This window comes from Procambarus clarkii, chromosome 5, assembly GCF_040958095.1.
Source record: "Procambarus clarkii isolate CNS0578487 chromosome 5, FALCON_Pclarkii_2.0, whole genome shotgun sequence".
Classification (NCBI taxonomy): Eukaryota; Metazoa; Arthropoda; class Malacostraca; order Decapoda; family Cambaridae; genus Procambarus; species Procambarus clarkii.
The window spans coordinates 30,108,351-30,165,013 of record NC_091154.1 but is presented as its reverse complement, the minus strand read 5'-3'; the positions used below and the strand labels follow the sequence as shown (position 1 = coordinate 30,165,013).

At 43.9% G+C, this 56,663-nt stretch overlaps 1 protein-coding gene across 2 annotated transcripts; it reads left to right on the top strand.

Moving 5' to 3' along the window:
* Positions 1–1,965: 1,965 nt before the first annotated feature.
* Positions 1,966–42,062, top strand: LOC123761968 (uncharacterized). 2 transcript variants are annotated; one of them, XM_045748134.2, is made up of 4 exons: positions 1,966–2,574; positions 11,579–11,894; positions 36,646–36,730; positions 37,978–42,062. In XM_045748134.2, exons 2-4 carry the CDS (start codon positions 11,837–11,839, stop codon positions 38,231–38,233), a joined length of 399 nt encoding a protein of 132 aa, XP_045604090.1. In that variant the 5' UTR covers positions 1,966–2,574; positions 11,579–11,836; the 3' UTR covers positions 38,234–42,062. The 2 variants fall into 2 exon arrangements, with proteins under 2 accessions (XP_045604090.1, XP_069156382.1); XM_069300281.1 differs by having other exon boundaries at positions 11,475–11,894.
* The last annotated feature ends 14,601 nt before the right edge of the window (positions 42,063–56,663 follow it).

Below are 56,663 nucleotides of genomic sequence, written 5' to 3'. Positions count from 1 at the left end.
TAATCACGTAGGAATTAATATTCTGGATGATGTTTAGTGGAGATGGAGGCAGGTATTTAACGAGATTAGAAATCGGTGTAATTTGATATTTCATGCCAGGAGGAAGGCCCATATGGGGTCGTCAGCCTCCACCTACCGATGACCCCTGTTCCGGGGGGTAGAAATAGCCTAAGCTACTCTATCCCTTTGAGATGTATTTCTTGCTTATCTCAATAAACATACTTGAACTTGAACTTGAACCCCTGTTCCCCCATCAACCATTATATAGTCACCCCAGGAAAGTATGATGGGGGCCATGTCCTAGGCTTCTTGCCTCCTTCTGGGCAAGATCTTTGATGTAGATTTCTGATGGAAATATTACATTTTTGAATTTTACCCCCCCCCTCACTGTTTTATTTTAGCCTTAAATAAAACCCCTAAATAAATAGCCCTCCCCCACGTCTGATAGCCACAACACAAACAGTAATGATAAGGATATGTGAGGAGCCACATAGGCTCCAGCAGCCAGGTGTGGTATGGGATGGTAGATGACAGCTCCAGACAGACAATCAGAGCGCAATTCCATAGTCTCCCGAGACTGCTGGATGCCTACTAATACTAATAAGTGAGGAGGTAATATCGGCGCTGTAACGCGACTTTCAACAAGCAAGACTTGATGGTCTGAACAACTCATACAATACTACAATATAAACTTCTATAACACTGCCAATATTGAAATGCTTGCAGGCGCGTTAACTCGCCCAAAGAGAATACTGTCTAAAATCCCGTTAAAACTGAGTTCGATTTGCCATCAAATTAGCGATTAATGGCCCCGGGAGCAGACGCGGACGTAATCGGACCCACAGCTTTAAGGTATGCTGGTGGCAGCATTTGCCACAGCATCAGAAATAAACAGAAAATACTTGTGAGCTTAAAAGGTTCTCAGATCGACAAGAGATATGTTAATATGCCAACACCCAATTATTGTTAAAGCCATTTAAGCAGAGTAAGACAAATATTTATGAAGCAAGGTTTAAAAATTTCAAGTATAAAAAGACGGTGGAATTTCATTGTTTTTTTTGAAGACTGGTGTAATGCCAGGAGATGAAGTGTGTTGCTAAGTTTCAATTATCATCAGGAACCATCAGGAACAACCACCTTCGTGCCTTGATGAAGTTGTGGAGATGGTAATGCCATATGTGTCCTGCCATGACCTCATCTTACTCTAGATGAGAGCTACGTCTAACACCTTCGCCTCACGTAGAGCGCCCGGAGTCATCCAATACCACATGAAACCTTCGGGGGATACTGTGACTTCTTTTGCTTAGTATACCGTATGCCCCACAAGGGTGTACGTCACCACTGGCTACAGTGTACGACACAAGAGCTACAGATGATGGTAAACTTTTCACCAGTTTCGTTTGGACAGTTTCGAAACTGTCCAAACGCAAAAACCAGACGTGGTCATTCTGGTAACTCTGTTCTTGAACTGCAGTGTGAACCATAACCTGAATCAAACGGTAACAACCCCATAACACTTTTATGTTATGGGGTTGTACAGTCAGCTCGGCGAACATTTTCACCAAACAAAGCAAATCGAAGCGAAAATATTCCCCAAACACCAGTTTTCCACTGAACATCTTTCCTACACAAATGGAGCACAAGTTACAACAACAACGCCTAATACATTTGACATTGTTAATCACTCAAAACAAATGATAATCTGGGAAATATGTCAAGCGAAGAAGTAATGATGAATCCCACCACTGTGCAGGGAGGAGTGAGGACGTCTCCCACCGTCTAGGAAGAAGTGAGGACGTCTCCAACCGTCTAGGAAGGAGTGAGGACGTCTCCAACCGTCTAGGAAGGAGTGATGACGTCTCCCACCGTCTAGGAAGAAGTGAGGACGTCTCCCACCGTCTAGGAAGGAGTGAGGACGTCTCCTACCGTCTAGCAAGGAGCGAATACGTCTCCCACCGTCTAGGAAGGAGTGAGGACGTCTCCCACCATCTAGGAAGGAGTGAGGACGTCTCCTACCGTCTAGCAAGGAGCGAATACGTCTCCCACCATCTAGCAAGGAGTGAGGACGTCTCCCACTGTCTAGCAAGGAGTGAGGACGTCTCCCACCGTCTAGGAAGGAGTGAGGACGTCTCCCACCGTCTAGGAAGGAGTGAGGACGTCTCCCACCATCCAGGAAGGAGCAAGGACGTCTCCCACCGTCTAGCAAGGAGTGAGGACGTCTCCCACCGTCTAGGAAGGAGTGAGGACGTCTCCCACCATCCAGGAAGGAGCAAGGACGTCTCCCACCGTCTAGCAAGGAGTGAGGACGTCTCCCACCGTCTAGGAAGGAGTGAGGACGTCTCCCACCATCCAGGAAAGAGCAAGGACGTCTCCCACCGTCCAGCAAAGAGTGAGGGCGCCCACCTGGAGTCAGTACAGCGGCGGCCACGGGCGGGAAAGGACAGCGTTCGTGGTGCTCTTCACTGCCGCAGGAGTCTGGGCTCTTCCACTCACTCACTCACTCACCACGTGCTGGATGCTAGGCTACAGTAGTTACTCTTTACAGTGCTACCGTGCTCAGCTGTTTGTATCAATGTGATTAAGCTCTACACTCGTATTTATTTGCATAAAGTAAATTATTAAAGCCTAGCGCCTAAACATAGTAACGCCATTGTTCAAGTTTAATCCGAAATCTACACGAAGAATATCTGTAGGGTATTAGCAAATTGTTGGAATTTCGTCACAGTGAAACAAAATATTACCATTGTGTTGCTATTGATCGGTATTATTATAGACGTGCGTATGATTGAAGATATAATAGTGCGATCTAGCTTAGTTATCATAGTCAAATCTTTGAGGAAAGGCATTATTATACACTTTACTGAGCGTTTTGATTACGTATCGGTATAATCAGAGAACAATATCGGTCAGTAACTTTGGCCCCGAGAGACATTTCAGTGAAAAGTGTCCATATGAATTGGTTATATTGTCTATAGCGCAGAGCTTTACCATCTGAGGGTTAATCCTCCCTATCATCACTCACTGGCCTTCAGTTGGTAAGCTCCATTTTAATGTATATATTTTATTACATCTGCTTACGGGGTCTACCGATTTTTTGTTTCCATTTAAGTGAGAAATAATAAAAACCAGGTGTGCATTTGGTCGCCCAGATCTCCCGCCCGACACCCTGGCGCCTTGTGGGGGGACTGTGTCTTGGACCCCCCCACTCCCCTGTCTCCGTCTCTCTCTCTCTCTCTCTCTCTCTCTCTCTCTCTCTCTCCGTATATCTCTGTTACATCACGTATCTCATATTTTGCAATACGAGCTCAAAATCAAATGCCTTTTTTCTTTTACGAAATTTTTGAATTGATTTTCAGGCGATGAAAACATTTTCATATTTTTGTAAATTGATTTCTATCGATATCGATAAATTTAAATTTTCGTATATATTAATAATACAAAATTTTTAAAATAAAATACTTGCCTACAATAGTTTTGAGCCTTATACACAGCGAATAACGAAAATATTTAAAAAACTATATTTTTACTCACAAAGGAAAGTGATCTCGAAAATATTAGCGAATATGAAATTTCATATAGAAAACGGAATGGAGGGTGAACACTAATATTTCCAGGACATATGTTTTCCGGCAACTTTCACACTACTGTAAAGTAGTGTGAAAGTTAATTCAGAAGCCACAGGGATTTAATTAAAATTCTCCTGCGAATTACTAAAGGTGCTCCATGGACCATTAAAGAGACGTCATCCGTGAGCTAATAAGGAAATGCGTTCCCGGTACTATTAAGGTGCTTCCTTAATCCTCAAGAAAGTAGCATCCTGGGCCGTTGGATGGGTAAGACAAGTAGCGACATAAGGAAGAGGGGGGGGGGGGGTTTGCTAACACCCATTGACCCCTATTTACCTGCTGCTTGCGTACCAGGGGGACAGGGCGAAGAGGACAAGACTAGAGGGACAGGGCAAGGGGGGGGGGGACAGGGCGAAGAGGACAAGACTAGAGGGACAGGGCAAGGGGGGGGGGACAGGGCGAGGGGGGACATGTTGTTCCTTGCATCTTGTCCCTATATATTGCAGCTCATTTCTACTCTGCGCTTTATATTTTGTCCATATAATACAGTAAATAATACTTTGTCTGAAAGTATTGCCTGTCAAACCCCTATCTTAATGTTTATCTGGCCTCCTTTATGTCTTGGGAGCAGTATATACGAGCCTTCCTTCAGCTGCTTTGCCCTTGCCTTCTAGTGTAGTCTACCCTATCTTGTGTCTGATTTCGAGGATCAATTTTCTACGATGAAGAAGTATTTGACCTGACACTTCGCTGTTGGAAGTGCAAGGGTTTCCACACGTAAACTTGCAACCTCTCTTTCTTTCCACGGACGCCATTGCAACAATATACTCAACAAATAATTTTCCGCGGTCTCTGTCCCCGTCGAGACCATTAGAGAATGACCCTCGGGTAAGTTCGGGTAAATACTCTTTGTCAATCTCGGCGCTTCTCCCGTTTTCTGTATTACCTCCCCGACATGTGTCTGGAAGTTCTGTTCTAATTCTCTTACATTTTGTTATCCATGTTCCGTTCCTCCTCGTTGTGGATCCATCGTTATCTGTTTCCTAATCCATTTCACCTGTTGATTACTCTGACACTGAAAAAGTTCTTTCTAATGTCCCCTGTGGCTCATTTGGGTACTCAGTTTCCACCTGTGTCCCCTTGTTCGCGTACCACCCGTATTCAACAGTTTATTGTTATCCACCCTGTCAATTCCTCTGAGAATTTTGTAGGTAGTGATCATGTTCCCCCTTACTCTTCTGTCTTCCAGTGTCGATCCCACGACAAAGGAGAGAAGAGGTTGTCCTGTAATACAAGTCGTCTTCCAGTCTTCTGTGTGTGTGCGCGCGAGAGAGAAATAATTTAAACCCGTGAGAATGGCAGGTGTTCCACAGCTGTACAAACACGCACTACACCCGTGCGTCCAAATTAGCAATTATCTCGCTGGCCGCACCTGAGGTTCGGCTCACCTGAGGAGGCATCTTGAGTGCTGGTCTAACCTAGCGATATACCAATTGATTTGCCAGTCAGCTGATTAGTCTAATGATTTTCTTGCTGACTTAATCTATTCACTAATTTGCCCCATAGTTTTTCTTAGAAAACTGGATACAGTTACACTTAAAACGCAAGACTTGCATTCCCTTGTAAACACAAACAAGCTGATTTACAAAGGTATTTACAAAGCTGATTTACTTAGTGCTGGGTTTCGGCTCTTGATTCGCCAGGGACTGATTTGCCTCGTCATTCACTGTGATTTGTTTTGTGATTCAAAAAGGGGGGGAGGGGGGCATGATTTGAATGATAATTCACTAGCTATGATTTGCCGAGTGATTCGCAAGAGCTGCGGTACGCCACGTGATTGGCCAAGAGCTGTGGTTTGTCCTGTGACTCGCCAGGAGCTGGTGATTTGCATCGTAAATCACCAAATGGGCCCGTGATTTACCTTGTAATTCATCAACGGCTTCCACACGTAGCGTCATTATTTAACAGCTGTAATTTGTCTCTGTTCCAAAACGTGTCGTGATTAACCTCTCCTAAATGACTGTTTTGGCACGAATGGTTGTTTTACAGCATAAATCACCGCAAGCTAATGGTTGCCAAGTGATTCATCGCGAATTGGAATTTACATTGCAAATTAATGCGTCCACTCTTCCACTACCCAGGGGAATAATTAATGCGTCCAATCTTTCCCAGTTAATATTTACTGCGCTAAATTTTCCACAAGTACGCAATAAATTTCCAACAAAAATGAACTCAGAGTCGCGGGTATTTTCCGCCTCAATAAAAAAAACAATTAGCCGCTCAATGAACGCAGCCAAATTACGGAGGCTTCGTATCCCTCTATGTTGCATATTTTCCACCAGGAGGGACTCAAACCAATATGACACGGAAACCCAGACCCAGAAACAATTTCAAGTAACTAAATTCCGCAGCAGAATTTCCAGAACCCGTTGGAAAATAAGTTGTTGTCTAGAATTGATTTTTTTAACGCATATTGGAAACGGCTCCAATGTCTTAAGACGATTAATAATTAATAGTGAGAGTGCAGGAGACGCATTTGAGTCCCCTCGAGTAGGATGGGGCTATTGGGTCGCTTAGCACTAGCTAGGGTTAGGCTATTGGGTCGCTTGGCGCTAGCTAGGGTTAGGCTATTGGGTCGCTTGGCGCTAGCTAGGGTTAGGCTATTAGGTCGCTTGGCGCTAGCTAGGGTTAGGCTATTGGCTCGCTTGGCGCTAGCTAGGGTTAGGCTATTAGGTCGCTTGGCACTAGCTAGGGTTAGGCTATTGGGTAGCTTGGCACTAGCTAGGGTTAGGCTATTGGGTCGCTTGGCGCTAGCTAGGGTTAGGCTATTGTGTCGCTTGGCTCTCCTCTGGTTTTTAGGAACATAAGCACGGTAAACATAAAAGAAACGGAAGAGGCCCTATTGACCAATGCGAAGCAGGTCCTATTTATACCTAACCAAACTCATTCATATTCAACATAATTATATATACACACACACTTATCCAGTTTGCATAAATTGTTTTGTGTTAATATACTTAGCATCGAGTTAACATTCCTCGTGCTGTAGCCTTTCAATCATCTGTATAATTCTATCATGTCCCTTTTTTTTCTTAGCTTTTCTTGAGATAGTGAATTAAGCTCTCTTCATGAAGGAGGTTTCAGTTTCCTGGAAGTGCCCTTTCCATCCACCTCTGCATAATGTTCAGGGGAATTTATGTCCATTCAATAATACGGTGAACAAAACTGAACTGCGTAATGGGCCCAAGAGTCACAGTAGTATAAAACTCACACATGTGTATTTCTGAAATTTATGTTAAAGAAATTATACCGAGTCTTTCGAACTCTCTTTAGTGCTTTGTCAAGATCTGAGTGTGTGATTAGGAGACCAGACTTACGTCTTAATGTTTAATAAGACGTTGAGACTTTGAGATGTGAGGCTCATTGGACGTTGAGGTGCAAGTCTCGTCCTAACCACACACTCAGACCTTGACTAAGCACTCAGGAGAGTGCGAAAGACTCGGTGTAAATTATTTCCAAATAGTAAATTATTTATTATTGAATAATAATTTATTCAATAATAAATTATTTTTATTATAATAAATTATTTATTTCCAAATAGTATAATATTTATAAATACTATACTTAATATTTATATAACGAGTTCATATTTATAAATATTATCCCTTAATATAATGTTTATTATATTAAGAAATTTTGGTATTTTGTGAAATTCCAAAATTTCACAAATACACAAGTGTGGGTTTTTGTCCCATGTTATTATGTCTATGAGAAGACATGACCATTACGTAAGAACAGTAGTGTCTGGAGTTGGCTTGCAACCGACTGAAAACTTGAAGCCTATTCCCAGGTAGGATTAACAAGAAACAGCTCAAGAAGGGGAGGGAGGAAATGGTCTAAGAAGGAGGAGGGAAGACAGGCTAGGAGATGGGCAAGACTTCATGATTACAGATGCATCTCTTCAATACTGCAATTGTGAACACAAGCAGGATAAAAAAAAGTGATTTCATATTAGGCTGCAACCCGTTCTCAGACCAAATCCATTCCATCCAGCGGTCGACCCCAAAGACGTATTCATCAATTTTAACATGCTGTTCATTCAAAATAGGAATTTTGAATGAAAAGAATATATTATATATATATATATATATACTGTACGAGTCCATTAAGAGTTCCACAGTTTAACAATTATATGAAACTAGTTACCTGTTAACAGAAGCCTTTGTTATTTACATTAATTAATATACTGGGCGGCCCCCTCGTCAACCGGCCGGCATTACTGAGTCTCTAACATAACGGTCATTGTAGCTAAAGCGAATGAAAATTTCACTATAACGAGTTCATTTTTTATGGAAATAAGATCAAAGCAACGAACTGTTTTTTTAAACGAACTTTTGCAATTAACGGACGTCAGTTCTTTCATCTCAAACGAGGCACGTATAACGAGGCGAGAATTGTTAGACGATAACTTTATGTCAAAGTCACGTTAGTGAAGGTAAAATAGGCTTATTATTAAGGCTTAATTTACTCTCTCCCCCCCCCCCTCTCTCCCCCTCTCTCTCTCTCTCTCTCCCCCTCTCTCTCTCTCTCTCTCTCTCTCTCTCTCTCTCTCTCTCTCTCTCTCTCTCTCTCTCTCTCTCTCTCTCTCTCTCTCTCTCTCTCTCTTACACACACACACACACACATCTCCAGGATACAGTCCAGTAGCTGTCTAACTCCTAGGTACCTATTTACTGCTAGGTGAACAGATGCATCAGGTGAGAGAAACTCGGTCACTTGTTTCTGCCTCGTCGGAGAATCGAACTCTGGCCCTTTCGACTGCGTTTCCAGAGCGCTGTCCCCCTCGGCTGTGAGCTACTATGCATGCTGACATTTGCATCAATGTAAAACTTGAGCCTTTCCTTCAAAAGCCTTGACGAAGAATAAATATATATAAAAAAGGAAAGATTTACGTTTTGAACAGCTTTTGAGTACAACTTTTATGTTCTCTAAAATGCACGCTCTCGGCAGCCCCTCGCAAAAGTATATATTTTTCAAACTATATAAATATTTCTCTAGATCAGCGGCCTTTTTTTTTATTTTTTTTTTTTGACTGATGTGAAAAGTTTTCAGAGACTAATAACTTTTCATTAAATTTCTATTTTGCGCAACTTGCTGGGAAAATATATATATTTCTTCCGAAAGTCATACAAATGAGGCAGGAATTTAGCCAAGCGTCAATCGAAAGAAAGTTTGGCCTCTGCATAACAGATAACGCGGCCATTTACAAGGCAAATTGGGAAACAAAGTGTGCGGCATGATTCATCAGGAGGAGCCGCCTTTGATTCCCGGTTACACAAGAGCGAGTCGGGCCGGAATATTCATGGTGTAATTATGATTGTGTCAGGCGTCCGGTTGTTACTTTGCTTTTGCCTTGGTTGTGGAGGGGGGGGGGGGGGGAGACTTACACACAGACAAGAGCAAGACCACCACCACCACAACACCCACATCACCACCCACACCACCACGCACATCACCCACACCACCACCACCACCACCCACATCACCCACACCACCACCACTCACATCACCCACACCACCACCATCCACATCACCCACACCACCACCACCACCACCCACATCACCCACACCACCACCCACATCACCCACACCACCACCCACATCACCCACACCACCACCCACCCACCCACACCACCACCCACATCACCACCACAACACCACCACCCCCACACCACCACCACCACCACCACCACTACCACCACCTCCACCCACAACACCACCACCAACACCACCACCACTACTACCACCACCACCCACAACACCACCACCACCACCAACACCACCACCACTACCACCACCAACACCACCACCACTACTACCACCACCACCCACAACACCACCACCACCACCAACACCACCACCCACAACACCACCACCACCCACACCACCACCACCACCACTCACACCACCACCACCACCACCACCACCCACACCACCACACCACCATCACCACAACACCACCAGCACCACCACCACACCAGCACCACCACCAACACCACCACCACCAGCACCACCACCAACACTACCACCACCAGCACCACCACCAACACCACCACCACCAGCACCACCACCAGGGTAAGAGATGGAGTGCAGGAACACATCCAATAATTACCAACACAATTCACTCAGCCGCGAGGGAACCTTTCCCAAACTTGCAGCGGAGCGCTGCGAGGCGCTGTCGGCTCCGTGGATGTCACACCTCACCGGGAGAGAGAGACAGAGACTCCCAACAGTGATTCAGTACCTCACATGGAGAGTCAGTACCTCACATGGCAAGTCAGTACCTCACATGGAGAGTCAGTACCACACATGGAGAGTCAGTACCTCACATGAAGGTGAAACGACAGAAAATGCTTGACACAGAAATGAAACTGGGAAAAATTGTCGCGAGACAAGCTCAGATTTCCCAAATGGAACGAATGAAGCTGTGTATAGTGGGACGGGTGAAACAGGACGGGTGAAGCGGGACGGGTGAAGCGGGACGGGTGAAGCGGGACGGGTGAAGCGGGTCGGGCGAAACGGGACGGGTGAAGCGGGACGGGTGAAGCGAGTTGGGCGAAACGGGACGGGTGAAGCGGGACGGGTGAAGCGGGACGGGTGAAGCGGGACGGGTGAAGCGGACATGTCCTCCCCCATGACACAATATACTAGACGGAAATAATATCCAAAATATACCATATTCATACAATATGCTGCACGAGGTATCCATATAATATATCCATATAATATGTGGTATATAAACATCAACACCTATGTATAAGGTTGGCGTTCGTTTCTCAGGACTAACAACATCTGTTTAGTGGTATAACCAATTGGCCGTCGACCCAATGTCCCAAGACCCTTTCTTTACCCCTTATTGAAATGGTCGGGAAAGACCCCCAAAGACCCCTATAAGGGCTGCCTACTCGTACGACCACCCCAAGTCACAAGGTCTTGTGGTTCAGGACCTTAATCTACTTCAGGCGGCTCTTGGTAAATATGTACCGCACTCTTATGGTGTACGTAAGTTGGTCCTATCCAACGAGCTCGGTTTACGTTGGCACAAGATGTATAAACACACACACACACACACACACACACACACACACACACACACACACACACACACACACTCTCTCTCTCTCTCTCTTGTGTGTGTGTCTGAGGGGGGTCCCATGCCATTGGGGTCTGGTAGCTGAGCGGACAGCACGCAGGACTCGTAATTCTGTGGCCCTGGTTCGATTCCCGGACCAGGCAGAAACAAATGGGCAAAGTTTCTTTCACTCCTGATGCCCCTGTTACCTAGCAGTAAATAGGTACCTGGGAGTTAAACAGCTGCTTCCTGTGTGTGTGTGTGTGTGTGTGTGTGTGTGTGTGTGTGTGTGTGTGTGTGTGTGTGTGTGTGTGTGTGTGTGTGTGTGTGTGTGTGTATGTGTGTGTGTGTGTGTGTGAAAAAAAATAGTAGTTAGTTACAGTTGATTGACAGTTGAGAGGTGGGCCGAAAGAGCAGAGCTCAACCCCCGCAAGAACAAATAGGAGAATACTTATTTTACTGTTATTGCATGGCGCCTGTGACAAGGCAACCACCAAAAATCTGTAGTCAGCTTACATCAGACACGGTCTCTTGGGGCTGGATTCACGAGGTAAGGGATTCAAAACACAGTTGGTCGCTTAGCTGCCGCCGTCCGTCGTCCACGGGTTTAGTGTGGCGAGGTTGAACGATTTGTAGAAACACGCATTATACAGTATTTAGAGATACGGCAAACCAAACATAATATAAACTGACCTAAATGTTGATTTAGATAAAAAGTAATGCAAGTAAAAAGAATTTATAAGTTATAAATCAATCCATGTTATTATTTTTTTTAGGGTTGGGCTAAATGACATTCCTAAATAATATTGAACAATTATAATGGGAAGAGAAGTAAAAATAAAAAAAATAAAAAATTAATGGATTTGTTTTCCCCCTGAAGCTCACATGGCGGCAAAAGTGTTTGTTTACCATTAGAGTACTGAGAAGGATGGAAGCGTGACTCCGGGACACAATACCTTTGTACTTCAGGCAACATCGGTGATCTTCGCTTCTCTGTATCGCCTGAATACCGCGCCTGTAAACCAGCCACGGACACCACCACCGTGAGCCCGGTAGGGGAGTGAGGTGCTCATTCTGAGGCGCTCACAGCAGCACCGAGCCCAAGCTGAAGACCCAAGTGTAGAGTGATCTGTACACCATGAAGAGGAACTCTACCTTCAGATACCCATCTCCTGCTCAGGCCCTCTATCTACCAGGTGAGTAAAGATGAGTTTGACTATACTTTTTAGGCGAGGGTTTGACTTTAGACTTTTTTCTAGTATATCTCTGACTACTCATCAGAGAAATAATGATTTCGTCACTGAATAAATTTGTCTTTCACGGAGTGTGCTAGAGTTACAGGTTGTATCTGGCAGCCGAGACCTTGTGTTTTGTATTGACTATGTACCTGGCAGGCGAATTACCTTACTGATGTTTTGTCTACCGGACTGAGTCTTGCCGTTCGTCTAATTATGTGGCAACTAGTGATGTCAGAGTCTACCTGTGATACGAGGACTTGTGTTGCTACCGTCTTCATTAAGATATTAACCAGATCTCTCTTAATAAACCAAAACAGCATTAAATTTGCAAGGGGACGGGAGGGGGGCAGGCGGAAGCTTCTCTAATATGATTACCAGGGATGCTGCAGCCAGAGACTAATCCAGTTATTACATCACAGCACAACCAGAGGAATCTCTCTCTCTCTCTCTCTCTCTCTCTCTCTCTCTCTCTCTCTCTCTCTCTCTCTCTCTCTCTCTCTCTCTCTCTCTCTCTCTCTCTCTCTCTCTCATGTTCCATCATTATCTTTTAACATGAGTATAATAAAATACGTTTCAATGAGGACTCTTGTTGCCTCCTACCTTCTCACGTCTGTTCTGAGCTTACTGGCTACGGTCCAGAAGCAACAGTCCAACCTACTGTAGGTAACCTATTCCATTTCAGTGAATGTCTCTCCCCCTCTCAGCCCAACTCTCCCCAGTTACCCGATGAAAGCCCACCATTCATCAGGTCTACACATCAAAGTGGAATTTATCCGCTATAATAGATGAAAGCGGATGTCAACAACAAGGCCACATCGCCTGGTAAAGGGTAGGGAAATCTAGCAATCTCTTGCTGGGAGACCTCTATCAACCTCCGCCAGAACACACTCCTGCCTCTTTGATATTCCTGCAATAAGGCCAGTCATCACCGGGAGGACGACGAGAGCCTTGGAATACGTGGGACACGTAACCCGAGTTCCTGACGACGGAAACTGATAACGGACCTTGTTTTAGTGAAATGCGGCGGGATGTTACCGTGGACTTTCAGCACAAGAGTCTATTCCCAAGATTATTCTCGTGTATCTGTGCAGATCAGGCAGTAACAACGCTTCTATTTTCCGTCCTCTCAGATCTACTAATATCTTTCCCCCATCTCCTCTCGTCTGCTCCCTATCTACCACAGTTTCTGTGTCTCGTTCCTTCCCTCCTTTCGTTCTGCTCTGTTCATACTGCCTCTTCCGACGACCAGCAAGCGGGAGGGAGGCTGCTGAAGTAATCTAAAACCTGGTACGAATTCCAGTCGGAAATCAGCCAGAAAATGTTATTTCGCTTTCAGAAGCCCGTTGCCTAGAGCTTTCTCTCTCTCTCTCTCTCTCTCTCTCTCTCTCTCTCTCTCTCTCTCTCTCTCTCTCTCTCTCTCTCTCTCTCTCTCTCTCTCTCTCTCTCTCTCTCCCCCCATATATATATATATATATATATATATATATATATATATATATATATATATATATATATATATATATATATATATATATATATATATATATACAGATGAGTTGAAATTATACTATGCATATTGAAGATGAGAAATGATGCCAGGTATATTGAGAGTAGTTTGAGAGTATGCGAGTAATGCCGACTACTTGAAGGTTGAGTATGCTAGATATACTCATAGCTCGCACCACCACCCGCTACACCAGCAAAACTCTCCCCCATCAGTAACCTATATTAATGTAATTTATTTTGAATTTTCCGCCAGCTGGGTCACTATCAGTGTTGGAGAGGAGAGCTGGTGGTGTTGGGGGGAGTGTTGGGGGGAGTGTTGGGGGGAGTGTTGGGGGGAGTGTTGGGGGGAGTGTTGGGGGGAGTGTTGGGGGGAGTGTTGGGGGGAGTGTTGGTTGGAGTGATGGGGGGAGTGTTGGGGGAGTGTTGGGGGGAGTGTTGGGGGGAGTGTTGGGGGAGGAGAGCTGTCGTTCCTGGCGAAGACAACACGAAACTGAAGGTCATAGCACCGCAGGCGCCTATCAACTACTAGGTGAACAGAGGCACCAGGTGAAATATAACATGTTCCAACGTCCCGCCCTGCGCGAGAATTGAACTCGGGACCATTAATTTGTACCGCCCATTTTCCTCAAATGAAAGTACTTGTAATAACCATGAGATGCACAGTACTATGTGGTCCACAGTACTATGTGGTCCACAGTACCATGTACTGTGGTCCACAGTACTATGTGGTCCACAGCACTATGTGGTCCACAGTACCATGTGGTCCACAGTACCATGTGGTCCACAGTACCATGTGGTCCACAGTACTATGTGGTCCACAGTACCATGTGGTCCACAGTACTATGTGGTCCACAGTACTATGTGGTCCACAGTACTATGTGGTCCACAGTACTATGTGGTCCACAGTACCATGTGGTCCACAGTACCATGTGGTCCACAGTACTATGTGGTCCACAGTACTATGTGGTCCACAGTACTATGTGGTCCACAGTACTATGTGGTCCACAGTACTATGTGGTCCACAGTACTATGTGGTCCACAGTACTATGTGGTCCACAGTACTATGTGGTCCACAGTACTATGTGGTCCACAGTACTATGTGGTCCACAGTACTATGTGGTCCACAGTACTATGTGGTCCACAGCACTATGTGGTCCACAGTACTATGTGGTCCACAGCACTATGTGGTCCACAGTACTATGTGGTCCTCAGTACTATGTGGTCCACAGTACTATGTGGTCCACAGTACTATGTGGTCCACAGTACTATGTGGTCCACAGTACTATGTGGTCCACAGTACTATGTGGTCCACAGTACTATGTGGTCCACAGCACTATGTGGTCCTCAGTACTATGTGGTCCACAGTACTATGTGGTCCACAGCACTATGTGGTCCTCAGTACTATGTGGTCCACAGTACTATGTGGTCCTCAGTACTATGTGGTCCACAGTACTATGTGGTCCACAGTACTATGTGGTCCACAGTACTATGTGGTCCACAGTACTATGTGGTCCACAGTACTATGTGGTCCACAGTACTATGTGGTCCACAGTACTATGTGGTCCACAGTACTATGTGGTCCACAGTACTATGTGGTCCACAGTACTATGTGGTCCACAGTACCATGTGGTCCACAGTACTATGTGGTCCACAGTACCATGTGGTTCACAGTACTATGTGGTCCACAGTACTATGTGGTCCACAGTACCATGTGGTCCACAGTACTATGTGGTCCACAGTACCATGTGGTCCTCAGTACCATGTGGTCCACAGTACTATGTGGTCCACAGTACCAATATGTCGTGGCGAGACAGCAGAAACTTGACTTGTGTGTTGTTGAATTTAGACAAACCGTAAACTTTATTTTTTTCTTAGCAACATAAATATTAGATCTAATCTTTTCTGGCAATCTTAGGCCTAATACACACTATCTTAGGCCTAATATAGTACATATATGTGCTATACCATGTCTAGGAATATTTAGGATTATTTTTATTTGCTCTTTGTTTTTAAATCAGTAGGATTGGTTGACTCATGTTGTCAATCTCATGTTGACACCTCAACATGTCAGTACCGATTATGTTTTTACTTCTAATGTGTTGAAGGTTTTAACATTTATAATTTTTTATGGTTGACATTTTCTTCGTAATTCTTCACGTGGAAAGGTTGAGAAGTAGAGAGTCTTGTGACCCCCCACTATACGGGAACTCGACCCCCACCATCAGGGGAAGGGGGGGGGGAGAACTCGACCCCCACCATTAGGGGAAGGGGGGGGGGAGAACTCGACCCCCACCATTAGGGGAAGGGGGGGGGGGAGAACTCGACCCCCACCATCAGAGGATTTTCACTAAAAATGATTGGCTAAAGTGTACATCAACACAAGGCCAAATGGACATTAGTAAAAACAGCGTTACAACCAAATTCCAACACCAAAATGAACCCCCACCACCACCACCACCACCACCACCACCACCTACTTTTTCCACCTACAGACAATCCCGCCTACCACTTCTCTCTCTGCCACCACCACCACCACCTTGCCTCCTCCCCCCCCTCTGCCGCCGCCGCCACCCCCTCTCTCTGTCGCCATCTTAACCACCATAAGAACACGTAATATCGCCTGAATTCCACGCTTTAACTTTAATATATCAGGAGCCTCCAGCCCCCAGACTGGACACCCGACCCTGAGAAAATTCTAAACGATGACATGACAGCTCGCAAAGAGTGATGAGAGAGAGAGAGAGAGAGAGAGAGAGATAGAGACAGAGAGAGAGAGAGAGAGAGAGAGAGACAGAGACAGAGAGAGAGAGAGAGAGAGAGAGAGAGAGAGAGAGAGAGAGAGAGAGAGAGAGAGAGACAGAGAGAGAGAGAGAGAGAGAGAGAGACAGAGACAGAGACAGAGAGAGAGAGAGAGAGAGAGAGAGAGAGAGAGAGAGAGAGAGAGAGAGAGAGACAGATACAGAGATAAACACAATAACCCAACAGAGGCAGGTCAGTAGAGAGCCTACTCCACCATAACATGACCACACACCACACAAGAGGTCAACAGAAGCCATATACCAACACTGGCAGAGAACACCACCGGTGGGGTCGTGGTTCTAGCAACTCTTGCCCACCAACCTTCTCCCCGAGAGAACCAAACCAACGAACCGTTCTCGTATTTAACGCATCAAAAACTCTTAGTGGAAAGACGGCTTCCTTAGAAATAAGAGCTTGGAGGTCCTGTTAGACGACTGAGATTCAAAATAAGATTCTGAAAGGTTAAATGAGATAATAAGTTATAACGTAATAGATTTCGACTAAGTTCAAAGAGGTGCAGTGAGAGAGAGAGAGAACTTAGGTCAAGGTTATAAAAAATTAAGCAGGAAAAGGAGATTCAGCGAAAGCCAAGAGCGAAAAGAAAGAGCCGAGAGCGAAAAAGAGTGGGTTCACAGGGTTGATCAGCATAGCAGGGGGGGGGGGGCTGTGATGAACATTGTAATAACACAGAGTGAACGCCATACCAGAATCCTGCGGAATACCACAGCTGAGGGAGGGAGGAAGGGAGGGAGGGAAGGTGAGAGAGAGAGGGAGAGCGAGAGAGAGAGAGGGAGGGAAGGCGGGATGGATAGAGGAAGGGAGAGAAAAAACAATTTCACCCTTATCTGCCAACGATAAATGACCCACGATAAAAAAAAACTCTTTGTCCAGGAAACTTAATTCAACCCACTATGACATATTTACTACTATTTCAAGCCCTTCCACCCCACAATAGCCAGGTTGATCACACCAGTCACTGGCGAGACTGTCCACCTGGGGTCTCACGTCACCGTACTAATGTTCACACAGAAATTATAGGTTGCACGGAGCTTAAACTTTTTATTCAAGGTTAAATTCGCAGACATTAGAGACTGTCCACAAGAGAGAGACTTGTTCATGGAACTTAAAATGGTAGATTTTGGATAGACTGAGCCAGGGAGAGAGGCCGAGAGGAAGGAAGAGAGAGAGAGTTTAAGGGTTCTTTAACTGTTAAATAAACTAAAATATAGCTTTCTGGCGTTCACCGGTGTCACACCCAGCTCCCTGGCGTTCACCGGTGTCACACCCAGCTCCCTGGCGTTCACCGGTGTCACACCCAGCTCCCTGTCGTTCACCGGTGTCACACCCAGCTCCCTGGCGTTCACCGGTGTCACACCCAGCTGTCAAACATTACTCGGTGTAAGCTGTTAGAAGTGACAGCAATAATAGTCGACAGGGAGACCGTTCGCCAGCGACAGTGTCAGAAATCGATAGTCCCCCAGAGAGCGACGGTGTCATGGATTTCCCCTTAATGGACAGGTGGAGGGAGAAGCGAGGGAAAATACACCATTTCTCTAGAGTTTATCAGTCTCAAGGACTCCTGACCCCCGTGGTGGAGGCTGCGTGGCTCCTGTCCCTCTCTCTGGGCTGTCTTGGCAACATCTCCTGGTGGACGGGCAGGTTTTGGAAGATGATGTGTGTTAGCTGGAAATAAGGTGGCAGAAGATATCACTGTAGATACGACGATTATCAGTGCGGGTGTGACGATATCAACACACACACACACATATATATATATATATATATATATATATATATATATATATATATATATATATATATATATATATATATATAAAATGAACCATAGCCCTGGCTAGAAATGGAATAGCCGAGGACAGAGAAAGTCTGGCTGTGGATAACCAAGATAGCACCTGTCCAGATAGGGCGGCGAGATGGGTGGACAGTGAGTGGAGTGGACGATAGCACACACACACGCACACACACACACACACACACACACACACACACACACACACACACACGCACACACGCACACACACACACCGGTGGTCTCGACAAGCGTCATCACCCTTAATTAAATCCTAATTTACATTGCATACGTCCGTAATAGGTCATTAACAGCCTGGGTCCTCCCCCCCCACCACCACCGACCCTCACACCAGCTGGTGCCTCGCCTGCCAGTTGGCACCTTACCCCGCCAGCTGGTGACAGTTTACTCAAAAGAAAACAAAAGAGAAACGGTGAGATTATCCAGGGAAAGCGGGGTCAGGATAATGATCTTGTGCTTGTCAATCTCTCCTCTTATCTCCATTCCTCAACTTCATTACTGTACACTTGTTAGGATTGAACTCTAGTAGCCATTTATTAGCTCAAGCTTCTGGCTTAAGTTTTCTTGTAGTGTCGTGCAATCTTGGTTACTATTCATTTCATTAGTTTCGCATCATCTACAAGCCGTCAAAGAACATCTTTTATCCCTTCGAGAAGGTCATTCACATATTTAAGGCGTAATAGTCCTGCTCTGACGAGTCCCTGTCTATGGCTCCCCGTTCGACTCCTATTTGGAGTCTTGGTGTGTTAGTCACTGTCTTGTGCACCCTCTTGACGTCCCTTTGTGACCAGTCACTGTCTTGGGCTTCCCCTTTAGAGTCCTGTAGATCCTAGTTCCAGTTACGGGCTTTTCCTATGAATTACTGTTGTGGGCCAGTTCCTGTCTGTCAGGTACTCTCTCGTCCCTCGAGTTGGATAGACCTCAGCAGGACTCCAAATGGAAGTCCAACAAAGGGATCGTCCACAAAAGGACTCCAATGTGGATACCAAAACGGGGACGAGACAAACCGCACTTCAATGGGAAAGTAATTCAATTCTTCACGAATGCTGCAGCAAAAGCGCGGGCGTTTGAAGCAACAGAGATTATTAAGAGATAGTACAGCGGAGCAAGGTGGAAGTAACACAATAGAGCAAGAGAGAAACAGAGAGAGAGGGAGAGAGAGAGAGAGAGAGAGAGAGAGAGAGAGAGAGAGAGAGAGAGAGAGAGAGAGAGAGAGAGAGAGAGAGAGAGAGAGAGAGAGAGGGACAAAGAGACAAAGAGAGAGAGAGAGAGACAAAGAGACAAAGACAGAGACACAATATATAAAGAAAGAGTCAAGAAATCGCGAGAATAAGATGGCAAACCACGGTAGCATATTGCCAGCACCAGCGCTAGGCAGCTGAAGCCTTGTCTTAAGTGTCCGTCAAGATAATTTGTCCCGAAGAAAGTTCCAAGCTTCCAACGTTCCAAGGTTCAAAGCTTCCAAGGTTCAAAGCTTCCAAGGTTCCAAGCTTCCAAGGTTCCAAGGTTCCAAGGTTCCAAGGTTCAAAGCTTCCAAGGTTCAAAGCTTCCAAGGTTCCAAGGTTCCAAGGTTCCAAGCTTCCAAGGTTCCAAGGGGGCTTTCGGTCTTGTGTGCTCTCCTTCCCTGATCCCAGAGTCAGGAGAGCAAAGGATGAGGTTGGAGAGGTGTACCCCCTTATTAGGCTATTTTACAGAACTTCTTTTTGACGGCTCATAAAACCGAGGACAGGGTTTTGAAAAATATAGTTAATAGGAACGTTATCCCTACAGACAAAAATCAGAAAATACAATTAACAATTTACTATAAAAAAAAAAACGGCCAACCTACTCATGAAAAACTCTCCAGACACCAAACAGAACGCCTTGAAGGAAACCAACGTCGTCTATGCCTTCAAATGCCCACTTGTGGACTGTAAGCCCCAAAGAGCTCAATATATATAGGCAAGACAACAACGTCTCTTTCCAGGCGATTAGGATGCATAAACAACAGGGCTCCATCAAGGAACATATAATCTCTTCCCACAACCAGACCATCACCAGAGAAATCTTAAAAAAACAACACAGAAATCATCGATAGATACAACGATAGTAGGCGGCTCGACATCAGGGAGGCACTACACATCAAAAAGTCAACACCAGCAATCAACAGCTAATTAACGCATAACTACATTCTACCCACTTCAAGACCTCGTATGGGCTAATAGGGCTTCTGCAGTTACTTTCATTCTTATGTACCCACTTCACCCAAAACTTGTGTCATCTCACCCAACACGTATAAAAGCAAGATGTAGGTTAAATATATTATACACAGTGTATCAAATGTATTATAAGTGCAGTGTTAAGTGAAAACAAATCTTTGAGAATGTATGAAGCCCATACGAAAGGCTTCTAGGCGTCAGATCAAGAATATAAATGAATTTTGGAGAAATGATATTTCAATTACCATCGACAGTGAAAGGAAACATAAGAAATATTAAGAAAATTAGTTTTAGAATTATTAATCTTACCTTTTCGGTCATATTTAACAACTTATGTTTACAAGAAAGACTGCTACCAATATATATATATAATCATTCCGTCCGTAGTGTACACCCCGCTTAAGAGAGACCACTTGTCGAAACATAAGTCAACGTTTCCACAAAACAAAGTTAATTAAATAAACTGAATGTTTCCAGGTAAACAAAAAGCTTTAATCAGACGAGTGAAGAAGAAAGCTTAAACTATCCCAAGACCCACAATAACGTCTCCAGGAGCCACTAGGCACCCCTGAAATCCCATGTTGTAATATAATGTAATCCTATAATAAAAAATAACAGGTATAATCCTCACATAATAACCCCAGATAACACCATGCCATAGATCTAATGTAATAACCTTTCGTTATAACAGCTTTACTATACAAAATATATATATTAACGTAACTAAAAATATATATACATTATTTTACAGGTAATATTTATTTTTCCCAGTAATGCCGAAGCTCCGTGGATATTGTGCCGAATTTCGGGTGAAAATATTAAAAACGAACATGTGAAAGTGGGTCATCAGGCCGCGGTGATTATTTTGGTCGAGGTTTTAACTGTGGAACGTAATTGCACGCTCGATGTGACTATGATTTAATGCTCGATGTGTGTATGAATGATTGGCATGATGATTATATTGGTGTTGGCGTGATGAGGTTATGATGATGGCGGTTCTACGTTCGTCCGTAGAACGTAAAACCCCCGATCGACACCCACCAGGAGACCTCCCCATCTCCCCCCCCCCCACACCTAACATAAAAATAAAGGTAACTGCAGAAGGCCTATTGGCCCATACGATGCAGCTCCTATTTATAACCACCCAATCTCCCTCATATACATGTCTAACCCGCGCTTGAAACACTCGAGGGGACCCCACCTCCACCACCTTACGCGCACCACTGGACGAATCGACTATTATATAAATATTTATCCCCTCAAAAACACGGACGAATCGACGATTAAGCATTGCGTTGCTTAACTTAAGAAAAAGAATATATACAGGCAATTATATATATATATATTATATGAAAATATATATATATATATATATATATATATATATATATATATATATATATATTATATGAATATATATATATATATATATATATATATATATATATATATATATATATATATATATATATATATATATATATATATATATAATTTTACCTAGAAGGGGTACCACCTCTGGTGCAAGTGTAGGGACCATAGCCTCGGAGAAGAAAATAAAGAGTACTCAGAGTACATTATATATAAAATATAATTTAAATATATATATATATATTATATATATATATATATATATATACGAACAAGCCTGAATGGTCCCTAGGACTATATGCATACATATAGTTATATATATGTGAGAAGTACTCAGCCTACTATGTAAAGATCGATTTGCCTAATAAGCCAAGTTTTCACGAATTTATATATTTTTCAATTTTTTTTCATATGAAATGATAAAGCTATCATCCATTTCATTATGTATGAGTAAAGTTCTTTTAATTTGAGATAAAACTAAAGTAGATATATGAGCGAACCTAACCTAACCTACCTAACCTAACCTAACCTAACCTAACCTAACCTACCCTACCTAACCTAACCTTATCTAAACTAACATAACTAAGTCGATAATTTAGGTTCTTAATATAATATAATAATAATATTTCAAATAAGCCAATTGGAAACAACTTTTTTAAAATAAAGAAAATCACTCGGCATATTAGGCAAATTAGTCATGCATAACAGGCCGATAAGTGCGTTATGGCTACTAGGTACGACACATATATATATATATTATATATATATATATATATATATATATATATATATATATATATATATATATATATATATATATATATATATATATATATATATATATATATGGTGGAAGCGGGGCTCATGGACCCTTGGGCTATTAGTTCAGCCCCGGCAGCTGGCGAGGACAGAGTTCCTGGCTGGAGGCTGGAATTCTGACTGTCGTAGGGGTTGTGTTGGTGGAGCTTTTTATGAAGGCAATGTTGGTGGAGGCCTTGATGGTGATGGTGTTTGGGTAGTGGTCATGGTCACTGGAGAGCCAAGAGGTTGTGTTCGTAGTGGGTGAGAAGCGGCACACACACACCCCAGCAGGGTCACCAGGCGACACACGCCAACAGGAACCGGGTAAAAGAGGCCAAACCTCCACTGGACGTCCCCTCGTGTGGAAAATTAATGTGCTTCCGCTTGAGCAGTCGACCAAGGAAGATGAACAGCCAAGCGCTTTTACCGCTAACGAGCAGCCGAATAAAACTACACATAGCTGACTATTTTTCCAGGATATTTTAATATTTCAAGTTTGGATCTTGTTATCAAGTCTTTTGTTTGTGTTATTTGAGTCAATGATCGGCAAAAAAAAGCTGTGGTTAATTCGTAATAGTTGTTTCAATTTTTTTCCCCAGTTTAAAAGAAGTATGAAAGTATAATAATTTAAAAATGCCTCATTATTTCTTAAGACGCTGTTGAATGAGATTTTGTAACATTCTTAATTACTTGTATGAAATGTTGCTGTATTTTTCCGGGTCTTATACGTAATGGTCTTCGTGTCTCACGACAGATGTGTACAAACATGTGACTAACTCCTATTTTCCTGTCAGGTGTATTTCAACATGCGGCAACAACACTGACGTTCCTTCTCTTTGGCACTGATCATGATTTCAACCCTTGACCCTATTCAGAGTGTCGGGCTGTTGTAATGAACTTGTTTTAGGTCATCTCTGCAACTCACTGAAGCAGCAAGTGTTCATCCATCTGTGTGATTACATTCACGGGTTCAAACTGAAGCCTCACTTTCCTGATTAAAACAGACCAGGAAGCACGTGTATACTAGCACACACACACACACACACACACACACACACACACACACACACACACACACACACACACACACACACACACATACACACACACACACACACATACACACACACACACACACACACATACTAGGCAATAGGTCTATCGTTGATTTGTAGAAGTGTTGGAGAGAGATATATTCCCATCATAGTCAGCAGTATATATATATATATATATATATATATATATATATATATATATATATATATATATATATATATATATATATATATATATATATATATCGCCCATTACATTATTATTTTGAAACATATACTAAGGAAGTACTGAGGGAATGTTCGCAATCTTCCTCGAAAATGTTAAGATCGAGGAATGTGAATGTCTCTGGACGGAGGCAAGGAATTAGCGGCCAGTTGGCGAAAGAATGGCCAATCAGAGACGAGCTTCTGTGAGAAACTCCTGTAAAGACCATCTGGGGGATTTGAAGACGCTGCTTAACTAGAAAGACTTCAACTGTAAAAAAAAAAAAATGCCAAGAAAACTCCTAAAACTCTTGCATTCTAAACCTGAAGCAAATATATTTTACCGATGTTGATATTTAGAAATAATTTTTTTTCTACTACTACTAATGGCATTATTGTTATTTATATTGTTATATATAATTTTTATTTAAAAGTTTGACCATCAATACTGTCACTGCGAATAGATCAGACAGAAATGATCTATTGTAGTAGATTAAATAGATTAAGTAGATCTACTACAAGATCTACAAGTAGATAAGCACTATTGCAAGTAGATAAGCACTACTGCAAGTAGATAAGCACTGCTACAGGAAACTTGGAGGAAAAAGGTGTACTGCCCTTGTAATAATCATATTAACTTGTAATAATCATATTAACTTGTAATAATCATATTAACTTGTAATAATCATATTAACTAATGTAACGTGTAAAGAAATAATAATATTAATAATAGCCTGGGACGACCACCCCTTCTGTTACACGGGGTGTGGGGGGGAGGGGGGTAAACACTGTTCCAGCAACAGAAACGAAACACATTTTAAACGAAGAAACACAAACAGACCGTACGACGACTGGAAACACTGAACGGAGTATTGAACGCAGCAAACGGGAGAAGAACGAGTATCAACTACGACGGGAGACGAATGAGATAATTTCATCTGTGGCAGAGACGAATGGCACAGTGTTAAAAGGAACCCACTGGAGAGAAGTGAGACGTTTGGTGAGGCGCTGGGTGAGGCAGGCGGTGAGGCGCTGGGTGAGACGAGCTATGAGGCACTCAGTGAGGCAGGCTATGAGGTCTCCCCCTCACGTTTTAACAAGAGACGAATCCTCTCGCCAGTGAGAAAGAAGCCACAGAGCCTCTATAACAACCACCCAGGTATAAACACCCCCCCCCACCTCCCCCCACAACAACTCAACCTCTATACACTAGCGCAGACAAAATTACAAATACAACGTGGAAATACCAAGATCGGTGCTGGGAAAAAGAAACAGGAAATAGGAAAAACCTATTGACGAACGAAATAGGATTTGATCTTCCCAGGAGTGCTCCGGAGTCAGGCATGGCACGACCTGAGGCTTCGTGAATCCTGTGTGCTACAGCTGCAAGAAATGTGGAGGAAATAACAGTGATAGCGACAGTGACAAGCAACAGGTATGCTTAATTAGAAGAGCAGCGGTGAAGGTGATATTGGACAAAAAGACTTGGAAATGTATATAGTTTCAGTATTATCACCAGAAACACATAAACCATGAAAACATGGGCAGTACATGGGGGGAATCAAACAAACCAGAAGAACGATATTTAAACTTGATTAACGTGTCAAGAAAATGGGCACAACCTACGTCAGACCCGTTCTAGAATACGAAGCGCTGGTATGAAATCAGCACCTCACGAAGTTCAAATAAAATATGAGGAAGAACGAAGGTAAGTACGAAGCACGAGACCAGTTCCTGGCCAGACACGGTGCCCTGACTCGTGTGTGTGAGGGTTTCAGACAGGCGAAAGACCAAAAGTGTAGGAGATAAAGGGAAAACTTACTGGAAATCTTGATTCAACAACGAATAGGAAATACGTTATTATGACAGGAAAATAATGTTCAGACTCTCTCTCTCTCTCTCTCTCTTTTGCCTCTTATTCTCTTGTTGCTCCGGCTACCACCACCATCACACCCATTTTCCTCATGGAAAAAAACGAGGAAGGACAGGGACGATGGAGTGTGCAAAGAATGATGGCAGGAGGAAGGAAGAGATGGCAGGGGGAAAGAAAGGGAGGGCAGGGGGAAAGAAAGGGAGGGCAGGGGGAAAGGAATGGAGGGCAGGGGAAAAGGGACGGAGGGTAGAGGGAAAGGGAGGGAGGGCTGTGATACAGGGGATACAGGGGTCGGGATACTGGCTTGATACACCAGAGTCGTGGGTGTCTGGGGCTTGTGCTGTATCAGGTGACAGTCAATATTCTCTCCCTGCTTCAGACCCTTGCTCCTGTGTGTGCTGCTCCTTATGTGTCCTTGTGTGTCTGCTGCAGCTGCTCCTCATGTATGCATGTATATATGTATTTAAATATGCATGCATTTTTGTATATTTTATATATATTTTATATATATAATATATATATATATATATATATATATATATATATATATATATATATATATATATATAAAATATATATATTTATATATATGTGTGTGTGTGTGTGTACTCACCTAGTTGTGCTTGCGGGGGTTGAGCTCTGGCTCTTTGGTCCCGCCTCTCAACCGTCAATCAACAGGTGTACAGGTTCCTGAGCCTATTGGGCTTTATCATATCTACACTTGAAACTGTGTATGGAGTCAGCCTCCACCACATTGCTTCCTAATGCATTCCATTTGTCAACCACTCTGACACTAAAAAAAGTTCTTTCTAATATCTCTGTGGCTCATTTGGGCACTCAGTTTCCACCTGTGTCCCCTAGTGCGTGTGCCCCTTGTGTTAAATAGCCTGTCTTTATCAACCCTGTCGATTCCCTTGAGAATCTTGAATGTGGTGATCATGTCCCCCCTAACTCTTCTGTCTTCCAACGAAGTGAGGTTCAATTCCCGTAGTCTCTCCTCGTTGCTCATATCTCTCAGCTCGGGTACTAGTCTGGTGGCAAACCTTTGAACCTTTTCCAGTTTAGTCTTATGCTTGACTAGATATGGACTCCATGCTGGAGCCGCATACTCCAGGATTGGTCTGATATATGTGGTATATAATGTTCTGAAAGATTCCTTACACAAGTTTCTAAAGGCCGTTCTTATGTTAGCCAACCTGGCATATGCTGCTGATGTTATCCTCTTGATATGAGCTTCAGGGGACAGGTCTGGCGTGATATCAACCCCCAGGTCTTTCTCTCTTTCTGACTCTTGAAGTATTTCATCTCCCAAGTGATACCTTGTATCTGGTCTCCTGCTTCCTACCCCTATCTTCATTACATTACATTTGCTTGGGTTAAACTCTAACATCCATTTGTTCGGCCATTCCTGCAGCTTGTCCAGGTCTTCTTGAAGCCTCAAGCTGTCCTCCTCTGTCTTAATCTTTCTCATAATTTTGGCGTCGTCAGCAAACATTGAGAGGAATGAGTCTATACCCTCTGGGAGATCATTTACGTATATCAGAAACAGGATAGGTCCAAGCACAGAGCCCTGTGGGACTCCACTGGTGACTTCACGCCATTCTGAGGTCTCACCCCTCACTATAACTCTCTGCTTCCTATTGCTTAGGTACTCCCTTATCCACTGGAGCGCCCTACCAGTTACTCTACCTGTTTCTCCAGCTTATGCATCAACCTTTTATGGGGTACTGTGTCAAAAGCTTTCCGACAGTCCAAAAAAATGCAGTCCGCCCATCCTTCTCTTTCTTGCTTAATCTCTGTCACCTGATCATAGAATTCTATCAAGCCTGTAAGGCAAGATTTACCCTCCCTGAACCCATGTTGATGGGTTGTCACGAAGTCTCTTCTCTCCAGATGTGTTACTAGGTTTTTTCTCACAATCTTCTCCATCACCTACCATGGTATACAAGTTAAGGACACTGACCTGTAGTTCAGTGCCTCTTGTTCTTCAGTGCCTTGTGTGTGTGTGTGTGTGTGTGTGTGTGTGTGTGTGTGTGTGTGTGTGTGTGTGTGTGTGTGTGTGTGTGTGTGTGTGTGTGTGTGTGTTTGCAGGTACGTAGATGTATGCGTAGCACTGTACGCATACACTGTACTCGCGGGTTTGAGCCCACTCCTATCACCAGGTGGTGTATACACACATCCTAAGGTCATGCTAAATCTACATTTGACTCTGTGTATACCTGCCTTCCAGCACCTCCCTGTATTAGTTCAATCCGTTTTATTAACAAACTCTCAACAGCAGAAATACTTTCCCAACTCCGTCGAGCACATTATAGTTTCCTCCTGGTCGTCCATGGTATAATATCTTGTCCTTGTCTATTCTGACTATTTTCCCCACACTAGTTTTTCCTATATTCTTGACCAGTGATCACGTATTCTCTGAATATTCTCTCTTCCAGTGATGTGAGATTCAGCATCTTTCATCTTGACGTCAGTTTCTCAACTCTCCTATTGGTCTTAGAGTCATCTCTCGGGACTAACTTATAAATCGTAATTTGGATTGGCGAGAGATTGTCCTCATAGTGCTCTGTATTCCAGAAATTATATGTTGTATTCGCCTAGTTGTACTCAACAAATTGTGCTTGCAGGGGTTGAGCTCTGGCTCTTTGGTCCCGCCTCTCAACCGGCAATCAACTGATGTACAGATTCCTGAGCCTACTGGGCTCTATCATATCTACATATGAAACTGTGTATGGAGTCAGCTTCCACCACATCACTGCCTAATGCATTCCACCTGTTAACTACTCTGACACTGACAAAGTTATTTCTAACGTCCCTGTGACTCATTTGGGTACTCAGTCTTCTCCTGTGTCCCCGTGTTCGCGTATCACCCGTGTTAAAGAGATTATCCTTATCTACCCCTGTCAATTCCTCTGAGAATTTTGTAAGTTGTGATCATATCTCCCCTTACTCTTCTGTCTTCCAGTGTCGTGAGGTGCATCTCACACAGCCTTTCCTCGTAACTCATGCCTCTTAGTTCTGGGACTAGTCTAGTGGCGTACCTCTGAACTTTTTCAGAACGTTTTCAGAACCTTTTCTTTGTGTATAGTCCTGAATGATTCCTTGTTACAATTTCTGAAGGCAGTTATCATTTCGGCCATTTTTTGCATATGCCACTGATGTTAATTGGTTAATATGTGCCTCATTAGATATGTTTGGTATGTCTATCTAGAGTATTTTTTCTCTGTCAACTTCCAGCTGGTCTCACCCATCCAGTTAGTGTCGTGTGTGTGGAAACACAACCTCTGTCATTCCTAGCGTTGGAGTGAACACAAAGTTTCCAAGACGTATGACATTCGGAAAATATGATTCTCAAGGTATCATAAAAGTTGAAGAAAGTCCATTAAGAAAAGAAACGTATTGAGAGAAATGAGAGAGAGAGAGAGAGAGAGAGAGAGAGAGAGAGAGAGAGAGAGAGAGAGAGAGAGAGAGAGAGAGAGAGAGAGAGAGAGAGAGAGAGAGAGAGGAGATTTCTGAGAGAACTCAGAAATCGGAAGCCCAATAACAGTAATTTCGTCTGTTCAACAAACATGTTCTTACGACACCATAACTCCACAACTCTGCCTCCCACACTGACGCTCTAGCACTGCCTGTGGGGCCTAAAACACCCGGGAAGTGTAATATTTTGTCAAATACTCTAGACGAGCACAGAACTCCAGCCTCTAGCCCAGCTCCAATAAGATTCTCTATAAAAATTACTACGGAAGTCACTACAAGAATTACTACACAAATTTCAACAGGATTTACTATTGAGACGCAACAGAAATCACTACGAAGTGTCACCCACAGAAACCTCCACATAAATCACCGTTGTAATCTCCACAGAAAAGACTACGAAGAGTCTCCTACAGAAATCTCCTACAGAAATCCCCACATAAATCACTCCAGTAATTACTTCAGGACTCACAGCAGGAGTCACAAGAATCACTACAGGAAGCACTACGCTCACGTAGGTAAAAATCCACAGAATAGGCCCGTGATTTGAGTCTTTACTCCCTGCCTATTAAGGCTATGTGAATCAGTACAGATTCACACAGTTTTTTTTATTATTAACACATTAGGTACATCTGCATGTGTGCAGCTGCCCTAGACTATATGAAAGGGAGTACAGTGTGTCAAAAAGCTAGCTACGTGATGCTAAAAAATCACCCATCACACAGGATGGTTAGTCATTCAGAGGCATGTGATACGTATTCTGCACTGGCAGACTCTGGGTGCATTATGAGGATATCATCTACACAAGAGTGAATAAGGCAGCAGTGGTAATAAAAGCCCCCATCTCACAGGATGGTTAGTCATACAGGGCCAGATGTTTAGTAGCCTGCACTGGCAAATTTTGGGTGCACTATGAGGATATCTTCAAGAACACGAGAGTGAATAAAGTAATTGCAAAGCTCCAGGTACCTGATGCCAACGGGTCTGAAAGGTCTAATAACTGGACATTCGGTGATGTAGTGTGGGAGATCATGCCGCAGTTCCTGCTCACAGAGTTTGCACCTGGAGTGCTCAGGATTGGGAGATCCGTCACCTGCAGCCACCTGCCAAAGGTAACGGTAACCCAACCTGATCCTGGCAACCACTGTGTCGCACAGTCTGGTCCACGTTTTGTGCTGCCCATAGATATAGGTTTCAGATCTGAATAAATCATAGCTTTTTATACTGGTGCTTTCAGGTCGTTAGGAGTCAGTAAGTTCTTTCCTATCACACCTGAATGTTTGGAACAATATAGTTTTGAGAGCAGAGATGGGGATACCTAGATCTAATTCAACTTCATCTTTGTTACACGCTAATTTGGCTACAATGTCTGTCTCATTATGATGGGTTATATTCATATGTGATGGTATCCATACAAAGAATATTCGAGACCCTTTACACTGTGCAGTGATTAGGTTATTTATAATTGACACAAATCACCCCTGAAGTGCTTATAACTCTCAAGATTATAATGATTATCAAGATTATAAACTCTCATGAGTAAAACAAAGACGCACTAGGCGAATATTACACAGCAACTGTCAGTCAAACACCCCAACCAGACCATTCTCCTCTTTCCTCCGTAAACGTTTTTTTTTTAATATTAAAACTTTAAAATCATGACGAAGAAAATTTATTTTCAAATTCCAATCCAGGTTATCCCAGTGACATAACACTAGAACGGGGTACTGTGGCTATGCCCCAGGTACTGTCCCCTCTTTCCCCCTTCTCTTCCACCCCTCTTCACACCCCCCTCGTTTTCTTCTTTTCCTCTCCCTCTCTCCCAGAAAATGTATTTTTTACGAAGCATTTGATCTGCTGAACAACTAACTATGGGGAAACAAATATTTAAGACGTGACTTCATGAAAATCACATGGGAGGCGTTGCTATAAAGGCCGATATTTCTTAAATCATTTCACTTGAGTCGACACTGACTGGCCAGTAACACTCCCTTTCCCCTACATGATTTATTTTGGAAAGGTGAGTGACGCTAACGCTAGGCGTCTGGCCCCCGACCAACAAAGAGAGAGACAGACATTCTATGCTATAAAGATTTCTATTTTTTTCCAAGCGAATCGATCTGTGTCACATAAAATGTAATGACCATCTCTTTCTGTGCCACGGGGGACCCCCCCCCCAGTTGCATCAGTTCTAAGGGTCTGTGGGTGTCTAGACGTCTCCTGAGATAATCAAGGACTCGGAGAGAGAGAGAGGCACCTCTTACACAAGCTCGCCCGCTCACTCTTTCAAGTCCTCGTATCTCTGTTCCGCTCCTCAGCCCTACTTCAAAGACCCGGATTAACCAGCAGGCTATCCTCTCATCCGTCTCTCTCGCTTCAGACTGTCATCTCTGTTTCTGTGTGTGTGTGTGTGTGTGTGTGTGTGTGTGTGTGTGTGTGTGTGTGTGTGTGTGTGTGTGTGTGTGTGTGTGTGTGTGTGTGTGTGTCTCTCTCTCTCTCTCTCTCTCTCTCGCTGCAGACTGTCATCATATCCTTCAGGTGCTGCTGAGACAGAGCAGCTACACGTCAGTGTTGATGTCTCGAGCAGTGTACCGTCGACGTCCTCGTTAATCCTCCGGCCAAGCTACGGTACACTCGTATATAACGTCAGGTCCCGTCCTAGTGTCAGGTCATTGTCAGTGGCTAAGAAAGACGACTCCCCACAACTCCGCTGAAAATGATGAAGATTGTTCACTAAATCCAGTTCCACGCCAGATTCTCCTCCACATCACAAAATCTACTATATCCTCTTTTATTTGTAAAGCTTTTCTCGGTGTCGTCACAGCTACGCCTTCAAAGTCCCGCACAACCCACAACTTCCACGAAGCAGAAAATGTCCAACTGTTGATCTAAGACGATCAAAGTAAAAGATGAAAGCAGCTCAGATTGAGTAAAAAAAATAATATTACTCCGCTCCTGACACTGTTGCTGAATGCTGTCTGAGGCGTAGTGAAGATGGTAGGTTAAAGAGGAGAGGAATAAATGGAGAGAAGAGAGAGAGAGACTTGTAGGAGTGCAGGTAGAGGAATAATAGTTCTTACTTATCAGATCTTGCAAGACCGGGATTCAACTCTTGGGGTCCAGCCTCTCCAATTATCGACCAATGAGTCCTGACCCCTTTGCTCCTTGCCATTATTGATTTTAATACCGTGGATGGATGTAGCCAGACTCTCTCTCTCTCTCTCTCTTCATAATTCATTGTTCTTACTCACCATTACTTAGTAATGAAAGGGGCTTCCATTACTATACATACGCGTGGATCTTCAATACATTCACCTACCTCCTTTAGTTCTGTTGCTGCTTATCATAAACTTTCTGTCACTACTATAATGTTATTCTACAGTATGTTGCATGTCTGGATCATGTCCTTTAAGGTTCCTATTTCTCCCATTGACAACAGGTAACATTCAGACTATGCAATCTAGATTTAGAAATATATTACAATGCAATGGATAAATCATCTACAAAATGGTTCAGAGAATGATGACAAAGGTCACTTGTTGCGATCATGTGGCCCACGGGACCGCTTCACTATGAGGCTTGCACTCGTGTGAGGCTTGCACTCGTGTGAGGCTTGCACTCGTGTGAGGCTTGCACTCGTGTGAGGCTTGCACTCGTGTGAGGCTTGCACTCGTGTGAGGCTTGCACTCGTGTGAGGCTTGCACTCGTGTGAGGCTTGCACTCGTGTGAGGCTTGCACTCGTGTGAGGCTTGCACTCGTGTGAGGCTTGCACTCGTGTGAGGCTTGCACTCGTGTGAGGCCGGGTGTGTGAGGCCGCAGTCACCTCACATCCCCAGTAATCCCCACGGGGGAGGGATATTAAACCTCACAGTGATTAAAGTGCCACCTCTTGGGTGGCTTAATCTTTATCAATCAATCAAAGTGGACTCTTGGCCACCCTAGAATGACGCCCTTAAAATCCCACTGTGCTTCCCGTTGTGTGTATTCTTCGATTTTGTCCCACCAGACGCCCCCTGGAGGAAAGCAAGACTAGTCAAAAGCAAAATATTTACTGTAGCAACACTAAATATGCGCCTATATGACTTTCGTTATCTATATGTCCCCTGCTGGCAATAGTCTGGCACACACGGTACAGTCACACACACATATTTACTTTTCTATAGAATCTGTCCAACACTGAAATACCACACGGCCGTCCGCCGACTTGAAGATGCTCTCATGGCACTAAGGAAGTAGACAAGTATAGTTGTCACCTTGCTCTTCCACAGTAGACTTGGTCGGCCATCCTACCTTAATCTCTGATGCACGCCTTCTCTAAAGCTAAGGCGCACTGCTATGTCTCTGATCGCTGGCCTGTGATCAAGGTATCTCCTGTGCCAGGTAAGCATTCACTGCCTGTGCCCAAACGCTATATATATGGTATTCCTACCGTCACAGCGCGCTGCTATTGCATCTCCGAGCCGCTGCAGGTTTTTTTCCCGGTAATGCGTCAATTCCCGCTCCAGCTGCATCCTCACTCAATCATGATCCGGGTCCAGCAGCCCCGCCTCCGACGACCATTCTTGTGCTGTACTGCCCCTTAGCCACAACCTGGCCCTCGAGACGACGTTTCCACCCCGCCCTACTAATATTGCAGACGAAGAGTCACAATAACGTGCCTGAAATATGTTGACCAAACCACACACTAGAAAGTGAAGAGACGACGACGTTTCGGTCCGTCCTGGACCATTCTCAAGTTGATTTTCGGACTATCCTGGACCCAGGATAGTCCGAAACGTCGTCGTCCCTTCACTTTCTAGTGTGTGGTCTGGTCAACCTACTAATATTGGTTGGTGTTGGCGTAGGTCGGCCACACCACGGGAGTCACTGCCCCTGAGGCCACGAGGTCGTTGGCGGGAATAATTCTCCTCTTTATTGTGGCCGAATGACTAACGAGACCTGAGACTTGCACCACATGATTAGAAGAGACTGAAAATGCTTAATTTACATTTTCTTGAAAAGCGAAGAAAATAGTAGGGGGGGGGACATGATTAAAGTTTTCAAATACTACGAACAGGGTGCTAAATATACCGAAACAATGGTTTCGAATTGCATAAGTTTAAGAAAAATCAGAAAAAAAGACCTGGGTAAATATTGGTTTGGAAAACAGCCGTTAACTTGTGGAACAAAAATTACTGGATAACGTAAATGATGTGGTATATCGATGAATGGTTTCAAGCGTAGGCGAGACACATGACCTGAATTTGGATGGATGTAAATAGGAGCCGTCTCTTCTGCGACAATAGACCTTCTCTAGGCTCCTTAATGCTTACGTTCCGCGGCTGAGGAAGGGAAAAGTGTGCATGATGGATTGAGGTGTTATCTCGGGGAGATAAATTGCAGTGAGGCTTAGGGATTGGGAGGGCAGAGTCTAGGGGGGAGGGGGGTGAGGATGGGGAGGTGAGGGGTGAGGATGGGGAGGAGGGTGAAGGCAAGTGGGGAAAGACTAAGAGAGAGAGAGAGAAAAAGAGAATGAGAGAGAGGGAGAGAGAGAGAGAGAGGAAGAGAGGGAGAGGAAGAGAGAGGGAGTATGTGAGAAGGAGAGGGAGAGTGTGAGAGGGAGAGTGTGGGAGGGAGAGTGTGGGAGGGAGGGGATCCACAATATAATACTTTTTAGTCGGAGGAGTTTTTCATGTTGAAATGGACTTAAAGCGAGCGTTTATTGTCGCATAACCTCCAGTGTGTAGCTGGCACCCCCCCCCTGCGGAGGTGGGTGTAGGTGGCACTCCCGAGCAGGTGGGTGTAGGTGGCACTCCCGGGCAGGTGGGTGTAGGTGGCACTCCCGGGCAGGTGGGTGGTGTAGGTGGCACTCCCAGGGAGGTGGGTGGTGTAGGTGGCACTTCCAAGGAGGAGGGTGTAGGTGGCACTCCCAGTTAGGTGGGTGGTGTAGGTGGCACTTCAGAAGCACCAATCCACTCATATACTAAGTTAGCCAACTTATCAGTGTAGTAGATATAATATTGAGATACTTATGTAGTAGATATAATAGAGGAAAAATAGATTGGTTAGCAAAGCGGGGTCCAAGAGCTAATAGCCCAATTCTGCAGTCACAAATAATAAATACAAATAATAAAAAATACACACACACACTTCCTGTATCATAACTCCAGGTATTATAATTAAGATCTAAAAAAAGAAACATTGATAAAATTAATAAAACAAAAATTTAATATATTAATTAAAATTGAACACCGAACCCTTGCCAAAAGTAATTAAGAAAAAGTCCGCATCTATACGTAAACATCAGCATCATAATACAAAGACATGTCAGCCACGTGGTGAATCTCGCTTCTGTATGTATATACACCGTGGTCGTGTATTTCCTGACCTTGGTTAAGGATTAAAATATACTTCCTGGGTGCGCTATTGTTGTGGTCTATTGTTGATGTCTATTGATGTGGCTTTAATGCACCTTCAGCGATTGAAAGGCTTTTGGGCCCAACACTAATCTAAATAACAATGTTTGCAGTGACTTTTCACAGTGAAATATAATCCGATATAGCACTGTCGGGGCATTAAGCTGGAAGGTGCACACACACACACACTCAGACACGCACACACACACACACACACACACACACACACACACACACACACACACACACACACACACACACAAACGGTGCTGGTACAGTAGAATGGAACAATATCACGTGTAGCAGAAAATTGTGATGTCAACATTTAAAGTTTGTATCTTCCGGCAGCAGTGACCATAAGATGGAATCTCCTCAAACATGGTTAATTTACACATTATTCCGTTGCTTCGAATTGCAACGATTGAAATTTGCAATAACAAAATACATAATGTCAGAGTAGGCATTAAGACCCGCTTAAGTAAGGCTCCCTTCAAGAAGTTCTCAGTGTTGACTGAGATAAAATTTAAAAGATAAAAGTGAAAGATAAAAATTTAAAAGATAAAAGATAAAGATAAAAAATTTATAAAGATAAAAGTGCAAAGCATTTTGCACACACTGCAATTGCATCTTGGCTTAATGTGATACTGGAAGAGATTAGGAGAGTGGGAGATGCATGACTGAAACTGTTTCAACTGCTGAGTTGACAATGGGTTCCCGAGGTCGTGCTTCAGCTCCTGGGTCTGGTCAAGAGGGTTTTTCGTATGTTTTTTACCTTCAGTTCCCGACTTCTAACTAGAAACTTTTAACATCTTGTGAAAAGAGGGGTCAGCTGCTTCTATCAATCTTCTGCCCACTTAAACATGTTTGTTTAGAAAGTCTTGTGATGTTGCTAAGTCTTGGTCTGCAGACGCCGTCATATTTCACTGTCATCTACACATTTAGTAAATGTTTACCTCCATGTCTTGTTGAAAATCTGTTGTGTTTTGGGTCACACACATATATAATCATATATAAGGGTCATATATATATATAATCCTCTTATGGAGAGAGAGAGAGAGAGAGAGAGAGAGAGAGAGAGAGAGAGAGAGAGAGAGAGAGAGAGAGAGAGAGAGAGAGAGAGAGAGAGAGAGAGAGAGACAGAGAGAGACAGAGACACACACCCCCTGAAGACCTGTGACAATATTAGTGTTTACCCCCGACAGATGAGGTCAACTTCTGGACGATGGCAATAGTGGCCGTGGGAACTGGCTTCATCCTGACCGTGGCAGTCTCCATTTACCTCATCTGGTGAGTCTCGCTTCCCATCTTACCTTCGTCACCACCTACTTTATCCATCACATTACTACATCAAGAGAGAAACTCGCCTCTCCTCATCTGGGCCGTCGTATCGCCTTCAACACATTCTTTGGTTCCCATATTCGGTAACCCTCATAGACGTATTAGGACTTTACGATGTAGGACTTTTACGAAGTAGGACTTTATGAGGTACTTTACGAAGTCCTGTTAGGCAACCAACCGACCTTACCCTAGGATGCAACCTGCAACCGCAATCGACTTGAGAATGGTCTAGGACGGACCGATACGTCGTCGTCCCTTCACCTTCTAGTGTGTGGTCTGGTCAACATGCAACCTTATCGCTCGAGTACCTGTTTAATGGTACATTCAGGGGTCGGGCTCTATCCAGGTTGGATCGACTGGGTACCAATCCCGCACTGTTTTGTGCCACGTCTATCCAGCAATAATTGGGAAGAGCTAGTACAAGTCAATAACTAAATAGTTTATTTAGGTTTTAGAGAGAGCCACAAAACCCCTACAGGATTCATCATGGCGTCCAATACCCTTCACCAGATGCTACAAATCACGAATTACTGTAGCGCATACAAATACATAATATTGTATTCTGTAGCGCCATCTTAACGAGGCGACGAGCAATTAGGTGCCTGGGAGACGTCTATCTCCATTCATAATAGAAATAAAATAAGTAAGGATTTCAGCAAAAGGTACGCCCACACACACACACACACACACACACACACACACACACTCACGCATTTAATGTTGTTAAGTTTCTTACTCGTTCCGGCCATTTATCAAGCTGATTCGAATTATTTCATTCTTTCACTAAATTAATTATTATTCCTGGGTATTTTGACCCCAGCTGAGCTATGCCATTCCAATCCTTCTCTAAGCTAACTCAAGTCATTCCACACTATACCTCAAGTTATTCTAATTGCCTTTATTACCCAATGCAAGTCTGAATATTTTTACCAAGTCAAGTCATTATAACCATTTGCTAAGCAGAGTTAAGTCATGCTAACCTGTTACTAAGCGAGTTAGACTAATTTTTTACCTTTTTACCAAGCTAAGTCAACTCAGTTTAACATTCAGCATTTTGTCACATTTTAACTTTACACCATTTTGACAGATTTTAATCTTAAACCATTTTGCCAGATTTAAACCTTACACCATTTTGTCAATTCATTCTAACCACTTTCACCAAGCTAATGCCAGTGTCTCTTGATTTCCCCGTACAGTCAGACGAGACTGGAGAGGCCCCTGCCAGTCCGTCACCACCGGACGGTCCGACACATCAGTCATGGTCCGGACGTCTACCCCCAGTCTGGCAACCACTACCACCTCCACCACCACCACCACCCCTCTCAGCACCCCCACCTCGACGACGTGTCCACCCCCTACCCTGCCTCGCCGCATCCTCGCCTCAACGAGATGACGTCTTCCATTCACTACCTCGACCCCAACACTTCCCCACTCCACGACCTGGAGGATTAGACGTCCAACTCGGCGGCGCGTAGTGTGGTCGCCTGGGTCTCTCATAGCCCGCCTCCACAGTCTTTGAGCAGATGTCCCTCCGTCACAATCTTTGACAAGACGTTCCTTCGTCACAACCTAGACCAGACGTCTCTCCGTCACAACCTTGACCAGACGTCTCTCCGTCACAGCCTTGACCAGATGTCCCTCTGTCACAGACTTTGACCAGACGTCCCTCCACCACAACCTAGACCAGACGTCTCTCCGTCACAACCTTGACCAGACGTCTCTCCACCACAACCTTGACCAGACGTCCCTCCACCACAACCTTGACCAGACGTCCCTCCACCACAACCTTGACCAGACGTCCCTCCACCACAACCTTGACCAGACGTCCCTCCACCACAACCTTGACCAGACGTCCCTCCACCACAACCTAGACCAGACGTCTCTCCGTCACAACCTTGACCAGACGTCTCTCCACCACAACCTTGACCAGACGTCCCTCCACCACAACCTTGACCAGACGTCCCTCCACCACAACCTTGACCAGACGTCCCTCCACCACAACCTTGACCAGACGTCCCTCCACCACAACCTTGACCAGACGTCCCTCCCTCCGCAGACGACCGCGAACAACAACAACTGTGCCCGAGTGACAACAGCCGTGTGTCAGCTGTATGACAATGAAGTTAACAGTTCACGCTGTTTACCAAACATATAAATTATCGTTTAACAATATTATATTCCTATTTTATAAATGTATTAATGCCCATCTATAATAATACGTTCCTGTGCTCTGTTAGACCATTAACATAGACAAAATGATCCCGTTTAACTCCATTACCTTTCCTCAATACCAATTGTTTTCCTTGACGTGGGCTGGCTCCTATCCTGAGATTCACCACTTACGCAACCCCTAACGAAACCTGTACATCTTTCTTCAATCCCAGCGACTTTGTTTACATTAATTCAATAGTTTACGAGGGCCGAAGCGCTAAGACGTTGTTCACAACAATTACAACCTTGAGTTGCGACGTTTAGAATTTCGTAAGATGTTTAATAACTGTAAGCAAGGGCGATATGGTTAAGGAAAGATGTACAGGTTTCGTTTGTTTTTGGGTAAATGTTAGACGAGGGATCTCAACTAGAGTGTCTGGTCCTCTCCAGCGCCTGCGAGCCAGGTACAGGAGACAGGTACAGCAGCCAGGTACAGGAGCCAGGTACAGGTTCCAGGTACAGGTTCCAGGTACTGCACACTCCTTCACTTTCCAACCACTTGGGCTGGACGGTAGAGCGACGGTCTCGCTTCTTGCAGGTCGACGTTCAATCCCCCGAGCGTCTACAAGTGGTTGGGCACCATTCCTTTCCCTCCGTCCCATCCTAAATCCTTATCCTGATCCCTTCCCAGTGCTATATAGTCGTAGTGGCTTGGCGCTTTCCCCTGATAGTTCCATTACCTACCTTCGCTTTCTTAGTATCGTGACTTAAGACTTTGTGGTTGTTCACAAGCCCCGTGAGCCCTCAGTGCTGTCTGTCCTCGTTACAAGTTCGTTAACCTCCACAAGCTCAGTATTCAGTGTCGTTCACTGTCAGTGCGCGCGCGCGCACACACACGCACACACACACACACACACACACACACACACACACATAGAGTAGTAGATAAATGGAATGCATTAGGAAGTGATGTGGTGGAGGTTGACTCCATACACAGCTTCAAGTGTAGATATGATAGAGCCCAGTAGGGTCAGGAACCTGTTGTGGGAACCGACCTGTGAGATTTATATTTATTTAATTTATATGAATTTATATTTACGTTAATTTATATACTTCGATAGCAATTTGTATAATGATAAGTGGACTGTATTTCTGCAATAATCTCATAATCTCACAAATCGATCCTCTACACATTAGGGGGGTTTATATTTATATGTATGCAGCCAATCAAACTGCAGAATTAACTACATACATTGAAAAGGTTCCTTATCTTATTTGTACAGCAGGTATAACCAGGATGTAGACCACATTTTCCCTCTTTGAGGTAGCTTCCACGTGCTGGTAACTGATGCACAAACATGCTTCCTCGTCTTGACCTGTTAAAAGGGCGCTAGCTGTGAAGCCAGAAACCTAGTATATGACAGGTATTTCAGAGAAACATTGTACATGGAACAATAAAGACCTGGCTTAATTACCTTTAGTATGAGGCGATTTCGCGTTCTAACCGGCTAACCCTACCCAATGACATTAATGGCCACTAATGATAGATAATGGGTTTCGGAAAGAACACTTAACTTGAATTTGTAGACAGCGTGTTGACAATGGTACACTTTTAGTTTCCATAACACTACGTCCAAGTAAATTTAACAGGAGCCGAATTTGCTCCCGTGTGAGCCTCTGGTCTCAATATAAACAATGGCTGTTTAACACTCCATACTATTGACGTTACTGGCCGACATTGTCCAGATATGATAGGAGCCGAATTTGCTCCACACGTCTCGGAGGTGACACAACAATGGCTGCCCCCTTCCTCACTCTCACGCCTGGCTTACATTGTCCACATGTCAGAAAGTGATAGAAGGGTCACATTTACTCTACTTTAATATTGATAATTAAGTTAATTTATATAAGATGTTTTTATGATGGTAAAGTCCAAAGACTAATGTATTTAAGAATAATTCCCACCATAATAGGTGGTGAATTATAATAGTATGTGGTGATGATATCCCGTTTTCTTTAGACGGTAATTCCACTACAAGTTACGTTTTCTATAGGTTACTTGTTGGTAATACAGCAGCACTTATTATCTGTCTGTATATTATTAAATGGTGTCGGATTTTCCGACACCTGTACAGTAGTTGATTGACAGTTGAGAGGCGGGACCAAAGAGCCAGAGCTCAACCCCCTGCAAGCACAATTTGGTAAGTACACACACACACACACACACACACACACACACACACACATTTGCATATCAGTGTCTCCAGTGTTTTTAGGCGTGAGTGTGTGGGTGTTCAACGCTCACTCAATAACTCTAACAGGGCTGTAGACGAGAACATAGTGTGCCAAAGCTACCATGTTATTAATGTCATTAGGTGTTACAGCCTCAGGAAAGGCAAACGAGTTCCTCAAACAACTCACCTCAGAGAAGACAGAAGACTCAGAGAAGACTCTTGAAGACTCATTTCAGAGAAGACAATAGCTCAGGTGGCTACAGAGTAACTTAGCTCTGTAACTTGGTAACTTCCTTAAATTAATTGCAAAACAGTTCAATCGGCAATCAGTTCGGCACTCAGAGAGAGAGAGAGAGAGAGAGAGAGAGAGAGAGAGAGAGAGAGAGAGAGAGAGAGAGAGAGAGAGAGAGAGAGTGTGAGAGAGAACAACTTAACTGTCAAACTGTCAAAAATTAAACTAGCCTGTGGTTGAGTTCACCTAAGATGCCAACACCCGTCTAGACTGCTCTAGTAGAACAGGCGAAGAACTTTCATATTGCACAAATATATATAAGGCCCAAAAAAGTCATGTAGGCAAACAAATAATCGCACATCAGTCATGTTGCTTATAAAATTATATTATATATATATATATATATATATATATATATATATATATATATATATATATATATATATATATATATGACAAGCGCTGAGATGACGCTGAAGTACGGGACGCTGTTTAAACAAAAGCCGAACCCTTTGTTTAAACAGAAGCCGAACCGTATGCCATGGTAGTTTCATGAAACAATAGGCAGCTTTATTTTTGTATCCCCGTGTACAACCCGCCCCCATTGGTACCCCCTTCCCCCACCAGTTGCATCGAGCTTTTGTCAATAAACATTATACATTCATGTGTTTTTGTTTACCTGTGTTAACTGATATTAGTTCATTGATTTGTAATGTGTAAAAACTGTCTTAAATCCCACATTACAAGCAGAGAGAGAGAGAGAGAGAGAGAGAGAGAGAGAGAGAGAGAGAGAGAGAGAGAGAGAGAGAGAGAGAGAGAGAGAGAGAGAGAGAGAGAGAGAGGTAGAGAGAGTTTACGTAATTCATCATTTAGGTATACGTAACCTAGACGACGACCATGAATGGAAGAGTTGCCATGACAACAGCGACACTATGATGCTGGCAAGTTGTCGTCGATGCTCTCTCTGTCACCGACGCATCTCTTGTACATGCTGATGCTGGAATTAGAACGATGACTTCTGGCTCCTTCAATCGCCATATACGCAAGCACTCGAATGTCAAAATAAAAACGTACGGTCAATAAAAAACGGACCACACTTAGATTGAAGAGCGGAAATTAAGTGAAATTAAAATTGAAAGCAAAAAAATCAATGGGGAAGTCAAATACATGTAGTAGACATCCATCAGTTTCAGGAGACTATGGAGTCCCACTACATGGATTTGACTTCCCATTGATGATTGTATTATACATACAGACAACATGGTGGACAAATTCCCACGGAGTGAGACACATGTCTGTATACACCCGCTGTAATATTTCATACCCACGTGTACGAAAAGACCGCTCTGAGACAAACGTGAGAGTCACCCAATTGGATCTGGGATTAGTAAAGTGATTATCAAGAGAACTAAGCCATTAAGACTGTAACGCACTAGGAGGGGATACGAGGATAAGGAGTTAGGATAGGACGGAGGAAAAGAATGGTGCCCAACCATTTTGGACGGTCGGGGGGGGATTGAAATAGCCAACCTGCAAGTAGCGAAACCGTTGCTCTACCATCCAGTCCAAGTGGTAAGACCATGTGGGATTAAATGAACAAGTATTCACCCAGAAATAAAATAAGCTGTTCATAAGTAAATTAAAGTCATAAGTATTAGCAGTGAACATTATAATATTTGTCAGATCAATTCATTCCTGGTAAGCCCTGGAGGCCACACAGAGGCAGGAGATCCAGACGCCACCTCAGAATGACGTGAGCAAAGATGCACAGGTTTCGTGGGCCAAACATAAGCCGGAAAGCCGGACTAATATCGTAATCCGGCCAGGCTACAGTTCTTCAAAAACCATTAACAACTATAAACGCAAACCAGCAGAGCTTCAGTTTCTGGGCCCCAGCCTTCTAAAATACTCAAATGGAAATTGTCCTACACTGAAGGAAAATTCCTTCATAGAATTACCCGCCAACTGGGAAGCTCCTGGTAACAAGCCGTAAGACTTGCTGCAAGACTTCAGGTAATTCGCTTCAACAACTCTGATCAGAGGAGTCGAACTAAGTTGTATACAAAGGATTTCGTGGAGAAGTTTCTATCCCATAGTATCTGAGCGAGACGAAGGCTCCGTGCTGGCGGCCTCTGAGCAAGAGGAAGAGGCAAAGGAAAAGAACGAAAAGAGTAAATGAGAATAAGATGGGGAGAGAAGAATGAGAGAGATGGACAAGAAGAAGAAGGAAGAGAGACGGGGGAAAGAAAGGCAGTAATGGGGGAAAAACCAATTACAGAAGACAACCTACTCGGTTATGTCTAAGTTATCTGGTAAAATAATAGGATAAGAGTATTTGTGTATTGTCTATTCTGCACGAAGTTCTATTTGTATAGAAGAACAATATATCAAAGTTGATCCTTCTCCCCAAGCTTATACTACTGCCAAGATTAAGCTCTGTTAAATCTCTAGAAATTTGCTTTACCTGCTGATGTAGACCTGACCAAATGTTAACTGACTCAGCAAACAACACACACACACACACACACACACACACACACACACACACACACACACACACACACACACACACACACACACCATGTATCACTGTGTGATGAAACTGTGATCAAATTAAGGATTTCAGAGAACTATCACCAATATTCAAGAAACGTTATTTAATTCTAAATGTCCAACCAGAAATCTCTGCCAAGTATTCCAAGTTTACCCATTTGTGGGTAGTATATACACGTGATGGAATCCTTCCCCATTGCTGCCCACTGGATGGGTATGGGTAGCAGTTAATATATATATATATATATATATATATATATATATATATATATATATATATATATATATATTATATATATATATATATATATATATATATATATATATATATATATATATATATACACAACTTGCTCACCGCAAATGTAAACTGTCTAAGCAAACTGTTTAATTTAGAGTGCACTGTACCTTAACTCCTCATTCTGCGACACTCAAAATCTTTCCACCATCCACCCTGAGGATAGTTATGGGCCGACAGTGCACCAGTTAGGGCTAGACTTGATGGTGTTTTCGCTTCTTGAGGTCACGGGGATATTAGTTTGATAGAATGTTGATGCACAATGTTAAGCTCTGGAATTGACTCATCAGTGTTTCAAATTGCTTAGTTAAACGAGATTTAGGAATTGGTTCTCGAGCTCATTATGTACCCCTTCCTCCTGAGGTTCCCCTAACGTCAAGAAAACGGTCTAGTTAAACTGTTCTTATCCTTAACCAACCAGAGGACCCAAAACAGAAAACGGGACAGTACGTCACTTTCGCGAGCCTCTTCCATTTTATAGTACGACAATGTTTGACCTTAAGTAACGCATACGAGCGAAAACCTGTCCTTCTCCTTTGTAGGAAGAGGACAGGTTGCCTATAATCGAGCCTTCTCCACTACCAACACTATATCGTCGCCACCACCATCTTCAATCCCATGGTTTCTGAATAAAGCTGCAGGAATTTAATTTTACTCAATAATTAACTAGAGTGTTGCAACATGACACTACAGGCAGGAGAGCTACCGGAAATTTGATCAAAATAAGCCAATTGCAATTCTACTTTAGAAGAAAAGAGAACAGGAATGTAACACGATCATATAGACCAGTGACACAAACTGGCGCTCCTTGGAAATGAAGGAATTCATCACCGGAAAAAAAGAACTGTAGAATATTTGGAGAGAGAAAATTGTGTTACCAGGTGTGTCACTGTTTGTCAGAGAGAGGGGGAGAAATGAATTCTTAACTTGATTGAATTCAGTGTCAGGGGGGTTACAAAAACAAGATAAGAGAATGAAGGATTGGAAAATGATCTTCCTAGCCTACCAGAACGCTCTTCCTAGCCTACCAGAAAGCTCTTCCTAGACTACCAGAAAGCTCTTCCTAGACTACCAGAAAGCTCTTCCTAGCCTACCAGAAAGCTTTTGATACAGTCTCTCGCAAAAGACACACAAGCTGGAGAGACAAGCAGGGATAACAGTAAAATTCACTGGACAGGGTACTGGAGTACCTGACGGGTAGGAAACAAAGAGTCAGGGGTCAGGGATTATATGTAAGAGTGGGAATGAGTGTTCCAGAGGGCTCTGTACTAGGACCATTGTTCTTTCTAATTTATGTAAATGACCAACCACAGGAAGTGTTCTCGTACATGTTAATATTTGTCGCGTTAATGCGGAAAGTAAGAACTGAAGTGGACTGTAGGATACTGCAAGAAATCTTTAACTATCTTCAAGGGTAGGCAAACCAATGGTTGTTAGAATTCAATCCAAATAAGTGTAATGAAAATGGGCAAGCGATACGCGTGACCTGTAACTACACCATAAGGAGGAAGGCAATTACAAGAAAGCCCACGAGAAGACGACGTTGTTGGAGTAGACAATCACAACACCAGAAGCTCATGTAAACAGGATAACATCAGCAGCATATGCGAAGTTAAACAAAAACATTATTTTCAGAATCTAAAATATTAAGACCGCGGACTAAACACTCCTCGAAGCAGCATATTACCGAACCAACAAGAGTAAGAGGAGAGGACCCACCAGCAACACTGCCTGCTTGTTCACCCCACAATGTGGCACATCAGAGTATGTGCAGTATATCAGTATATACCCATTAGTATATATATCAGAGCACATCTGATTCGAGAGAATCAGATGTGCTCTGATTCTATATACTGATGAGTATATAGAGCTGGACGTATTCTATCTTGACGTATTCTGTCAAGCTCTCATCAGTATGAGAGCTTGACGCCTTCCAGAGCTTGCCACTACTGCATCATCCCACGAGACAGTGTCTTAGGACCGCTACTGGTCCGAATTGAAGTGAATGATCAACTTGAAGGAGTGAAGTAGTTCATGCCAATGTTTGTAGACGACGCAAAGCTAATGAGGAAAGTAAAACAAAACAAAACAGAGGAGTGCAGAAAGTCGCAAGAAAACCTTCAAACTCTAGGAGTTGGCTAGCACAAGGATGCTAGAATTCAATCCAAACAAATGTAAAGTAATGCAGAGGATAATGGGAGAAAGAAGACCAGGAGGTATCTTCACCATAAGGGATGGGGGGGGGGGGGGAGGCAGTTACAGGAATCGGAGAGAAAAAATGTATTGAAAGTGGATAAAATACCATCATTAACACAAGAGTCGCACACAAGCAGGATATCATACGGGCTCACCATAGCCCGTGCTACGTGGAATTTTTTATTCCGGATAGCAAATCTTAAAAAACAACAACAACAGCAGGATAACATCGGCGGATTATGTAATGCTGGACAAAATTGTAACGTGCTTCAGAACCTAAATAAGGACCGTTTCAAGGTAACCTACACAACCCTGGTTAGACAAACACTGGAGTATGCAGCACCGGCCTGGAATCCGCTTCTTGTGAATCATAAAACCCCCCCATTTTTTTTTACAAAGGTTTGCAACATTATTAGTGTCAAAGCTAAAAAGGTTAAGCTATGAAGATATATTAAGGGAACTGGACATCACAGCTCAGGAGGAGAGAAGAGGGAATATGATCTCAATATACAAGATATACCGGGGAGATATGATCACAACACACTAGATACTAAAGGGGGGGGGGGATAGACAAGATAAACAAGGATAGTCTCTTTAGACTGTGAGAAAAGTAGGACGAGAGGTTATAAGTACAGAAGTTGGAATAGCAAGCCAAGTCGAAATGTAAGGAAATACTCGCTGACCGCCGGTACAAGGTACAAGTGGAATGCACTGAAAGAAGAAGCTGTGAAAGCCACTTCTATCCTCAACGTTCAGGCCATTTTCAACAAAGAATTCGAACGTCAGAACATCAATATGCATGGTTCAACAAGACTAGCAGGCGGGGGCATACCATGCTAGACCTCAACCCCCGTAATCACTAATAAGTATTGATAGACAAATATCACTACCACAACCCCTAACAACTTCCCCCCCTCACCACAACCCCAACAACCCCCCCCCCTTAACAGTTCTCAGCCTCCACACATAGTTTACTTTTTAAAAATCAAATTTTCTCAAGTGTTTATCCTTCTCGGCGCTGTGAGAGGCCCTTCCGCCTTTCTTAAGCAAGAAAAACAAAATGGCTGGAGACCTGCTTTACAAATATTCAACAATGGGAGGGAGGGAGGGACGAAATTATTAGGGTAAAGCGCCAAGTCATTACTATTATATAGCCCTTGGAAGTGGTCAGGATAAGTATTTGGGATGTGACGGGGAGGAAGGAATGTGCCCAACCACTTGTGTACAGTCGGGGATTGAACGCCGACCTGTATGACCACCAGTAGCACCACCACAAGCACTACTACCACCACAAAGGGAATTAAATTTTCCAATCTCACTTGTTCTACATTTACTCGTTCTACGAGGATATCCGTTCGTGAATCCAGATTCACAAACGGATAGACTCGTCAACAGTATTCCCGTTCGTACACCGTACGAAATGCTTAAGATATAATAAATCAAACTGAAATAATATATTTTTTCTTTAATTCGTCACCTCAAAACTCTCTGACATGACCCAGAGCGATCACCTCAACCCTCTCATCTCTGCTGCCACGACAAACAACTTAAACTGAGGCACAGATTTATTAAACCTTTAATATCCAAAGTGGCATCTCTCTCTCTGTAACCACTTATCAACCAACATAGTCTCGCTTATCCCCTCTAAGATTTGCATATCTTTTAGACGCTCTAAAAGGCCGTCGCCCTCCACATTAGCCGATGCCTCTAAATTTCCCTTTCAACCCGGCTTTCTCCAACAGTGTATATACCTGTTGGGCCCCCCAGCCCGCGGAGGGGTGCTAAGCTGGTCCTCCAGCTCGCGGAGGGGTGCTAAGCTGGTCCCCCAGCTCGCAAAGGGGTGCTAAGCTGTCCCCCAGCTTGCAGAGGGGTGCTAAGCTGGTCCCCCAGCCTGCAGAGGGGTGCTAAGCGGGTCCCCCCAGCTCGCGGAGAGGGGGGGTTGCCGAGGTCACCTTAGTTTTCAATTCGATTTAAATTTTACCTCTTCTCAGAAAAAACAAATTCCTTTACCTTGTGCTCAAACGCAATTTCTCTTCGACGGCATCTGCGAGCCTCCACCGGGAAAAAACACATAAAATATTATCACGCAAAGAAGGTTCAAGAGGAGAAGAGGGAGGAGCAGTTAGCAGAGGAGCAGTTAGTAGAGGAGCAGTTAGCAGAGGAGCAGTTAGCTGAGGAGCAGTTAGTAGAGGGGCACTTAGCAGAGGAGCAGTTAGCTGAGGAGCAGTTAGCTGAGGAGCAGTTAGCTGAGGAGCAGTTAGCTGAGGAGCAGTTAGTAGAGGGGCAGGTAGCAGAGGAGCCTTCCTGCTAACACAGAATTTAACCTCAATTCGATTCTTCATTTAGAAACATGAAGAACAGAGTTAGAAAAAATTTCCTCAAAATACAGAAGGAATATATCTTTATTTACTTCAGAAAAAAATATATTTAGAAGCTTTGTTCTTAATTGAGTTATGCAATTACTACAGATGTGGCGGGAGTGAACAGGTGTGGCGGGAGTGAACAGGTGTGGCGGGAGTGAACAGGTGTGGCGGGAGTGAACAGGTGTGGCGGGAGTGAACAGGTGTGGCGGGAGTGAACAGGTGTGCAGATTAAAAAAAAAAAACTAAATTTACGTATGAAAATATTAAAGACAGACGCCTAAAGAAAGCCATTTTTTTAACATTTAATTATGTTCCTCAACTGTGCTCCTGCTGCTGTGCTACGATTTACGCCACACACAAACACGACCACTACCACCACCACAAACACGACCACTAGCACCACCACAAACACTAGCACCGCCACACATCAACACAAACGCTCCCAGAACCCAGGCACCTTAGCAACCATTTATTTCCAAAATATTTCCCCACTGCGAGAAACAGACCGAGTCCTTGAGACACCATACACCACTTTTTATTATAATTAATTATCGGATAATCTAATTTGATTTACAAAATAACACACAAGTAAATTTTCCAAGAAAAATCTTACGGTTACGATTTAAGGCGTCCCCCCTAAGAATTCTCAATGTCAAGAAACTGTCGAGCCCTATTCCTAACCAGAGGACCCAACAACGGACAATTAACGGGACAGTACGTCAATTTCGCGAGCCGCTGCTATTTTCTAATACAATTATTTTGACCTTAAGTGGAGTATACGTCAAAATGTGACGTTCTATCAGGAGGAGGGGTTGTGTTCTTAAGCACAGGCCATGGTAATACATCACCTACGGTGTTTCCTAAAGCCCATGGTGAACACGATCCCGGGAACCATCTCGCTGACCTTTCAAAGGAAAATTTTTTTCCTGAAGGAAGCTCTTGTAATTATCAGCAGAAACTTTTTTATTTTTCTGAAGATGTGTGCGACAAAGATGAAGAAGAGCTGTCACCATTATAAGAGAGCGAAGGATGGTACGATTATTCATGCTGTCTATGATGAGGGGGGAAGAGAGAGAGAGAGAGAGAGAGAGAGAGAGAGAGAGAGAGAGAGAGAGAGAGAGAGAGAGAGAGAGAGAGAGAGAGAGAGAAGAGGAGGAGTTCTTGCCTTTAAAATTTTAAATTTTCAAATTCTTTTGAAGCGGACGATAGCAGAATTTTTATTTCATATAAATGCTCTTGGTCTTTAGCCAGGATCTTGACACAGTTCCACACGAGAGATTACTTTGGGAAGATCGCAGCCAAAGGCAACGTATTAAAATGAATTTCAACGTTGCTACATAACAGAATATGGAGATTAACGAGAACAAATAATAACAATGAGGAGCCTTAACAACGAGTCAAAGGTCCGAGAGTTCTATTTTGGTCTTTTATTGGCAATAGAATATACGAACGATCTTCCTTTTGGAGTAACAAGCAATGCTTGTCAGTTTAACGATACAACAATAGTTGGCATTTAGGAGTCAAGGTTAGACACTACACAGCTCACGTCGACCTTAATAAACTACAGATGCAATTTAATGAACAAAACTAGAATTTTATGAATTCAGGAAAAGAATGCAACACTTAGCCTAAGAGCTCACTGATATCTATATTGTTCAAGTGCGAAAGGGTCCTGCGAGTAATGATTAGCCAAGATAACACTATACTGCTATACTCAATAAAGCCAAAAGAGTTGCGTGTTATCATTTCTAGAAGTGTTATCAATAAGAGCAGGAATGTTATCCTACCAGGAGCTCCTACCTGGAGCTAGCAACACTTCACTAAGCTAGATTTGGTCACCAAAGGAGGGCGGAAATCCCCTAACCTACTCTATCCTTTTGGGATATATTTTATCTCGGTAAAATTTTTGTAGCTTAATCTGTTCACTTAATCTCTTAATCTATCCGGTATGAAAATAAGCTCCCTACAACATTCAGCGGGGAACGATAAGCTAATTCCTTGGAATTAGCAATCTTTCTTTTCCTACTAAAACAGATTAAAAACGCCGAAGCTGTTCTCCCCTGAAAGGTGTATAGCTCGAGAAGATATGATAGAGGTATTAACTAGCAACAACGGATAGAAATTAAAATAATTTAGACTTAAAAGATTTAATGGAAACATTGGTTTAGAAATAGAGAGGGACAGCCTGCCAAGAACACCACAAAAGCAGACACCTTTATTAGATTTAGAAGTAATTTAGAGAGGTACGTGACAACAAATTTAGGTGTGAAATGGACCTGTCGCAAATGAGTCCAGTTTGATTCACCAACATATTAGACGCCAAGGCATAAAGTTAAAAAAAAATATAAAAAAGCCTCCTCCTCCGACTTGATAATGGTCCAGGATGGACCGAAACGTCGTCGTCTCTTCAATTTCTAGTGTGTGGTCTGGTCAACTAGGCTCCTCTATTTCTAGTGTGTGGTCTGGTCAACTAGGCTCCTCTATTTCTAGTGTGTGGTCTGGTCAACTAGGCTCCTCTATTTCTAGTGTGTGGTTTGGTCAACTAGGCTCCTCTATTTCTAGTGTGTGGTTTGGTCAACAAGCCTCCTCTATTTCTCTAGTGATAATACAAAACGTGGCAGAACCCTTGATAGGAGCTAATCAAACCATAGATAATATCACATGCCAATAATGATCTAGACTAAACTCTAAAGTTATCACCACCAACAACTATATCACCGTTACTACCACACATAATCCAACCTACTATTTCCACCAAAACTAGTCACCAGCAGTTAGTAACGGAGCTGGTGGAAACTAGTTACTATCAACAACCACCATCACCCCCCAACAGCCACTACAACAGCAACCAACGCATCACAACCACCACCACCACCTGCACCACCCACCAAAGGCAGGTCGGCCACGCGCCATCTCTCCCTTGGGCCACAACAATGGCGCATCACAATGGAGCGAGTTTTTCCTGTTACTCCTCCCCGGCGAGCTGGCTGGCTCTCCCACTCATTACTCTCCCTCTCACACAACCATTGGTGGGGGAAAAGTTGGTCATGAACCTCTCTTGCTTTTGCCTCTTCGTTGACGTAAAGTTCTCACTATTTCGTGTATTTATTTCAAGGTTACATTTTGGCGAACAATAAATCAGGTGACGTGAAGGAGTTCAGCAAGGCCCTCTCCAACAGGACACTCTCGCGTTAGAAATGAAAACAATAAAATCACATGAAAACCATAAAATTAAATCATTAATTTGCAACAAAATAGAAGAGGGCAATCCTGCGTGTCCAAAGTTATTACCAGAAGAACCATTAACTACACACAGAAATTGGCATAGCTCGAGTGCATGGGGAAATTGTGTAAAATCTTGGTTTGTGTCTCGGAGAGGCTGCAGGATCCAAGTAAATTCAGTAGAATTTCTGGTTAAAATTCTTATATGTCGTAGCTCAGTCGATTAAGGCAGTGCCTGGGATGCTCTCGGACGCAGGTTCGAATCCTCGTCACGGCCTTTGTGGATTTGTTCATTTAACCATTAACTACTCCAGAGTCTAATGGTAACTATATACCCACCGTTTTTCCCATTGGGATCAGGCGGGTCTTCATGGGCCAAAGACCCCCAGCGCATCAAACAAATACTAGAACTAGCACCTGAAGATGTCACACAGAGCCTAGAACTGAAATCACAAGATTCTCTATCAGATGCCTAGTTGGCAACGTCTGAGGTCATCAGGCTTCTCTTTCTTGGTGCAATTCCCACTTTCCCTTCGTGTTCTAAGTTCAAGTACGTTTATTGAGACTATAAAATACATCTCAAAGGGCTAGAGTAGCTTAGGCTATTTCTAACCCTCCTTCGTGTTCCAACAAAGAAGGCTGGGAGACATAAGGCCCGTTTCCATTGACAACATCTTTCGATGCCTCATGGCTTAGGTTGCTACGAGATCTATCAGTCAGGAAGTGGCACCCATGCTCAAACCTAATCAATTTCGGATATTTGTAAACCCATCTGGTTTACAAATAATCAGTCAAAAGAGGGAGAAACACGTTCACATCACGATCTGCGGGCGTGACGCCAGTCCAAAGCGAGTGTGACGCCAGTCCAAAGTGGGTGTGACGCCAGTCCAAAGTGGGTGTGACGCCAGTCCAAAGTGGGTGTGACGCCAGTCCAAAGTGGGCGTGACGCCAGTCCAAAGTGGGCGTGACACCGGTCCAAAGCGAGTGTGACGCCAGTCCAAAGTGGGTGTGACGCCAGTCCAAAGTGGGTGTGACGCCAGTCCAAAGTGGGTGTGACGCCAGTCCAAAGTGGGCGTGACGCCAGTCCAAAGCGAGTGTGACGCCAGTCCAAAGTGGGTGTGACGCCAGTCCAAAGTGGGTGTGACGCCAGTCCAAAGTGGGTGTGACGCCAGTCCAAAGTGGGCGTGACGCCAGTCCAAAGTGGGCGTGACACCAGTCCAAAGAATAATAATCAGTAGACTGGCTGCTCCGGAGGCTGCCCTGCGAGAGGGTGGCTAGTTGCTCTTCCAGTCAGAAAATTGGTAAATTTCGCGTTAATATTAACTTTATACAAGAAAATCAGTGACCCGGCCTTAATTACACACAGGCACACACAGGGCGCTGATGGCTGGGTGGAAGGGAGCTGGTGGCTGAGTGGACAACGCGCTGGATACGTAGTCTAGTGGTCCGGGGTTCGATTTCCGGTGCCAGCGGAAACAAAAGTGGGCAGAGTTTCTTTCACCCTGTTGCCCCTGTTACCTAGCAGTAAATAGATATCTGGGAGTTAGACAGCTGTTCAACTGTTACGAGCTGCTTCCTGTGCGTGTGTGTGTGTGTCTGTGTGAGAAAAAAAATTAGTAGTAGTTAGTAACAGTTCATTGAGTGACAGTTTAGAGGCGAGCCGAAAGAGCAGAGCTTAACCCCCTTAAGCACAACTAGGTGAAGACAAAAAAGTACACTGGGTTATGAAAGTACCCATGTTGGTGATTCATGTTATATTCACGTTTCGGGCAGGTCTGAAAACTAAAATAATTTACCATGACATCAAAATTAGAAGGAAAAATAATCAACATTGAATACAAAATAAATGTACCGATACATTTATATATAAAATATAAATACAAAAATGTGCTGATACATTTATAGGCAAAGTATAAATACATGATACATGTACCGACACATTTGTTACTATGTATCCATGATAGATATATAGTAACAAAATATAATTTCAAATTACTATATTATTATAGAGTGCTAAAATAAATTATACTGATGAAGTTGCATTTACCGATTGTAGAATACTACAGCTCGTTAGTTGCTCAAGGTGGGATACTATGATGGCGACTTTAAGCATGTCATTGCTCAACTTCTGGATAAAGCAGCGTGCTGACACCTCTGCAATATCATCTCAGGGAATTGCAACCACAGCAAAGGCAGACAAAGGTGTCAGCCACGGATTCATTATCATGATTTAATCTGCAATCCGCTGCGTAAACCATTTTTTTTTTATTAAGATATGAGGTACATCTGCATTAGTGCAGCTATCCTAGAAGGTTCCTCCGTTTTCTATGACAACAATAATGGGGTATACTGAGAATTCCTATGGCAGCGACTTTGTGTATTGTTTGTTTGTTTGTTTGTTTGTTGTGGAGTTTTTGTTTGTTGCAAGGAGATTGGTGTCGGAACTAAGGGGATAGGTCAATGGCCCTAAATTTTATAACCATAGAGGTCAGAAGAAACTATCCTCTATGGATATGATCACAACGTACAAGATACTGAAGGGGAACAGACAAGGTGGACAAGAGCAGCATCTTCAAATTTAGAGAAAACAGGATAAGAAGACACAGGTGGGAGCTGGAAACGCATATGAGCCGAAGCAATATAAGGAAATACTCTTACCCCAATACGGGTGTTCAACAAGTGGAATGTACAGTAAGTTGTCGTTGTGGAAACCACCTCCAGCCAAACACTTATGGACAAATTTGGCAAGGAATTCAAACGTCAGAATCGTTACATTTGTAACGAAAGAGGTACAACAAGGGCTGATAGGCGGGGGATAAATGAGTGAGACCTAACTCCCGTAGACACTTAACGCGTTTACACACACACACACACACACACCCACACACACACACACACACTCACACACACACAAACACACACACACACACACACACACACACACACACACACACACACACACACACACACACACACACACACACACACACTTTCTCCCATTTCTCCTTTTCCGTAGTCCCGGGTCTACCCTGTATATACATACCTGCACAAATAAGCCTCGATAAACTCAACAAGAATTAAGGAAACGACTAATTTGATCAATATTACATCTTTTCTCATAGTAATGGCGGGTGGATAAGACCAAGTCTAAATATAGACAAGATACCCACGGGGCGAGCGGGAAGTGGGTATAGGCGTCAACCTGACCTCTTACAAAGAACGTCGCTTTTCGCCCGTATACGTTACCAAAGGACAATATGTGTCTTACTAGAAAATGGAAGCGGCTCGAAAAAGTGACTTGGGCTGGACGGTAGAGCAACGGTCTAGCTTCATGCAGGTCGGCGTTCAACGACCGTCCAAGTGGTTGTGCACCATTTCTTTCCCCCCAGGGGGGTGGGGGGGAGATGGAGTGAAAGGATCAGAGGTTGCAGGAGCAGTAGGCCCAGTAGGGAGCACTCAGACGGGATGGCGATGTGGGCTTCATGACAAAGTTTGCAGTGTTAGATGTTGGCTTGTCAGTCCCTGAGGCCTTCCAAATGAGTTTCACAGACACCGCAATCAAAGTCGATTTTTGCAGGTTTACGCAGGCAATAAATAACATCAGGAACAGGACGATCAGAGATGATGGTGCCACCACAACGAGTAAACACACTCCTTCACAGCCTGGTGGGGGGAATCTTGAGGTTATCTTGAGGTTATCTTGAGATGATTTCGGGGCTTTTAGTGTCCCCGCGGCCCGGTCCTCGACCAGGCCTCCACCCCCAGGAAGCAGCCCGTGACAGCCGACTAACACCCAGGTACCTATTTTTACTGCTAGGTAACAGGGGCATAGGGTGAAAGAAACTTTGCCCATTGTTTCTCGCCGGCGCCCGGGATCGAACCCGGGACCACAGGATCACAAGTCCAGCGTGCTGTTCGCTCGGCCGACCGACCGGGAAGGGGGGTCTCTGTGGGAGAAGGCTGAGGTTGGCTTCCTCTAACGCAGCCTGGATGGCGGGGGTGACCAGCCCCTGAAGAGGAGTCGACCTCCACTGCCGTCGTTAGAGACGTCGATCAGTTCAACGTCGGCGATTCCGGCGTCCAGAATCTCCGTTCCGGAAGAAGGCCCCGTCGAGTTCCCCGGAACCGGATTTGTATCGTGTGAATCCTGGTACCTGTTGACGTGTACCATAAGCAAGGTCTAAAGCCAGAGCTGAGGGGAGCCGCCAGCTGCTACCCTTCTCAGCAGACCACAGCAGCAATGGAAGTTCCATCACTCATTGTGCAGTTACAGCGCCGCTCCGGTGCCGGGTAACCCCCACTACGGGCTCTCCATAGCCCGTGCTACTTGCAACTTGTTGTTCCGAGGAGCTGAATCTTAAACAGCAACAACGATCTCAGTTTGGCTCGCCTCTTGGCTCTCCAAAGAAGGGTGGATATGTGAGCTGCCGGGCGTGACGCAGGGTGGGGTGAGGAGGCGCAGGGTGGGGTGGGGGAGACGCAGGGTGGGGAGGGGAGACGCAGGGTGGGGTGGGGGAGACGCAGGGTGGGGGTGGGGGAGACGCAGGGTGGGGGTGGGGGAGACGCAGGGTGGGGGTGGGGGAGACGCAAGGAATTTTAACGAGAAAAGGAAAAAGTGGCTATAAAAAGAGGA

Coding starts and splice junctions, on each gene's coding strand:
- LOC123761968 (XM_045748134.2), top strand. CDS start 11,837: ATGAAGAGGAACTCTACCTTCAGATACCCATCTCCTGCTCAGGCCCTC. Junction 11,895..36,645: donor TCAGGCCCTCTATCTACCAG/GTGAGTAAAGAT, acceptor TACCCCCGACAG/ATGAGGTCAACTTCTGGACG. Junction 36,731..37,977: donor GTCTCCATTTACCTCATCTG/GTGAGTCTCGCT, acceptor TTCCCCGTACAG/TCAGACGAGACTGGAGAGGC.